This window comes from Oreochromis aureus, linkage group 4 (genome assembly GCF_013358895.1).
Source record: "Oreochromis aureus strain Israel breed Guangdong linkage group 4, ZZ_aureus, whole genome shotgun sequence".
In the NCBI taxonomy this organism is placed as follows: Eukaryota; Metazoa; Chordata; class Actinopteri; order Cichliformes; family Cichlidae; genus Oreochromis; species Oreochromis aureus.
In genome coordinates this window covers 27077688-27148792 of record NC_052945.1, presented here as the reverse complement: position 1 = coordinate 27148792, position 71105 = coordinate 27077688, and the positions used below count along the sequence as shown (strand labels likewise).

The following is a 71105-nucleotide window of genomic DNA, read 5'->3' as shown; positions in this document are numbered from 1 at the left end:
CTAGCAATGAAATATACACCCTTGTAGTGCAGTACAACTATTTATTTGTTAAGATGTTACCTTTCTCCATATATGCAGTTTGTGAAGGCTTGAATTCATCCTCTCCTCCTGGGATGTCCTCATTCTGTGAGTGTTCAGCAACACCAGGTTCATTCAAGGACTCAGTCTTTGAAAAAGGTCAGTTAAGATGAGGTTTAGTTCACACTGGAAAATTATTCAGGAATAACAACATTCAAAAGTAAAAAACAAAAAATACAGCACTCATGTTGTGTACATACACATACACAAAGACACACACACACAAACACGCACGCAGTAGCCATTTCAATAAGTGTACTTGTTCAACTGCTTGTTAATGTAAATATCTAATTAGCCAATCACATGGCAGCAGTTCAGTATATTTAGGATTTAAGCATGCACGGTGGTCAAGACGACTCACTGAAGTTCAAACCGAGCATCAGAATGGGGAAGAAAGGTGATTTAAGTGACTTTTAATGTGGCATGGTTGTTGGTGCTAGATTGGTTAGTCTGAGAATCTCAGAAAGTGGGAATCCCCACATAACCATCTCTCAAGTTTACAAAGAACGGTCTTAAAAAGAAAAAAATACCCCATGAGTAACAATTTATAGGAAGAAAATGCCTTGTTGATGCCAGAGGACAATGTCCAGATGCATTTAACCTGATAGGAAGGCAAAGGTGACTCAAGTAACAACTTCTTACAACCAAGCTTCTCTGAAGACATAACATGTTGAAACTTTAAGCAGATGGGGAAGAGCAGGAGAAGACACGGGAACAGGAAGAACAGGAAACAATTCACATAAACTCACTAAAACTGCACAAGATAAGATTAAGCAAAACGTCATCTAGTCTAACGAGTCTCGATTTCTACTTCAGCATTTGGATCAATTCTGCCTTGAAGCAATGGACTTATGTATTGTTGCTGACTATGTCCATCCCTTTATGACCACAATGCACCCCTCTAATGATGGGTGCCATGTGACAAAGATCAAATAATGTAAAAGTGGGTTTTAAAATATAGCCGTGAATTTGCTGTATTCAAATAGCCTCTACAGTGATGAGATCTCATGCCAATACAGTATCTTTAGGGTGTAGTGGAATGGGAGATTCATATATCGGATCTCCAGCTAACAAATCTGCAGCAACTGTGCGATGCTATCATGTCAATACTGATAAAAATCTCTGGGAAATGTTTCGACCATCTTATTGAATCTGTGCCACAAAGTATTAAGACACCTAAGAAGGCAAAAAAATGGGACCAACCGAGTACTAGCAAGGTGTAAGTAATGAAGTGGCTGGTGAGTGTACAAAGTCAGGCAAACCTTTGTGGGAATTGAAGAAATAATAGCCTTTTTCAATTTGGGGGCAACCAATGGCACACCTTCAGTGAAAAGCAGGAGGAATGCTTAGTATCATTCATGAATTTCAGTCCAGCGTAAACCTTCATCCCTCAGATACTGGGGGCTGAACTGCTGGCCGGGTGGTAGAATTTGTGGTAGATTTTTTTATATTGAAACAATTGTGATATATACATCAATTGTTTCCATATTGCAATAGTCCCTATTTGCCACTGTTGATATAAAATCCAATGGTAACTGCAGTTGAAAGCTTGTAAACACGAGACTGTAATGTAACACTGTAAACATTGTTCATAAGAGTTAGATTGGATCTGATTGTCTGAAACTTAGCATCATTAAACATGGTGATCACTGAGGGATAAAAACTGTTCCTTAGCCTCTTCGATTGTGGATATGAAACAACTGCTTGTCGCTGATGTGGGCAGGAGTACAGTTGTGTGTGTAGAGGGTGTAAGAGCAGGGGACTTAGCACACAGCTCTGTGTGCTGAGTCTGATGGATGCAAAGAGGTGGGGTGCCCATTCTAATCTTCAATGTCCAATTACTTAGTAAGTCCTTAATCTAGAAGCAAGTGGAGTGTGGAGGTTCTATGTCCGACAGTGTGGTTACCAGTCTTGGTGACCACACTGTCGACAGTGTTAAAAGCACAGCTGAAGTTTATGAAAAGAAGCCATGTTTAGCTCTCTTTCTCCTCCAAGTTGGACAGAACAGCATGAAGATCTGTGATGACCGCATGTTCTGTAGACTTATTAGCTCTGTTGACAAACTGGTATGGATCAAACATGGGAGAAGTGAACGACATGATGTGGCTCCTAATGAGCTTCTCGAAGCACTTTAACAATGTCTATGCAGTTCTTAATGTAGCATAGTATGCCTCCAGTGTCACGGCACTGGGTCTGCGACCCAGTATTTCAGACTTTGTGATTATATTATTTGGTTATTGTTGATTCATGGTTTTGGTTCTCAGTGATCTTAGTTGTGTTATCTCTGCCTATGTGTAAGTCTCCCTGTGCTACTGCTTTCACTGTCAGTTCCACGTTTCTAGGTTCTCTTTTTCCAGTGTTTTGTTTCTTGTTCTCATGTTCTGGGTCTAGTTTGGTTTTTTGTGAGTTTATGTTTATGAACAATTCTCCCCAGTTACTCTGTTAAGCTTGTGTGCCCTGAGTTTGAGTTTCGGTCTGTGTGTTTCCTGTTATATTTTGATAGTCCTTGTCCCACATCAATGCATCTAGTTTTGCTTTCCCTCATCTTATTATGTCCGATTAGTTGCAGCTGTGTTTCAACCTGTCCCCTGTCCTCTCGTAGTCCTGCCTGTGTATTTTAGTCCTCAGTCTTCCCCTGCTTGTTGTCGCGTCGTACCCTCACCATGCTGTTTTTTCCTCTGAGCGCCCTGTTATCTTCGTCCCTAGTCTCTAGTTTCCAGTTTTCTAGCTTCCCAGTGTTTAGTTCTTAGTTTCCAGGGTCCAGGTTCCAGTTTAGTTTTTATTTGTGTGAGTTTATTTTATGGAGTGTTTTTTTTACAGCCAAAATAAAGCTGCGTCTTTTAGTTCACCCTTGTGTCTGTTAGTTCTGTGTTTTGGTTCCAATCCTGCCTGTCACACAGAAAACCTTGACATCCAGGTTCAGGTGTTCAAAACTCGGCTCCAAGCTTATTTCTAGGCAATGTTTGTTGTTGCCAGTCACATTTGCTTGACACAATTTGCTACCCTCTGGAGTAGCAAACGGACGTGAAGTCAACGAAAGTGCTGGCACATCCAAATAACCATTTTAAAATGATATAGCAGTAAGTTGCACCTACACTGCATGTCTGTGTCAATTTGTGTTGAAAGTGTGGACTTCAAAATATATACTAGTTTTTAAATTGTGTTGATAGGCCACGGAAAACCAGAGTTATGACAAATAATTCATCAATAATAATAATTATTGATAATAATTTATCAATTTTTTAATTATTTAATCATTTATCATAAATTCTATTGTCACATTTAGAGCAAGAAGAGATGGTAAAAGCAAGACTTTGACACCCCTTATCTTAGAGAGAGGGGAAGGTTTTCCAAATGGAGGTGGCGAGAAAGAGAGAGGAGAGATAGCGATAGCAAGTTTTACGATGTAAGAGATTTGTTACATTTAGCATTTTGAGAATTTATAATTAGTGTGTAGTGTTGTGTTAGTGTTGTGTTAGTGTTGTGTAGTTAGTGTGCAGTGTAGTTGTTTGCTTTGTTTTGTATGTCAATACAATAAGTATGTCACAGGTGCTAGCCAAAAAGACATTAAGGGAAGATTGCAATGTAAACACTGTATCAAGGTGGAAAATAGAAGCGATAGACCTCCTGTTGCAGGTTTTAGGCCTGTCATGTAACAAATGATTTAACTGGCATCTTATTGTGACACCTGATTTTTGAGTAAATAGTTTTAAATAGTTGTACAAAAAACACCTGAGGCACTGGCAGCATTTTTAGGTAAATAATAATATATAATGTTGGTGTTTGCAAACTTTGTGCGTAAGTTTTTAAAATGTACAATTTATATTTGCATTTCAAGTTATGAAAATGTTTCATTAAACATGTAACTTTCCTCCTCGGATTTTATGTTTGTTGTGTGATTTTAAGTCAACTGTGTTAATACAGTAAATCAGAACAAAAAAATAAATGTAAATTCAAACATGGGGCATTGTGCTGAAAAAAAATTATAACAAAAAGACAAGGTAAACAGTTTTTAAAGATGAAATACAAAGGTAAAATCAGAAGTAGTAAAAAAAATGGCCAATTATTCCCCAGGTGCAGTTTGTCGCGCTCTACTACTTTTGTGTTATTTTTTTCTGCTCTGCTGTTCTCACTTAGTTTTAACGATGTATTGGCTGCCTACAGCCTCTCTCTTTACTCTTAAATTTAACAAATATGTTTTTATATTTATCAATCTAAAAAAAACAAACATTTAGTCAGATTTCATGTTACAATTAAAAAGTGTTTGTGTTTTTATCTGAAGAGTATGTAAATATCTGGTTTCAACTGTATATTTGATGATGTTGGTGTTTGGCTTGATTGTCAGCACAAAGAGGGAGAAAGAGGAACAGAGAGGGAGAGAGAGGAACAGAGAGGGAGATGGAGAGGAGAATGAGGACAGAACAGAGATGGAACAAGAGCAGGTGAGACAGACATGTTAGTCAAATGGTTGTTTGCCAAAACTCATCAGAACATGTATCTAGTACCTAGTGTATCTTTTTAGATACCATTTGTTACTTTTCAAATTCTATATTTATTAAGTTACGCAGGCTTGTTTGCACAACAAGGCTAAATAATTATATAAACTTTTCTGAATCTAAATAGTGTACTATGGTAGAATCAAAAAATAGGCCTAGTGCAGGTCTATGATGATTTTCAGTGTTTTGATTAGTAGTCCTGATTTTGAACTGTTGTAGTCCTGTTTTAATTCCGGATCAGTTCTGGGTCTGGTTGAATTGGGGTTTAGTCCTCGTGTCTTGATACAGCCCTGATTTTGATCTGCCTTGCTGCTTAATTAAAACAACTAGTTTAAGGTGTCCTGCATATGTGATATATAGTTTTTTTTTTATGTGACGTTATTCTTTTTTTGAACAAAACTCAGAACACAGCCTAATAAATCTTTCCGTCATTTCTAAGCCCCCCCCCAATCTCACATGCATACTACCCTTTAGGGCTAAGCCCCGTTGTGTAAAATGTCTGGCTCTGCCTCTGATTCCTGCATAGATCAAGTCCTCAAAACCTCATGGTCCAAAAGTTATTTGGATAGGATTTACGGTCTAGGATTTAGAAGCAATTTTTCAACAGGTACACTGTGTCACGATTCTGGGTCTTTTGACCCAGCATTTTGAGTTTATACTTGTATATTGATGTTTATGTTTATGTTTATTAGGTTCTTTAAGTTCATTTCTATTTTGCCTAGGTTGCTTTGTTATAGTTTATCTTTCAGATTTCCTTTGTGTCTTCAACCCCTGTGTTTAACGGTGTGTTCACACCGAACGCGATAGAGGCGTCCAGAGCATCAGGTTTACATGTAAAGTCAATGGAAAAGCGCGATGACACGCGATTGCGCGTCCGGCGAAAATTCGGAAGCAGATTTGCGTCGCGAAAACGCCAAAACGCGTGAAACGCGCGTCAGTGTAGCGCGTCTGGCGCGTTTGACGCGCGTCAAAAACCACGCGCGTCAAAAACCACGCGCGTCAGTTTTTGTGTTGCATTTTGTGCATACGCGCGTTTCGCGTTCATCGCTCGAGTTGGAAAAATTGAACTCCAGCGTCAAATCGCGCCGCGACAACCAATCAGGAGGCTGGTGACGTGGCTCTGACCTAGGTACTGACGCGTACTGTCCCGCTATTTTCCCACTGATGTACAAATACCTTTCCGCTAACAAGATAATGTGTTTATTCAGAGGACATCTGCAGGAGAAAGTGGAAGAGCCTCAGGGACACATATAATAAGGAGAAGAGGACAGAGAAGGAGAAGAGGAGTGGGTCTGCAGCAGGATCGGGAAGAGATGGAAGTTCTTCATGCGGTCATGGGGTTTCTGGACCCCTTCCTCACCCAGCTGGGAGACTAGTGGCAATATGGTGCGGACCGTGGAGAACTTCCCCGAGGACCAGGGACAGCCCGGAGAGGCAGGAGGGGAGTGTCAGTCAGAAGGACAAGGTTTACAGTGAATTAATGTAGGCAGTTAATTTATGCGTGTTGTCATATAGGAATATATTTTGGTTATTAATAAAACAGTATACAGTGGTCCCGCTGTTCACCCGTCACATTTCGCTGATTTTTGTTATTGCACCGTACAGCTTTCAACAATGCGCATTGCATTCTGCAGCCTGATTGACAAATCTCCTCCGTGTCGTGTCTCCTGCGCTTGCCAAACTTATCATATTTGGTTTTGATAACCATCACGTCCAATAGAAAACACAGCACAAAAACACTCATAACTATGACCCTCATTCGGAGATACACACCTGCACCGTGAGGGAAAAAGGCGCACGAAAGTGGCGCGCAGACGGAGAAAAAGCACAGCATAATAAAACTTCCTCCCACATTCCTCCCACATTTCCGGTTCACGCGCGATGGATTTTTCTTGGACACGCGTCGAGGTGCGAATGTGCACGCGTCAAATTAGGGGCGTTTGGGGCGTTTTCACGCGCGTCTATCGCGTTCGGTGTGAACACACCGTAAGTCTCCCTTGCCTTTCATGTGTTTCATGGTGGTGTGTCTTATGTTGTCAAGTTCATGTTGTCATGTCTCTGTCTCATTATGTTTCCTGTTTTATTTTGAAGAGGTCTTGTGTTTCTGTGTGTTTAGTTTTACTCTTCCCCTGTGACGTTGTTATGTTCATTGTCAGCTGTTTCCCAATGTGTTTCCACTTCCCCTGATCACCTCCTGTGTGTTTTAAGTAATTCCTTGTCAGACCGTCTGCTTTGTTTCCAGGTCATGAATTCATGTAAGTCCTTATGTTTCAGTTTTCTCGTGTCAGGTTTTAGGTCCATGTTCCAGTTTTAGGTTGTTTTTTTTGTTGTTGTTGTTGTTGTTGTTGTTGTTGTTGTTTTTTTAGCTCACTCACTTTAGTTTATTGTCAGTCTTGCCTTTGCCTTTTGTTTTTGTACCTTTGTCCAGCCTACAATAAACATCACGTTTTCAGTTCCCATTAAGTTTGTTTCCACACTTTGGTTTGTCTGCACCTGGGTCCACTATTCACACGCCACACAGATTGCCTCTGCACACTGTGACACCTGAGGCATACTTGACAGTGATTTGCCACAGAGTAACAGTATGTCAGTATTTACTGCAGTGTAACCTAAAGCTTTTGGCGGTTATTTTCAATTGATGAATTTAAACTTATGGGAATGATGGAGCATTCTGATTGGCACATTAACTTCAGGCTTATTTTTCCCTGGTGGTTTTGTCTTCAGCAGACACGTGGTTCAAATCTGGGCAGTTGGAGTCAGATGATGACTTTTAGAATCATCTTTTCTGTCTGGATAATTAGAAGTGAAACCATTTACCTGTCTGTAGTGGATTCTCCTACATTTCAACTCCTCTAACCTAATTTAATGTCTCTGATTTTAGTCTGTATAGTTTATCTCCCCACTAACACACAGTCTTAAAAGGAAAAAAAACCCAAAACACGCACAGACACTCAGCAGGTTAGTGTCACCTGATGACTTCCCAAAGATTTGAATGAGCTTTTAAGACGGAGAAGATTAAGATTCCTGATTTTAGACATTTAAAATGCTTAATTCCACTCTTCAAGTGGTTTAAACAATATTTAATATTTCAACATTAATTCAGATATTTTGCTAATTCAAAATTGTCTTTTGTCATTAGTAAGCTTTTCCTAATGTACATATAAGATGTTCAGCTACTTGCCAACTTTAAAACTTTACAGAACTGTTGAAAGCTGAAGTACCACTTTGGCTTTAAGGTGACTGATTTGGTATGTTTCAGCTCATTTGCCTTTTTTTTTTTTTTTTTTTTTTTTTTTTTCTCCTCACCAAAGATTCAGCAGTTATAAAAAATTTAACTCGTATCACTCAGCTATCAGCATTCACACTGCATTTGCATTTTCCTGAGGAAATGCACTCTAGTTTTCTCTTAAAAAACTGGAACTTGACATCCAAACAGAAGTTATACAGCTTTTGGAAAAAACCTTGTATTTCTGATGATTAGCTAGAACATAAGTCTTACCTTTTCATTGAAAATTGTATTGTCCATCTCTTTTGATGCAGGTTTAAGGGGGGAAAAAAAGCAGAAATCACAAGGTTATAGTTTCACAAAATTGCATTCTTTTAGTATTGTACATCATTGACTGAATGAAAGAAAGCATTTAGCATTGATAAAAACTAATCTATAGAGTCAAAAACAAATTAGTGTTTAAAAGATATTTTTGGGCCTCTTCAGATCTGGATGTAATAACCACAAAGAATGCAATAAATAGGCATTAGCTTTTTTTTTTTGTTTTGTTTTTTGTCTTTGTTTCTAGAGGCTTGATTACAAAAATGGTGTTTTTATTAGTCTGGTTAATATCTAATCTAATAGCTAGTATTTCCTAATTAACTGATTGAATTCTACCTTTGTGGGTGGGAGTGGATATATAGATATCTCTCTCTCTGTGTGTGTGTGTGTGTGTGTGTGTGTGTGTGTGTGTGTGTGTGTGTGTGTGTGTGTGTGTGTGTGTGTACACGTTTCGTCACTCATTTCCATCACCTATCCGAGTGACATGATGAACAGAATCAACTTTCTGGATTTTCTTACCTGGATGATTGACCATGCATCAAGACCATTTAAGTTTAATAAAAATAATGGTCAGTGAGACCATGTGTGGAGGTCATTTATAATATATTTTGAAAGAAAATCTTTTCGTCTCCTATTTAGAGCTTTTTAAATTGGTTGCCTACTCGAAAAATACAGGCTCTTACTGAGTTTTACAATAAAGATGGCTTGACCAAAACAAGCCTGTTAGAAGTCAACTAGGGGAGAACTATGGATGTCAAAAACTGGTGAGACTGAATGGCCCTCTTGCCGAAGGAATGAAGCACACTGATATAGACCAGGTGTAATGGTGTAAAGCAGGTTCAAAACATATTCTTGTTCAGGACATTAAATCTAATTTTTAACTTTTCATCCTAGATTCTGTCTACAAAATCATCCTGACCAGACTATCTTTGATCTAGAGTCTGTTTTAGGTCCAGTAGCAGACAAAAGGAGAGCCACATCCAAGATGCACAGGAAGATTCAGTTTTCATACATCAAGTGCAAAAAGTACATATGCAGCACTCACAAAAAAACTCTGTCCCTCATGTGTTTTATAGATTGGCATGCATAGATTATTCTTTCAGAGTTGTAGAACTAGTTCAAAGGAATAAATATCAACAGCACTGAGATGCCTTTGCATTTACTCAAAATAAACATGATTTTTCCACCCATATTTTGATTAGGATTACTTTTTAATTAAGTTTTATGCCAAAAATTCATAATTGGGGCTTAAAGAGGTAAATACCAAATATTAACCATATATATTTTTTGGAACTGAGATAAAGTAAATATTTGTAGTACTTTTTTAGAAAGTTTTCATGTCTGATATAATCATTCAAAAGGCAGCAGGCCCACCAGAGCTTCAAATGTATGAGTAATAACATAAACACAATGAACAATACAGAGTTAATGAGATTACCTTTCTCCATTGTTTTAGTTGGTACAGAATTGAGGTCATCAACTTCTCCTGTGCCATCATCATTTTTCGGTGAGTCTTCAGAAACAACAGGTTCATCCACTGGATCCCACTATAGCAAAGGTAATTTTAGCTCAAGCTGCAAGTAATTAAGTTGATTGATATCAGGTCTGTAACATGATTAGCTATAAAAAAGAGATAGGCAGAGACTCTAAAATCTGTGAAAGAGTGACTAAAAAGATTGTGGAATACAAAAACAATGTTCCTCAACATCAAATTGCAAAGGCTTTGCAACTCTCATCATCTACAGTGCATAACAACATCAAACATGTCAGAGAAACTGAAGATGGCTCTTTGTGTAAGGGAAAAGGTCGAAGACCTTTATTGGAGGCCACTGGTCTGCGGGCCCTGAGATGACACTGATGCTAATCGGCATGTGTAACTGACATTACTAAATGGGCTCAGGAATACTTCCAGAAACAACCGGCGGTTATTCCATCTGCATCTGCAGATGGCTTGGCGTGCCATCTGCAGATGCCAACTGAAAGTCGAGTTGCTGAATTCACTTGTAGAAATCATTCACATTTGCAAGAATGGAAATGGAATGGAAGAATGGATAAGAATGGAAAGCCTATGATTCAGTGAATGACATATATTTCCAGGAATGCCTAGAACTGCACAAGATCAAAAGGACATTAAGAGCCTTCATCAGGAATTCAAAGGGGATGCGGCGAAAACACTAGAGGCCAACTTCAAGCCAATAGCACAAGTCCCCATCAAGTGCAGGATTTACTGAGGACATGCCCTGTCCCCACTGCTGTTCTGCATAGGCCTGAATCCCCTCAGCAAGACTGGCTATGGATACCGACTACGGAATTACGCAATTGGCAGCCACCTCCTCTACACAGATGACATCAAACTGTATTGCCAAGAAGATATTGATTTACTAATCCACACCATTAGGATCTCCATCAACTACATCAGAATGTCATTCTGACTGAAGAAGTGTAGTCGGATGGTAACGAAGAGAGGGAAGGTAGTCAGAACAGAGAGGATTATATTACCAGAAGGCAGCATTGAAAACACTGAGGATAGCTACAAGTACCTGGGAATCCCACAGGCAAATGGGAACCATTAAGAGGCTGCTATGAAAGCCAAAGTCAATGAATACCTGCAGAGAATAAGCTAAGAGCTGAGAACTCAGGTTAATGGGAAGAACAAGATCCAGGCAATCAAGACCTGCACCCTGTTGGTGGTCATATAACCTGCTTGGACAATAAGATGGCCAGAGGAGGTAGAAGCCACTGATATCAAGACAAGCTTCTTACCATGCGTGATGGGTTTAACCTGAAGTCCAGCACCCTGAGACTGTACAGTAAACAGAAGAAAGGTGGCCAAGGACGAGTACAGAACCACTATCCCGAATGAAACAAAGTTCCACAAGTACATCAGGAAGATGGTCACAACCGACCATGTACTTTGTGACTATCTCAGGCAGCAGAAACAAAAGTGGAGTAGTAGAGTGGGGGATTCAACTTTTATTTTTCAACTTTTGAGTTGGAAGATTGTAAATCTTAGAGAGACATGTAGAGACATGTTTACAAAAACATATAGCTTTCAAATAGAAGTGAGACTTGTAGCTATGATAAAGAACATTAAAATAAAATTACCGCATTTTTGCCCAGCAGAATTCCCATCCCTTCTGCTGTGGGATCATGTAAAAACAAAACCACAAGAAAGAAACATTGCAGTAGGTCATAGTTATTACATGTGGATTGTGCCATTTCATTTTCAATCAAAACTATTATTAGCTGCTTTTTTTTTAACAGAGTTAAAATTCCATTTTCAAAGTTATAAAAGGTATATAAAAATACACAACTAAACTATAAAATCAGTATTCATAATTAAAATTTATATTTTAGATGCCTGTGTTCTGTGTATTCCAGCACAGTGCAGACCACCTACCTGAACACTATTTCCACAGAGGTTGATTATCTTGCTAATGGTTTTACATCTTCACTGCGTACAATCTAATTCCTGTAGCTTCTCTGAAAAAGAGAGCCTTAAACCAGAAGTACTTGACTCTGTGGTATAACTCTCAAAAAAGCACTTTATAAGCGAATACAATTTTAACTAGAAAAATTTGCATTTCCTGCGAAAATGCAGTGTGGATGCTGTAACGCTGAAGCTGTCTGCTAAAAATAGCTGAAAAAGCTGAAATGTTGCAAAAAAAATGTAATAAATTTGCAGAAGCAAAAGAACTTAGCAAAAATGTAATTGCTTAGCAGAACTGCAATAATGTATAGAAAACATAATACTTGGCAGAAATACAATAACATAGCAGAACTTAGCAGCAGAAATTAGAATAAATATTGTAACTTAGTAGAAACATGATAACGTCTCAGAAATACAGGAATTTAGCAAACATGGTACAAGATTACGGAGATACTTTTTTTAAAACAAAAATACCTAAACATTGCAGAAATGCTGTGATTCAGCAAATATAATATGCTATGGCACAAATAGAAAGAATATGCTCAAATACTATGATTTTGCTCAAATACTATGATTTAGCAATAATACTAAGATTTGGCAGAAATACTATGCTTTAGCAAAAATACTATAATTAATTACAAGTACAATAACATAGCAGAACTATCAAGATTTGGCAGAAATACTATGTTTTAGCAGTAATACTCTGATTTGGTAGAAATACTATAATTACGCAGAAATACTATATTTACCACAAATCCTATAAAATGGTAGAAATAGTATGATTTAGCAGAAATACTGTATTTAGCACAAATACCAAAAAGTAGCAGAAATACTATAATTTAGCATAATAGTAATAATTTACACAATTACAAATATGGACACATATGGAAACACACATGCATAGAGACACACACAGGATCCAATTCAGTCAACCAGTCTAAATATATTGAATTTAAATCATACAATAAGATACTCCCATAAAAAGGCTCTCTCTCTCTCCCTCTCTGTCACACACACACACACACACACACACACACACACACACACACACACACACACACACACACACACACACACACACACACACACACACAGGGAGAGAGAAGCAAGTGAACAGTAGTTAAATACATCCCAGCAAAGTGTTGCCTCATTAGGTTAAAAGAGCTCCTCAAGAGGTGTTTGCTACAAGTTGTACAGTGTTAAAGATTGTCCTTCAGTGAGTGGGTATGTGAATGAAATGTTTGTTAAGATGTTACCTTTTCTTTCCTTTGTGTGAAACGGCAGAAGCTTGAGTTCACCCTCTCCTCCTGGGCTCTCGTCATTTGCCTTTGAGTATTCAGCAGAATAAAGTTCACTCAATGGATTGTGCTATGAAAAACATAATATAGTTTATATTTAGTTCAGCTAGCTAGAATGTGAGGAATCAGAATATTTTCAGAAATGATAACTAATAATAATAATAATTAAAAACACAACACTTAAGACCAAACAAGGTAATTTCATATTTTCATTTCTGAAAACTCTAAATATTGATCTGTGAGTGTGTGAGTCTTAGCTAGCCAAACTAGAAAACACATGTATCTACTTTAAACCAGAAAACCAATGTTCTTTGATGATCAAGCAAAGGCTTTTACTTTTACACCCTCCACTGTATTCTCAGTCTCTTCTAATGCAGGATCATATAAAAAGAAGCAGAGTATTAAATAATGACTAAAGTCAACTTTTATTTTGGCAGTTTCTTTTTAAAATGAACACAGTATTAATTACACAATCCTTTCTTCTTCCTTATAGTTTTTTCATTGGGCTTTAGCTCTTTGACACCGCTTAGTTGAGTGAGTTATATAATTTATGTAATTTCAAATGTAGTGTGCATCTTGAGAGCACAATGGCAGGTTATTTTATCAAGTCCTCATAAAATGTTTATTTCTTTGAAATTATCTGACTCTTAAACAACATTACTCCCTTTAAGCTTCTCTTGTTACTTGGTCCTTTCTTTGTAGCACCCAAAAAACCCCAAATCAAACCAAACTAGAAAAATTTGCATTTCCTGCGAAAATGCTGTGTGGATGCCTTAACGCTGAAGCTGTCTGCTGAAAAGCTGAAAAAGATGAAAAGTTGCAAAAAGTTGTATGGTGGTGAAACAAAAATTTCACCCTAAGCAGGATTTGAACCTGGCCCTCCTGGTCTCAAGGCAGCTACTCATCTCACTGAGCCAAACTCATTCTCACAAAGAAGAGGTGGACAGACTGACCATTCTGCTGAAATGAGCAGAAGCTGCTGAGAATTGTGCTGATAAGAGGTGAGAAGGCTGAAAATTTTGCAGAAAAGAGGTGAATCAGCAGAATTTTTGCTGAAAAGAGGTAAAGAAGCAGAAAGTTGCGCTGAAAAGAGATGAATCAGCAGAATTTCTGCTCAAAAGAGGTTTTTTCTGAAAACAGCTGAGATTTGTGGTAATAACAGGTGAAAAGGCTGAAAATTTTGCAGAAGAGGTGAATAAGCAGAATTTGGGCTGAAAAGAAGTGAAAATTCTGCTGAAAAGAGTTCAATCAGCAGAATTTCTGCTGAAAAGAGTTCTGCAGAACTCTTTTCAATATCTCAAAAAGTATAGAAGTTATGAGCACCAAAAGTCATAGCAGGCATTAGCAGAAATAGCAGAATTTTTTAAAGTTTGAATGGCGAAAATCGGATAAAAACTGTGGGAGTAGTTAAGTGCCGAAAAACGTACGGAAGCAACCAGAACTAGAAAAATTTGCATTTCCTGCGAAAATGCTGTGTGGATGCCTTAACGCTGAAGCTGTCTGCTGAAAAGCTGAAAAAGATGAAAAGTTGCAAAAAGTTGTATGGTGGTGAAAAAAAAAAAAGTCACCCTGAGCAGGATTCGAACCTGGCCCTCCTGGTCTCAAGGCGGCTATTCACTTCACTGAGCCAAAGTCATTCTGACAAATAATAGGTGGAGAGACTGACAATTTTGCTGAAATGAGCAGAAGCTGCTGAGAATTGTGCTGAGAAGAAGTGAAAAGGCTGAAAATTTTGCAGAAAAGAGGTGAATCAGCAGAATTTCTGCTGAAAAGAGGTAAAGAAGCAGAACGTTGCGCTGAAAAGAGATGAATCAGCAGAATTTCTGCTCAAAAGAGTTTTTCCTGAAAACAGCTGAGATTTGTGCTAATAAGAGGTGAAAAGGCTGAAAATTTTGCAGAAGAGGTGAATAAGCAGAATTTGGGTTGAAAGGAGGTGAAAATTCTGCTGAAAAGAGCTCAATCAGCAGAATTTCTGCTGAAAAGTGTTCTGCAGAACTCTTTTTAGAATTCTGCTGAAAAGATGTTTTTGCTGAAAATAGCTGAAAAAGCTGGGATTTGTGCTGAAAAGTGGTGAAAAAACTGGAAATTTTGCTGAAAAGGGGTGAAAAAGCTGAAATTGAGTTAAAAAAGTTTAACTGTTAACTGAAAGAAATGTTGCCATAAGCGGAATTTGAACCCGGGCCTCCCAGTCTGAGAACGGATGCTCATCTCACTGAGCTAAAACACAGGTCAACACGGCAAGGAAAATCAGTGACGCCACTGATGATATGGCAGAAATGGGCAAAAAATATTGCAAAAAAAAATTCAATATCTCAAAAAGTATAGAAGTTATGAGCACCAAAAGTCATAGCCGGCATTAGCAGAAATAGCAGAATTTTTTAAAGTTTGAATGGCGAAAATCGGATAAAAACTGTGGGAGTAGTTAAGTGCCGAAAAACGTACGGAAGCAACTAGTAAATAGTGGAATAAAGAACTAGAAAAACTAGAAAAATTTGCATTTCCTGCGAAAATGCTGTGTGGATGCCTTAACGCTGAAGCTGTCTGCTGAAAAAGATGAAAAGTTGCAAAAAGTTGTATGGTGGTGAAAAAAAACATGTCACCCTGAGCAGGATTGGAACCTGGCCCTCCTGGTCTCAAGGCAGCTACTCATCTCACTGAGCTAAACTCATTCTCTCAAAAAACAGGAGGAGAGACTGACAATTCTGCTAAAATGAGCAGAAGCTGCTGAGAATTGTGCTGAGAAGAGGTGAAAAGGTTGAAAATTTTGCAGAAAACAGGTAAATCAGCAGAATTTCTGCAGAAAAGAGGTAAAGAAGCAATAAGTTGCGCTGAAAAGAGATGAATCAGCAGAATTTCTGCTCAAAGGTGGCTATTCATTTCCCTGAGCCAAAGTCACCCTTACAAAGAAGAGGTGGAGAGACGGACAATTCTGCTGAAATGAGCAGAAGCTGATAAGAGGTGAAAAGGCTGAAAATTTTGCAGAAAAGAGGTGAATCAGCAGAATTTCTGCAGAAAAGAGGCAAAGAAGCAGAAACTTGCGCGCTGAAAAGAGATGAATCAGCAGAGTTTCTGCTCAAAAGAGTTGTCTTTTTTTCTGAATACAGCCAAAAAGCTGGAATTTGTGCTGAAAAGGGAAAAAAATGAAAATTTTGCTGAAAAGGGTGAAGAAGCTGAAGAAGCTAAAGTATACTAAATCAAAGTATTTGTGCCAAAACATAGTGTTTCTGCCATATTGTGGTACTACTACATTACAACATGAATACGGATTAAAGATGAAAGAAACTGGCAACAAATTCCTCCACTACAAACCAGTCTGATACCACTTCTTTGCAGTGTTCACTAAGGCACTACCCAAAAGGCGCCACAAGAGGGCACTCCAACACAAGAGATGAGCAGAATTTCTGCTGAAAAGAGGCAGAAGGTTCTGTATGTAGAAAAAGAAACACTGTTGAACCATGTGTGAAATAAATAAAGAAATGAAATGAAAGAACAACCTGGTTCTGCTCAAATTCACCAATCAGAGGTACTGCCTCTGTCTGCTTCATCAGGCTGTGTACTTGTTTCTGCCATGGAGCGTTAACAAGAATCTGAGGTCCATATTAGAAAAGCTGCTAAAATCATAAAACTTTGCAGAATTGTAATAAATTAGCAATATAAATTACAGGTCTGTGATAGTGTATAAATTTGTAGTGAAAAAAAAAACGTGGACCAAGGTGGGATTGAACCCACGACCTTTGAGCTGCAGACCCGTGTCATTACTGATTGCGCCACCTGGACAGGGGGCGGCAGTCTGAAAGACAGATACTTGGGCAGTCAGAAAATAGATCGCGGTGAGAGGCGAAAAACGCCGCTTTTTGAGTTACAAAACGTCGTGTAACTCAAAAACTAGGTGGGATAGAAGCATAATTCTTGTACTGGGTGAATCAGCGGACTTTGGTGTACTTTCACTGCGATTTTCATAGCTCGTTCTACCTTCGTCGCGGAGATATGACGAGAGAAGAAACGGCTTCATTTCCAGAGTTTGAAGACTGAGAGAAGGACAGATTTCCACCCCTCAAACAAACGTAATTCATTGCTCAACGGTAAGATAATTGTAAAAACTGCTTCCACTGTGAGTGTCAGCAGTATCTGAAGATATATTGGCACAAGCCTCATGTCCTAACTTTGCTTTGTTCAAGAGATATGGCGATTTGAAAATGCCTCCCGTTACAGAATTTCAGCTCTGAATTTCAAAACCTCCCATAGACTTTGAATGGGGAGTATTGAGACCTTGTGTCACTCCGAGGCAAATTGCGAAAAAAACGGTAAATCTCACAATAAAGATAGTAACATTGTCTGAAAGCCAGCAAAAATACCTACGTTTTGATGTATAATTTGTGGGGGTTGAGTGGAAATTGAGCGAGTAGCAAGAAGTTGTTCAGACATGAAGAGAAAATTCAGAACAGACCAGCGCTCACTGTGAGTTAATTGCATAGCAACCATAGCAACGCATGTATTTTCTGAAAAATCACAATTTTGCAACTGAAAACTTAAAGAGAGATAAGATTAAAACGGTAGAAGATCTGAAAAAGCGGAATCACACAGGAATAGCCCAATACTTTGAGAACATTTTAAAGTTTGAATGGAGTTTCTAGGTGAAAGTATGAGGAAGTAGTTAAGTTTCAAAACCAAGCAAGTTTTAGCAGAATTGTGGAAGTTTTCCATTCATTTCAATGGGACAAATTAAAGGAAAAAAGTGTAATATTTTTTTAAAAAAGTATAATAGTAATAAACACCAAAAGTCATAGCAGGAATTAGCAGAAAGAGCAGAACAGTTTAGAGTTTGAACTGAGAAAATCGGCTGAAAACTGAGGGAGTAGTTAAGTGCCGAAAAACGGGGGAGCAACTTGAAGAATAAAGTTTAAAGAGAAACAGGAACTCAATAGTGTGGATGCCTCCAGCATCCACACAATAAAGAGAAACAGGAAAACAGTTGTGTGGAAGCCCTTTTAGGGCATCCACACAATAAAGAGAAACAGGAACTCAATAGTGTGGATGCCTCCAGCATCCACTCAATAAAGAGAAACAGGAACTCAATAGTGTGGATGCCCTTAAAGGCATCCACACAATAAAGGATAAAGAATAAAGAGAAACAGGATCTCAATAGTGTGGATGCCTTTGAGGGCATCCACACAATAATAAAGAATAAAGAGAAACAGGAAAACAATAGTGTGGATGCCTTGAGGCATCCACACAACTAAATAAACAAAAACAAACATAAAAGCAAACTACGTCCCCACACAGTTTTATCTATTTCATCTCTTTTTATGCGTCATACCCTGGTGGTTAATGCACAAAACGCCTTCCATGACGTTAAGCTCTCAAATGTTAAAATTATGAGCCTGTTTTGAAAATTGTAAAAAGTATAAAGTACAGATATTTGTTTAAAAATGTAGGAAGTAAAAGTAAAAAGTTGTCAGAAAAATTCTGCTTAAGTACAGTAAGTATTTGTAGTTTATTACTTCCCGCCTGCGATGGTCAGTTATAATAAATTGCATTACAGCAAAGATTAGAATGACACTGAGCGGGATTCATCTTTACCTCATTGTAGTGACAGACCAGAAAGACAAAGGTAAGCAAAAGTTTAAAAAACCTTTAATGAGAGTGTATGTCAATAAAATTTTTAATAGGTTGTCACCTTTTTCTTTAGTTTCAATTGCTACAGGCCTGAGTTCACCCTCTCCTGCTGCTTGGTCATCATTGTTCTCCAAGTCTTCAGGAACACCATCATCATTTGGTGGCTCACGCTATAAAAAAGATCATTGTAGGTGAGCTTTAGTTCATGTGGTTGGACCAGTGAAACTCTCCTTTCTGTCAATGTAAAGAAGTTACATATTTAACTAATGAATACATTGCATCACAGCAAGGTTAGAATGACAGTGAGCGGCATTCAACTTTGCCTCATTGTAATATAAGACTGTAAATTTAATCAATTTAAATGAAGGCCTTTTTTTATTCAGTGTTTTCATAAAAGTTTTATTTTTATGTGTGAGGTTTAAGGCTTGGACAAGTTTGAAACCTTTTGAGCTCTTTTGAGCAATGGAAAGTGGCTGAAATTTTTCAAAAATTACTTTAGCCAGCTCCTAATTTGAGTAATTCTTCACTCAGCTTTGTAGTCTCCAATGTCATTGAAATGCAGCCAGATGCTGCTCATTTTGCATTTTTGCTGATTTCTTCACTTTTTCCCAACACACTCACATTTATATCTGGCTCCCCACCTCTCTGTGTACCTGGCCTGTACCACTACACTTGCCCCTTCCCAGTTTTTATTTATAAAAACTGTAGCTTTGACGTGTGAATCCACAACAGATGCATAGCTGACCAAATATTTGCACTTTCAAAAATCATGAATATCATGCATAAAAAATTTACCACATGTGGGACTAATAAAGGTTTATCCTATCTTGTGTAATCTTATCTGATCTTATCTTATCTTCCAGCACACTTCTTTATTCGGTTGATGTTTCAACAATACTTGGCTGCAGCCTTCCAGCTGCCAGCAACACATACACCACAACAACAACAAAACTCAGGACCCAGTACAGACTTTAATGCAGGGGAGGCGTGATGAGCTTATGTCAGCCTCCTTGCAGCTGCGCCACAGACCATGCCCCGCCACACCTATCTAACTAAGTCTTGCTACAAAAAATATTAATAGCTTAAGAAAACCAACTGCTGTTTGTTATAATGATGATCATACATATTAAAAGGATCTTACTGTTATAATGGCCGCTGTATTCACCATGTTTTCTAATGCAGGATCATGTAAGAAGAAGCAGACTGTATTAGACAATGAGTTATCTAAGCACCCTACTATATACTATATTCATGATTTTTGCAAGTTCCTTCAGTGTCACAGTATTTTAAATTCTTCTTTTGCTGATTTCAAACTCTTTCTCAAAATATTTTGTTTGTTTGTTTTTTCGTTGTTTTTCATGTTTAGCATCCTTCCTATTGGTAAATGAACAAATAATGTGAATAAAATGGATTAAATGTGAATAAATGTGTGTCTGTTGGCCATCATAACGTGAGTGTGTCCTGCATCAAATGCGGCTCATGAGCTTTAAGCCTTAGCATATGTACCCCGCCCTGTTTCCTCATCCTGCTCTCTTCCACTGGCACCAGAGTGTTATACGACAGAAAATAGCTTCATCGCCCCAAGTTACATAGCCTTCGGCGTCCCCAGAATGCAAAGTTTGTTATGATTTAAGACTGAACTTAAAACAATATAAAATTGTATATATACACACCTTTTGTTTTGTGTCTCCTCAGCTCTGCCTGGTCTGTGTAGCTGTGGCTGTCCTATCAGAAATCATCCCAGTTATAGTGAAATCAGAGAGCATCATCTGACAAACCACTTCCGTAAAAGTGAAAGTAAGAGAGCTCTGGTGCTCGAACATCGTATCATTTATAGGGAAAGTGTTAGCAATTCTCTGCGTATTATCCAGAAATTTTCAAACATTTATCACTGACCACTTACTTATCTGCAATATAAGCTGTTATTTAAAGGTATTCTTATCTACCAGTAGATTTATTAATATTCATTGGTCATAATTACCAGAATGGATGGACTCAAAAGCAGACCACATAAAAACATTGAGTTCAAATCAAATGGGCAGCTTTAATTTGCAGGTAAGTCCTTTACGACAGATAAGAATGCTCAGTGGTGACATTTCAACACTATGTCACACTAATGAGGGCACAGATGTTTGGAAAGACTGCTCCAAAGTACGGTTCAAAACACAAATGTCACATGACCATGGCTGATTGAGTTCTTGATGCATTTCACTTCAGTTTTGACATGTGGTTTTCCTGCTGCATACAAGTTGCACAAGTGTAAATGGGATTTTAAAGTAAAAAGAAATGCTATTTTTATAGAGAGCACAGTAAGAAAAGAGTCAAAGTTGAGAATTTAAGAGATTTATGTTTAGATGACCCTGTTACATATGCATTTATGGGAGTTTCTCTCTCACACTGCTAAATATAGGCAGTGGAATATTTAAATCAAATGTGCAAATTTACTGCTAATTGCACTGATGTTGACACAAACAAAAAAAAGGCCTCATTTTTGTGCTTGATATCGTGGTCGTCATTGCGACATGGAGGAGACATCACAGAGATTTAAGAGCACATGCAGAATCGTGACAGATTTCTCTACCTATGTCAATTTTTTTGGAATACCTGTCACAGTGGGTGAGGAAAGAACACTGAGTGGACCCAGAAAGCAGATGCAACAAGGATGTAGAATGACGAGAATAATTTTATTTACAGACACGAAATATATAGACAACGAGGTAAACTAGTGAAACGATATACATACTATATACAGAAATGTAGCAAAATACTAGTGCTGAGCTATACACAAATGTGTGGACAAAATATTGAGACTATGTGCACAGGCAAAGATATATACAAGGATGACAGGAAGGAAACCCTATGAAGTGGTTATGTACGTGGGAAAATACTATGGCTATGAACATGAACTAGGCTGTCTACCAGAATGGAGGAGAAAACTCGATGAATGGCGATTAGCACAACGACCAGGTAAACTGACAATACGGGTTTCCAAAGCTAGTGCATGAATGAACGGTGTCTGTGAGCCGGAGTCAGGGACACTGCAGTGAGAGGAGAGAAGGTTCAGTGGCAGGCAGCTGAGGTGATGAGTGGAGTCTGCCAAGAAGCTGTGAAAGAGTGAATGTAGGTAAGACCAGCGACCAGGTGCATGAGACTAACTGCACAGATGTAGATTTGGTTTCCTTGGGTGAGCTGTAGACACAGGAGAACAACGTGAGTATTAAGCATAAGATTTGCAAGCAATGTGAGTGAGCAAAGAACTAATGCTGGTTAGCTGACATTCTGGCGTCCATGACAATACCAGACAAAGATGTGATAAAAAACCTATAAATTACAAAGTTACCTAATTATTAATTTGCTCAATGACCTCAGAGATGATCTGGAATCTGCAACCAAAGGGATACACGCCATACCAGTGGCAACAAAACTTCTTCCAAATCTTCCATTTTAAACATACTGTGGCTTCTCTGGCAGGAATTTCAGTCTTTCAGGACCTAATTTCAGGACCATGAACAGCGCACACAGTTTTCAGAGTGATCTCATGAGCTGTGTTCTGATGCAACTGTTTTTAATAGCAGACCTACAGAAATTCAGTAGTATGTACTTATGTGTATGAGGTATATTAGTTATATAGAAAGGATGAGCACCAAATATGTGTGAGAACGGGCTGTTTATACTTTATTCCGCACACGTTTAGGTATTATAAGTTAGATGTAGACTGGCACACCCAGGCACCATTAGACACTGGAGAAGAAGAGGCCCCACTCAGACCTTTGGGAGTGAGGGGGTCTCCGAGGGGAGGGCTTTAAAGCTATATCTTGTGGGCCTGATTCTGCTAAGAGAAAAAAGGGGTTGAAAATCTCTGGGTTGGTTGGGGGTTTCAAGGATGAGCTGAAGGAGTAGTCTCACACATGATATGTGGCAATGTGTACGTGCTGGGGAATATAAAAATATATATAAAGTTCTGTATATAAGAAGTGACTGCCGCTCCTCAGAGACTGCAGCTTGGCGTCTGACCCGACAGTTTTTCTCTCCATGCTGCAGCATGAAATTAAACTCATTTCAAAGATGCTCACTAGGCGTTTGCAGTGTATTTAACAAAATTCCACGACAATACTATCCTAAATGCAAACTGCACCTGTTTGTTAGTGAATTACTTCGAAGGCTATGCTCTCAAAACTTCAGTTTGTACAGCAAAAAATGACATTTTTAGATTATGTAATCCCTGTAAACCCTGAGAGATAAAACAATTTGTTTTTCATTCCTGCAGTTAGCCCACTTTTCCTAAGTAACCTTGTGCACGGTTAGCTCATTATTTAGATATTGTTTCTTTCAACTGGCAATATACAGAAATACTGAGAGTTTTTATTCCTAAATCCAGGGGTGTCAAATTCATTTCATGTTGTGGGCCACATGTAGCCCACCTTGTTTTTAAATTGACAGAAATAGGCCGGACCAGTGAAATTCTCCTTTCTGTCATTGTAAAGATATTTCCTACTGTAAAGTTGCACTGACACCTCAGTCAGTATAAGACCATTTCCTATCTTCAGAGAGAATTCTGGTGTCTGTCCTTGGCTTGGGATGCTCAGGAATACATCACTGCCTGCCAGTCAGTACCCAGAACAAGACCTCAACCACTCCTCATGCCGGTCTCCCCCATCCTCTACCCATACCAGGGCAAGAATGGTCTTGCATTACTTTTTAATTTCATCACTGGTCTGCTGGCATCTGAACGTAAGACACTATTCTTACCACTGTTGCTCAGTTTTCTAAAGCAGTCCACTTTATAACTTTCTGCATTAGAGACTCTCCAACCAAGGACAGTAGTTCATCTCTCTCCACGGTTTACTGACTTAATATTATATGGTATACTTAATTAAATATGGTATTATAAAATACCATATAATTTGTGTTAATTACTTCTTAAACAGTAATTTAAATTGTGATGTTAAACTCAGCATAGTTTGCTAACCCTTTAATCTCGATCTTCATAACACCACTTTAAAGGGTCAACACCAGATCGGGCAAATTATTAATAATACTTATTTATTATTACACTGCTATAACAACAAAAACTGTAACGCTTTCACTTTGTCAAAAATAAAAAGGGAGTACAGTATGTCACCTCAGGTAAATCTTTGACTGATCAATGTCTGTGTAAACCCATGTTTCTGCCTGTAGAACTGACCCTTGTATGTGAAATAAGTGGAATGAAGACACAGTTCCAAAAGCAAACACACTTATGTAGTCGATGCTGAGAGTGGTCCTGTTGCTGAGGTTGGGGTCATCCTGTAATCTCTTACAAACTATTCAATTTCAATTCAATTCAATTCAATTTTATTTATATAGCGCCAAATCACAACAACAGTCGCCTCAAGGTGCTTTATATTGTACAGTATATCCTATAATAATAGATACAAAGAAAAACCCAACAATCACATGACCCCCTATGAGCAAGCACTCTGGCGACAGTGGGAAGGAAAAACTCCCTTTTAACAGGAAGAAACCTCCGGCAGAACCAGGCTCAGGGAGGGGCGATCTGCTGCAACCGGTTAGGTTAGAGAAGGAAAACAGGATAAAGACATGCTGTGGAAGAGAGACAGAGATTAATAGCAGGTACGATTCAATGCAGAGAGGTCTATTAACACATAGTGAGTGAGAAAGGTGACTGGAAAGGAAAAACTCAATGCATCATGGGAATCCCCGGCAGCCTACCTCTATTGCAGCATAACTAAGGGAGGATTCAGGGTCACCTGATCCAGCCCTAACTATATGCTTTAGCAAAAAGGAAAGTTTTAAGCCTAATCTTGAAAGTAGAGATAGTGTCTGTCTCCCGAATCCAAACTGGAAGCTGGTTCCACAGAAGAGGGCCTGAAAACTGAAGGCTCTCCTCCCATTCTACTTTTAAATACTCTAGGAACAACAAGTAGGCCTGCAGAGCGAGAGCGAAGTGCTCTAATAGGGTGATATGGTACCACAAGGTCATTAAGATAAGATGGGGCCTGATTATTTAAGACCTTGCATGTGAGGAGCAGGATTTTGAATTCAATTAAAGGGAAGCCAATACAAGAGAAATATGCTCTCTCTTTCTAATCCCTGTCAGTACTCTTGCTGCGGCTTTTTGGATGAACTGAATGCTTTTCAGGAAGTTTTTAGGACATCCTGATAATAATGAATTACAGTAGTCCAGCCTGGAAGTAATAAATGCATGAACTAGTTTTTCTTTTCTTTCTTTTTTTTTTATTCCACCTGTCCCGTTTGGATCTTTTGCCATCAGAATTATTGTCTAGAGGCCAAGAAAGATGCCCAACGGATTTGCTTTACCAAATGGGCCATCCTGGCCTTGCCGTATTGGTCCATTTGATTGACCTTTGTTTTTATTGTTTATTTTATTTTACTTTCAGTTGTTACATACTGGACAGACATGACTGGGGGAAAGGGAAAGGGAGAAAGAAAGAGAGGGAGGGAAAGAAAAACAGCGGTGAAGGGGAACGGTGATAAAGGGCACAAAACAAAAAAGAGGTGGGGGGGGGACAAAAAATACATACATATCTATATCAATCACCCTGATAACCTCCAAGGTATGGAGGGCCTGAGATGTCCCTGCCACTAGAGAGGTGGCGTCTAATACCCGACCTGACATATAGACACAGACAAACGGGCACACACAGACAGCTGGGTCTAGAGATGCTTTTTAAGTAAAGGTTTAACTACAGCCACCTTGAAGGCCTGTGGTACATAGCCGATTATTAGAGATAGGTTGATCATATTTAAGATTGAAGCATTAATTAATGGCAGGACTTCTTTGAGCAGTTTTGTAGGAATGGGGTCTAAAAGACACGTTAATGGTTTGGAGGAATTAATTATTGAAGTTAACTCAGAAAGATCAATTGGAGAAAAAGAGTCTAACTTAACATCGATGGTACTAAAAGTAGCTGTAGATAATGTTACATCTGTGGGATGATTATTGGTAAGTTTTTTCTCTAATGATAAAAATTTTATTTGTGAAGAAGTTCATGAAGTCATTACTAGTTAACGTCAAAGGAATAGTTGGCTCAACAGTGCTCTGACTTTTTGTCAGCCTGGCTACAGTGCTGAAGAGAAACCTGGGGTTGTTCTTATTTTCTTCAATCAGTGACGAATAGTAAGATGTTCTGGCTTTGCGGAGGGCTTTCTTATAAAGCAACAAACTATTTCTCCAGGCTAAATGATGATCTTGTAAATTTGTGACACGCCATTTCCTCTCCAGCTTTTGAGTTATCTGCTTTACGCTACCTGTTTGAGAATTATACCACGGAGTCAAGTACTTCTGATTTGAGGCCTTAGTTTTCACAGGAGCTACAGTATCCAGAGTCGTACGTAACGAGGAGGTAAAATTATTAACAAGATAATCGACCTCTGTTGGAGTAGCGTTCAGATAGCTGCTCTGTTCTGTGTTTGTACAGGGCATTGAACCTACCTCCAACGCTTCCGTGACTGGGATGCAAGTGAAGAGAGATGTAACATCGTACATTCATCTGCCTCCATAAGGACATCTCTCACCTTCTCAACAAAATCCAAGGTGTTCTGGATGTGGTGTTCAGAGCTGCCTACCAACGGGGTGAGGATTGAAGCCAGAAATTTTGAGATGTTATAGGTGACTGAGTTGATCATGCAGACAATCGGTCTTAAAGGTGCACCCTGTTTATGTATCTTCGGTAAAGCATACAGACTTGGTGTTGATTCCCCTGGGTATATCCCAGCCTGAAGAAATCACTTGGATGAGTGATGAAACGTTTCTCCCACTGAAAACGCTACATCCGGATGAACAGAATCAACTTTTGGGGAAACCAGAATATATCATTAGAACCAGATAATGAGCCAAAAGTTAACCTGAGTTTAGAACATCAATTCCCATCATTTTGTTAAGGATTATGTGAAAATGGTCAGTTGCGTTAGTCAAAAATACTGGCAGCAGCTGCTGGTACCCCTCAGCCTCGCAGTACATGTGGTAACAATTTCGAAATCCTGGATGACTTCCTTCTTGAGTTATCACATGTACAAGATTTTCAACTCACTTGATCTCTAATCTTAACCTCAAGGTCAGAGGTCACTGAGATTCAAACTTGTCCTAAAATTTTTAGTAGATACACCTGTGATATAAATTTGAAACTCCTACATCATTTTGTTCTCAAGTTATCGCATTTACAAACTTGTTCACATCACCCGCCTGCCCCCCTGTGGCAAGTTGATGACAAAAGCATTAAAAAAGAAATGCAAATATTTCCAACAAAGTCTGCTGGTGTTATCAGTCCTCATTTGGCTGAAACTCCATTTATACTCCTTTATTTTTTACAATTATTATAGATGTTTTAAGACTGTAAAGCCCCTCACTACACACTTAATACACTTTTCTCAGACAGTCACGAACATTTTCACACTTTTCTCTCTTGTTTAAACACTCTCAAAGTTCAAACCTTTGTAGAAAAATAAGTCCAGTATTATAGAATAAAACCAAAGATCAAACCCTGTTTTCAGGTCCAGAACATGGGAATAGAGCAGCTGCGAGAGAATTCAACATCAATGAATCATTAAAGAATCAATGAATCAGAAGTCCAACTTTTTGTGCGATGGTTATCTTCAGAGTCACACTGCTAACAATCGATGTAGTGATTCTGTACTGTACAGGAGAGACGGCACGGAGGAGATCGACAGTGGTCTGCAGCCGATCAGGACACAATGTGCTGTAGAAAAAAAAAAAAGCATGCAAAATTGCACTAAAAAAAATCTGCAAAACAGCGCAGCTGCGAAAGGTGAACTGCATTATAGCGAGGGACCACTGTAATTTTGAAGGTAAGTCATAACATATCATTCATAAATACTAATGTATAGAAACCCTTACCAGCAATGATTCATTTATTTTTTGTGGCTTTTTCTCACGGCTTGTTGACATGCTGTGTAGGTGTGTTCTTGACTAGCTGATATCGACATAACGGGGGAAATATTTGACTATTGTTCACCTGTAGTTTGAATGCTGAACATTTGCCTGTTTAAATCATAAGAACTGTCACTATACAGAGATGTGCTTCTGAATGTAGACGATGTGTCTTCTGATTTTGTAATGCAGTTCTGCTTGTGTTGAGTGATGTAAACAACTGATCGATATAAACTCCTCAAACATCAAAATTGATCATTTGATTTTTTTTTATGACACAGCAGTGGTGAGTGTTCCCACCTTCTGCTCTTTGTAACTTAACGGGATCTTTTCGATTTCGTGTTTTGGACATGATTTTGGAGTCCTCTTCGCAGCAGCGATTGACCTCAATCGCGCATGTGTGTGTGTGTACCATGTTTAGACGTCTTTGAGAGGGCAGAAAATTTGCATGCTGCTATACTTGTGAGGACCAACAGTCACTTGGGGACAAAATGCCTGTCCTGATGAGGTTGAAGGCATTTTTGAGGCTCAAAATGTGGTTTTAGTGTCAGGGTTACAGCTAGGTTATGCTTAGGGGGTTAGGCACTCATATTTGATGGTTAAGGTTAGGGTAAGTGGGTAGGAAAAGCCTTATGTCAACTAGATGACCTCACAAAACTGTGGAAGCAGGTGTGTGTGCTGTGTGTCCTCATGGGTCCTTCCCATATAAGGTATTGTTTAAACATGAGAGTAGAATAGGTCTTTATTGTCACTGTTACAAGAACAATGAAACACAGTAAGTGGGCATAAACTAGTGGGGGTGAATGTGCATGCAACCGGTGTGTGTATGTGCTATTTTTAGCTGGTTTATCATTGTATGGCACAATGAACTCACTGGAAATCAGCTATTGTATAACTCTTCTTTGTTTTGTAAGATGTTTCACAATATGGCAAAAATATTATATGTAGATCCAATATCAGATTTTAAAAAACTAAAAAAATGTGGACATTAATAGTAATCACTAAATCAAGTACTTGTTGAGCTATTCTGACCTTCAGTACTCATTAACTAAAGGTACAAGAACACTGCTGCAGATACCACACTAACACCTGACAGCAGTGTTTAAAAGGTTTGGGGTAATGTGGCCACTAAGCCTAATTGCTTTCCTGGAAATCACAGGACTTCTGGGAAACACTTTCTTACTTTCACTTTCACTATGTTGTGGGAGGGGTTTGTGGGGGTCTCACTATATATAACTGGGGAGCACTGCGAACATTTCTGATAAGACTGCAACATCTATGCAGAGCAGGCTGAGCTGAGGAAGCACACAGTAAAAGGTAGGTTTACATATCATGATATGTTGTTTTGAATTCAGTCTTAAATATTGGCAAATTTTGTTCTCTGGTGACTCTGAAGGCTACCGAACCCAAAAAGGGTGACACTGTGCTTTTATAAAAGGGATCAGTAGAAGAGAGGAGGTAAATGACACAAATGTTCAGAAGCTTGGCCTGGCATCCAACTCATGTTCGATATAAAAGTTTACAATGGAAACAATAACCTTTCTAAACAATCTCAGTGCTTCATGTTGTGACATTTCCTCTGTAGGTTGAACACACACACACACACACACACACACACACACACACACACACACACACGCACACACACACACACACGCACACACAGTATGCTCTCACATTTAGAATGAGTTGTTTAATATAATGTATTTATTTATGTGTGTTTATTTATTTGTGTAATTTACAAATTCTCTTACAATTGTCCATTTTCTTTAATGCTATTGGGTTTTACAGAGATAATGCTTGTAGTTATTTATATGTCAGTAATAGGTGGTAATAAAAAGGATAAGGGACTATCAACAAAGTGCAACACTGAAAGAAAAACTCATCAATCATATGATAAAAGAGGGCAACAAACTGCAAACTGGTTTTCATTAAAAGTAATTGTTCTTCTCTAACCTGGAGCATTAATGTCTCGGGTCTCTAAATGTAGCTGGCTGTGAGACAAGTGTGTAAGCACTGTTTGCAAAGTGCAACAGTAAGAGTATGTCTGTGAAGGTTCTCAGTCATCCAGGTCATCATAGTATAAGGAATTTGGAAAGAAAAACGTCTGGACTTCTTTAAGTTGCTTGAAGACGTTTCACCTCTCATCCGAGAAGCTTCTTCAGTTCTGAACTGAAGAAGCTTCTCGAACTTAAAGAAGTCCAGACGCTTTTCTTTCCAAGCTCCTTAGACTGCAGTACTAAGAGTAACATTGTCATTGTACAAGTTGGACAAAGGAGCAAAGTGACTTTGAGAACTAAATTGTGTGCACATCAATGTTTCTACATAATTTAGGCACCCTCGGGTGTTGAAGAACGGACTCACATGTTAATCTATTCTGTTAATCTATTCCTGAGGACAATGAAAGTAGGAAATAACTCCTAAACTGAAATTTTTCATACAGAATTATACTACATGTATACTTAAAAGTAGTACTTATTATTTCAAATACTAATGTTACATTTTGCTGTATTTTCCTTTGACTGTAAAGATGAACAGACAATAAGATGGAAGATAACAATGATAACACAGCAGCTGGAGGGGGAGGAGAAAGTGAAACCAATTCTGTGACAAAGAACAAAGGTAATCAGAATTTTTTTAAAGAACATTTGTTAAAAATGTTGATGATACTACTGATTTGATAGTTTAAACTTCAGTTGTTTTTGTATTGTTTTGTTTGTTTGTTTGTTTGTTTGTTTAAGAAAAGCTTTATACAGCTTCAACAATGCTGTTTTTATAATCTGTAGTGTAATCTACTGATGTTCTTGTGTTTGTTTCAGAGCTGCCTAAGATCACACTTTTGTTAATTGGTGACTCAAACTCCATTGAGATTGGACCAAAAAACATCTTACTTGACCATGAAGAGAGAAGAAACATGGAACAGTTTTCATCCAAACTGTATGATTTGTTTGGTCGACACATCTCTGTCATTAACATGCTTGGTCTAGAAACCATTGAAGAAATCCCAGTAAACCAGGAAATTCATGCCTTTCTATTACTGTTACCATATGGTCTGCATAACAGCCATTACAGCTCGAGAGTTCAGCAGCTAGAAAGAGCTTTTGGGAAAAGATCTCTTCTTAATGTAATGACAGTTGTGACTCATAAGCCAGGTGAAAAATGTGAAAGTGCGCTGGCAGACCTGAAAGCTCACAGCGGTTTTAATGAAAAAAGATTCCACACATGTACAAGATGCATGACAGATGCCAACGACATAATAGATCTGTTGAAAAAAATAGATGTCATGGTCTCTGAGAACAATTGCTGCAGTGAACATGATGAGCAGAGAGAACACCCGGACTGCAAGTGTGACAAGGAAAAAGGGATCAGACATGGTGAGATTTTAATGTTTATAACTGGAATAATTATTATATTAAAGCGATGATTTGAACATTTTTGAAAAAAGTTTAGTAATTATATTTGTAGCATTTGGGTTTTTGAGGGAATGCTGTATTTATTTTTAATTTTATGAACACTTGATCCTGAATTTGTCCTCTTGTGGTGGTATGGAGCTTATCACATTTTACAACTTTAATCTCAGCTTCACTCAGCTGGTTTCACAAGGTGGCAAAACATCTCTTAGAACCCAGAAACATTATTCCTCCCACTTTCCTTCTTGCTGGGTGTGAGTGGAGTCCCCTGGTGGTCTGCCACATTCTCACAATGCTTACTAAATGAAAGGTGTTTTTTTTAAAAAAAATTATTATAGTTTTTGTGTTTTTGTTTTTTGTTTAATTTTATTCCTTCAAACGGGAATAAAATTAAAAAGCAGCTTCACTGCTGATCACAAACCACATACAAAATAATGAAGGACAAGACAGAAACTAATCACAGAATAAGGAGTCAGGGTAATTAGAAATAAGCCTAAAGCACATAAGACAAGAGACTGTCAATATAAGACATGAAATAACTATCACTGAGACCAGGCCTAAGACAGGAGCTAAACCATCACATCAACTAAGAAATAACACAAAGCTAAATAATAATACAAACACTACACAAATATGATTAAGAATCCAAAGCTAGAGAAAACTCAAAATATCCCCAAACCTAAAAGTCTGGGTCCAATATTTTTTAAATATTTTGTAAAGACTTGATTTGTCTTTTCACAAAGTGCTCTATATCTGCAATAATATCACATAACTTACACAATTAATGAATATTGCAAAAGGAAATAAATTAAAGGGTCGGTTGGACGAGAAAATTTCAACATATAATGAATATATAGTAGGTGACTCTTGTGTTATAAAACTATGCTATGACCTGGTCCAATCTTTTTCTTCTTACATGATCCTTCATCAGAAGAGAGGGAGAATCCGACTGACAATCTAAAGGTAAGATTATTTTTTTCATGTACTTGACGATCAGTATAGCAATAAAAAAATTTTTTAAAGCCCTTTGAGTTCAGATTTTTTCTAACTGAAAAGTTCCAGCTTTGAAAGATAAAATTTGGAACTTTGCATATTTTTACTATACTGTTGTTGCTGTCTGTCCTGTTGATCTTAATTTTTTTTATGTACATGGAGGGTCTTCCCATACACTAAAAAAAGAGCATGTTGGATTTACTTAATTCTATAGTGGACATTGGTTGCACACCATTGTTTTGCTTTGGCAGAAACTTAAACAACTTAGTTAAATCAACACAAATTATTCATATTAAATAAACCTGTGCATTTTTTGTTGATGAAACGGGATTGAAACATGTTTAGATGAAGTAAGTTGAGCTCTTGGAATATTTTAATCCTTCACAATTTTGTAATTTTATTCCAACACTATTCAATAACTTTTACCCCAATACTACTTGTTAGAGCCAATCTATAGAGAAATATTTTGATACTGTTTCAGTTATTATGTTACATGTTTGATTTTGTATAATATGTTGTTAGAGAATATATGCTGCGTGTTTAATTTGTGTCAGGTAAGAAAACATTACAGTGCATATGTGGTAGCAGGTTAGAATGAGCCAGGACAGCAATGGAAATGTGCGCTGCAGCAGCAAATAGTTTTTTGACCGTGACATCATTTGTTTGTATGTACGAGTCAGAAATAAATCTGGACAGCTCACATTAAGAAGTGGAAGAATTATTTTTTCAAAGCTTGGGACAGAAATTTGCCACTACACTACTTGGTCACTTAAATCCTACATGTTGTCTTTATATTACATAATGTTGAACAAAGTCTAGAGTGTGGTTAACATAAAAAGTGAATGGATTTACAATGACTACCATCCTATCTTTATCCAGGTTGCAGAGGGGCTGGGGCATATCCCAGAAGTGAAAGGTTAAGAGGCAGGATACACCCTGGACAGTTTACCAGTCTATCACATACAAACAAACAACCATTTGCATTCACAGGCAATTTGGAATCACCAATTAACCTAACCCAACTTTTAACTGTGGGAGGAAACCAGAATACCCAGAGAGAACCCAGTGCAAACTAGCGAGAGTGTGGATTTGAACCTAGGATCTTCTTGCTGTGAGGCAACAGCACTATCCACCATGCCACCAATCCAGGCTTAATGAAGTAGGAAAGCTATGATTTCTGTATATTTTTGTCCATGACAGGTTAAACCACAATAAATAGCGATAGCATACATACGGTGTGTGTAGTTCTCTGCCACTTACAACTCCAGTGATTTTACTGCAGTTTGAAATCTCATGTGATCTTGTGAATTTCATGAGTCCAGGCAACTAACCACTCTGACTAGATTGTATCATGTCATCTAAACAAGAACAAATTAAGTTTTTGAATTTCTTATAGATCCTACATGATTTAATTATGTTCACCATAGAAACATGAAATTATTTTGTTCAAATTATAAGTTAAGACTTTTGTAAATGTAACAAAGGACATTTTACTTTTTTCGGTATACCGAAAAAAGTAAAGGCGGCTGCTCGACTTGACTGAGATGGATGCCTTCCTCAAACCACGATCCAAAGCGCACGAGATGAAATCCCGTGCAGTTTTGCAAGATTTAACATTGCTATATTATTGACTTACTTCACTCGAACATGATATGAACAATTTAATCTAGCCTCTCTGCATATCATGTAGTTTCTACACTATATAGTTACACTTAACTTTAAAGCATGAGGCATTTGTGTTGAATACACGCAAGATGCTTACATAAATCCAAGAGATGGCCATTCTCTTTTTTTCAGTGTAGCTCATCTGCTGCTGCTAATAAACATCCAACAAGTTCACTGTGAATCATTCCAGTTTGCTGATAAATGCATGATTTTATGTATGTATATTGGGACAGTGAACCCCCCCCCCAAGTGGCTCCAGCGGATCCCAGGAACAACATCTGAAGTCTCTGTCCAGAAAAGCTTGTGTCAAGCTTGAGCCCTCTGGCAGTTTAAGGGTCCTGCACAGTATCTTAGCTGTTCCTAGAACTGTGCTCTTCTGCACAGAGATCTTACATGTAATTCCTGGGATCTGCTGGAGTGACTCACACAGGGAGTCACTGCCCTGAGTGCTCAGATTACCACAGAGACCACTCTTACCTTCACCGTCCACATCTGCTCCAGCTCCTTTCTTAGCCCTTGGTTTTTGTTGACCTTCTCACATCCTTTCTTCTGATGTTGCTATTACTTGGCATTGCTACATCAATCACAATAACCTTCTTACTCTGGTTTTCCACCACTACATATGCTGGATCTATTTTTTTTCTGTCCACTCTGGTGCTGTAATAATGTGAATTGTCCAACTGTTGGACTAATGAAGAATGAATAAGTTGTTTAAAATAATCCTTTTCATAGTGGGAGTCATTGAATGGACCTGGTGTTGCTGAACACTCCCAGCAGAATGATGGCAGCGCAGGGGGAGAAGGTGGACACAAGACTGTATCAGCTGAAACTGAGGAGAAAGGTAACATCTTATTGAAGAATTACATTACATGCTTACTAATTCAAAGGTTTGTTTTGTTTTTTTCTTTAACTTGTTTGGTTTTTTTCCAAATGGTAGAACTTACAGCTCTTGCTGTATCAGAATGAGGCAACAGTGTAGAGTTGGATGTTATTCTAGTCGTTGCCCTCTTCTGACCCCAGAGTTTGTATCATAGCCACTATAAAAGATTCATGTAGTTTTGAGGTCAGAAAAATGAAGCCATTTTGAAAGTGCCTTAAACCATTTTCTAGCTGAAGACCTCTAATGGCAGTTGCTGTTGTTGCAAATAGACTTCCTGTTTCATTGATCTGTAGGAAATGGCTTTCTGTCTTGACGGTTTGGCAACTTGTCAATCTCAACTCATTACTAGAAAAGCATGTGGTTTCATAGTCATCCCCACCCATTCATATCACATCCAGGTTTTTGCGAATGAAATGCAACAAGTTTGCAAACAATCATCTTGCGCCTTCAAAATGGGACTTCTGAAACCAGTGGTCGAGATCCCAGTAGCTGTATCTACTGGGATCCCATCTTTTTTACTGAATATAGTTTGCGTGCAGTTGATATTATGAGGTTTGTACCCCTTAAAAACATACCAGAGGATTTCTGGATTTTCTGAATTGCAACTGCAAGCTATTTTTAAAATCAGTGATTTTCATGAAAGGGTGGGACCTTGGCAGCATGGTGAATTTCGATGTTTCACCATGAATTACAAAACTTTTCTGTGCTCTGTCGAATCTGCACTAAAATTCATAAACATGATAAGGGTCTCGCCCCAAATAGATTGATATGCTTGTTATCAGCAATAGTTAGAGTGCCACCTAGTGGGAACGGAAAATGTAATTATTAGTGTGGATGCTGATTAAGCATCCACAGTATTGTTGTTCTATTCTTTATTATTGTCATTATATTTAATACTTTGATCCACTGCTCCTTCCAGGTTAAACACATCTGACTCAAAAGTGGTCAGAACATCAGACCTTGATGATGCTTCAAGATTTAAATTTTGAGATTTCATTGAATGGTATACCCTGGCGGTTTGGCTATAAAGCATCAAATATTAGAAAGACAATGCAAAGCAGATGGGTTTGATAAGCATATGCATAGACACCCCACGACTGCACAATCTGGTCATAAATTCTGAGTATTGTGCAGTCATCTTCTTTTAACAAACTAGAGCTGCTTACACTTGTCAGCTCTTTTTTCCATGTGTTTCTTGGGCCAATTAGTTTGTTTCTTAGTTCCATCATGGAGCCTGATTCATGCAGTCTGCTCAGAAGAGGTCAAATATAACTGATGGTCACAACACGTTAAGAAGAAAAAACAAAAACAGAAAAAAGAGTAGATGTCTTCAAACTTTGTACTGTTAGTACTTCCATGGTGAATTAATCTCTTGCTCTCCATGTCATAATTAAATCTGTTGTGCAGGTGCCTTCAAGGATGTGAGTGGAAACAAGGATAAGGTCAGAAACTTATACTATTTTGTATGATGTTAGCAATAAAATGTTATAATTTCTGCCAGTTAGAAATTTCTTCTTTTTTTTTTTACTACAGACTTTGAATATTTCCGATGAGAGGAACAGTCAACGATTACAAGCAGAAAATGAAACACTGCTCAGAAGACTTAACCTTCAACACAAACAACAGAAAATGTCACCAGCAGAATTTCTTAAATTAGGCCCTCCTGTGAAACAGAGCCATGACACATCTGAAGACGATCTAGCTCATACATTTATTCAGAGGCTGATGATGTTAGACTACAGAGCCAGACATATTCAGGTAAAACAAGACAATCCTGATGTGAGTTGTTCACAGTCTGTCCCAGTGTCTGACAGTGAAGACTTTGATGATCTATTTAGTGACAGTGTAGACTCTGATAACTCAATACAATCTCATGTGCATCCAATGGATGTTCAGATGGCAGTATTTCACTGTTCAGATAACTTTCTGAAGCAGAACCTGGTTACAAAGCTATCCCAGTGTCAGTACGCCTTACCTTTGCTTGTCCCTGACCCAATCACAAAGGATATTGAATGTCCTCTGTGGACATTCAGGCAAATAACAAAAACATGGAAGAAAACTAAAATCAAAGATAATTCAAATGTTGTCAACATGAAGAGTATGCCAGTCTGCAAAGCTGAGACACCCATGGTGTCATTCTTCCGCCTGGGTTCACTGCCAGTGTCAAAATCTCAGCTCATGAACACTTTGATCAATGACCGTCACAGCACCTTCTTCCATAGAAATTGTCCAGGTAGCACCAAATCTCGCCTGCTGATGGATGGTGTGGCAGAGATTGCCTGGTACTGTCCAGCTGGAAAACCCAATGACTCCTTCACTGACTGCATTGCCTTTTGTAATCTTCATGGTGATGCTCTGTCATTTGAAGAACAGTGTAAGATACTGACAGAAAAATCATCAGTCACTGTTGTTCTTGTGCCAACTCTGGAAAAAGGCCAGAAAAGTACTACAGTCATCCAAGACCTTTACAAGTTACCAAACCCTCTCATTATTCTCATTGCTGATAATGACCGTGGTGCAGTTCAAGTGAAAGATGGAAAATACAAAATGGGTCTGAAAGACAGAAGCCAGTCAGACGTTTCTGAAGGACTGAAAGGAATTATCAGAAAGATTTTATCTGGACCTCATAGATCCTTCCAGCTTGAGTCCTTGGCTAAAGTCTCTGGAGTCACAGTGGATGAAGATGATGAAGTCTGTCAAAAAGGGAAATCAGCTGCATTGAAAACAGTTAAAATGCTTCAAGGGATGGAAATTTCAAAGATCAAAGTTACGTTTCTACCTTGTCAAGGTGATCTGTGGCATGAGTGGTGCAGAATAAATAAAGAGCTGTATCACCTTAAAGGAAACACTGAGAAGGAAAAAAGTGAGAAACAACAGCAGCTGATGCAAATAAGACAAAATCAGTGCAAAGCTTCATGTAGTGAACTAATGAAGTCATTCACAGAAAGCCTCTTGTCTTTGCCATCAAAACAGAAGGAGTACTTCCTGAAATGGACTCAGATCTTAATAGATGCCCTATCCACAGACGATCTCTCTTCAATTCTCCAAAGCTATGATGAAAAGTGGACTGAAGTCTTGACTCTGAAGAAGAAACACGACAAATCTGCCTTGTTAACAAGCAAACAAACTGAGCTTGAACAAATCTCCAAAAAACTGCAGTCTGCAACCTTTGGCCTGGAGCACATCTTCAGAGAAATGGGACAGATCTATGAATCCCATAGAGCAGTACAAGCAGAGAGTAGACACACTGACTGGTCTAAATACCCTGAACTGGCTGCAGATCTGATGATTTCAGGACACCCAGTGGAGCTGATGGATGGTGATGCAGGTCATGTGCCTCTAACATGGATCTCCAGGCTTATAAAGGAACTGATTAAAAAACTAGGTGACCAGAGAGTTTTTGTGTTGTCAGTTTTGGGCCTACAAAGCAGTGGAAAATCAACAATGCTGAATGCCATGTTTGGACTGAAGTTTGCAGTGAGTGCAGGCAGATGCACCAAAGGTGCCTTCATGCAGCTGGTCAAAGTGTCAGAGGAAATCAAGAAAGACTTCAAGTTTGAATATGTTCTAGTGGTGGACACTGAAGGACTTCGTGCTCTTGAGTTGGCAGGAAATAGTACTCGTCATCATGACAATGAATTAGCAACATTTGTTGTTGGCCTGGGAAACATGACACTGATCAACATCTTTGGTGAGAATCCAGCTGAGATGCAGGATGTCCTGCAGATTGTTGTTCAGGCTTTCATGAGGATGAAGAAAGTTAAACTTTCTCCAAGTTGTGTGTTTGTTCACCAGAATGTGACAGATATCACAGCTGCTGAGAAAAACATGGATGGGAAAAGACGCCTGCAAGAAAAACTGGACCAGATGGCTCAGCTAGCTGCTAAAGAGGAATCATGTGATGCTGAGTGTTTTGGTGATGTCATTTCCTTTGATGTGCAAACAGATGTGAAATACTTTGCCCAGTTATGGGAGGGAAGTCCACCGATGGCTCCTCCAAATCCAGGCTACAGTGAGAGTGTCCAAGAGCTGAAAAACATCATCCTGTCTAAGGCTAAACAGTCCAAAGGGATTACTATCTCACATTTCAAAAGCAAAATTCATGACTTGTGGAAAGCCCTGATGAATGAGCACTTTGTTTTCAGCTTCAAAAACACATTGGAAATCGCAGTTTACAGAAAACTTGAGGTTGAATATGGGAACTGGACCTGGGCCCTGAGGAGCAACATGCTGACTATTGAAAACCAGCTTCACAACAAAATTGAAAATGGAGACATTGACAAAATTGAGCGTAGTTATATTTTTAAAGAAATGAGCGAAACATCTGAAAAAATCAAGAAAGATATGTCAAAGTACTTTGAGGATGACAAAGACAAAGAAATGTTGGTTCAGTGGAGAGGCCAATTTGAAAATAAAATAAAGGAGTTCCAAGAGGAACTGGTGAGAGGAGTGGAACGAAAACTGGATGAAGTTATTCAGCAGAAGAAAGCGTGTAAAAAGCTGGATGATAAGAAGACAGACTTTGAGGACAAGCTGCTACAAAAGAGCAAAGAGCTCGCTCATCAGTTAAAAGACAAAGCAAAAGATGAAGAGGAACTTCAAAAACAGTTCGATGGTGTTTGGAGTGACTTGGTGAGAGAATTAACTACAAATATGCAACCCATTAAGGACATCAATCTTGAAGATGACCAAGCAAATATCCTTCATATCCTTGGTTTCGAATGGGGTCTTATAATTGACTCTCAAAACAGTAGCAAATACAAAACAATATCCCAGGTGGGTGATTACACTGAATACGTAGTCCTTCGCAAGCACCAAAACACAAGAGATCAGGGGTTTGCCAGTCAAATGTATGCATTTATTGGAGATAAAACTGAAAAACTAAAATGTCACTTTAAAGGACTTCTTGAGCATGGGGACCAGGGACTGATCATATCACTAATAACCAATGTTGAAAACCAGTCTCTTCATGAAATTATGAAGAAACCTGTAGCAACAAGAGGCTACAGTCCAACTTACTTACAAGAAGTGGCCCAAAATGTTCAGCGGACAGTGACAGAGTTTGAAAAAAACAAGAAGTATGCTTTCAAGAAGGAGTTCACAGTTGATCTCTTACTGTATGTATTTGACCATGCAAGTAGTTGGCTTTCAGAGTCTCACAAAAAATTCACAGTGAAAAATGATGCACGCACTTACTTGGAAAGCAAGAAAACACAATACTACAACATTTTTAGAAGCTTCTGCAAAGGAAACTCATCTGCTGTTGTGTTTGGAGAAATGATCCGTGAAAAACTGAAGGTTTCCATTGTCGAGGCTGTTTGTAACAAGACTGCCATTGATCTCGCTGGAGAGATGAAGTGCAGCTACCCAGCATTCAGTGAGAACAGACTGAACTTAGAGAAACATTTGTTGAAGTCACTTGCAGAGAAAGAGGACTTTGAAGCTTTCATCACCTACATCCGAAATCCGAGGAAGCAAGTCGAGGCTTTTATCAAAGAGAGAGTAAACACATACATGTCCAGAGAATCAAAAGATGCAGCATTGGATATACTCAGGAAAAATGTGGATGACATCAACAAACTTGTCAGTCAAGCTTTATTTGATGCAACAAATAAAGTCAAAACACAGAACGGAGACATTTACATGTGGGTTAAGGAGTTTTCCAGTTTCCTTAAAGTTAAACTGACCCTTGGTGCCATCTCTTGTCAAAACTTCAGGGACATAAACAATTTTGACTTTCTTAAAGAAGAGATTGAGAAAGGTCTTATATCCATCACAGAGGAGATGAATCAGCTTTCCTTGGATAAGATGAAGGAATTCAGAGTGAGACCTGATCAAATTCTCATTGATCAGCTGTGTGACTGCTGCTGGGAAACCTGCCCGTTCTGTTCAGCTGTTTGTACCAACACTATGAAAGATCATGTGATTGAGAACAAAATTGATCACAGTTGCCCCTTTCATCGATCTCAAGCAGTCAATGGTGTGCACTACAGAAACACTAAGGAAATGTGTGTTAAGTTCTGCACAACAGAAGTTGCAAGTGATGGAAAATTTTACCCAGATGGAGTTTCAAAGGAGCTTTTTCTTTATAAAGAGTACAGAAAAGCTGGGCCAAGGTTTGCTAACTGGAGCATTACTCCTGATGAGTATACATCGAAGTACTGGATATGGTTTGTGTGCAAATTTAAGAAGAGGCTAGAAGAGCACTATGGTTTAAGTTTCACAGGACTTGGTGAGATTCCCCCTAAATGGACAGAATTCACAAAAAAAGAGGCTATTCAAAGTCTGGATGAAATGTACAGTACACGCTGAGTGAGCCAGCACATTTTCAACTCTGCTGAAAATCACAACAGCTGGTCTCAGTTGATTATTCGCAAAATAGATAACGATTACATATATTACTGATTTAAACATTTAATGTGAAGAATCAATAAGTGATTAAACTGGTAAACAGAAAACACTTCACAGACATAAACACACAGGCGAGAATATACGAACAATAATCATTTTAAGAATGCAGTGAGAAATATGTCAATGTTAATATTAAATCACTGTGTCATCAACAAAGTTTGTGATTAGGAAATCTGTCTCATATAGGAAAAGCAGAAGAATGTTTTTATTTATTTTGAAGAAAAACACAAAGTCCACTGATGAAATTATTGTATGTAAGGATGGTTTAAAATTGTATTTAATCATATCTGAAAATTTAAAGTTTAGCTCATGCAGAGTGCATGAATAGTGTTCTTCATACCCTATTTTTTTGATACGGTATGGAAGTTATATTAGTTTGCTAACCGGCTTATCTAATTTGAAATCACACCAATATTATCTTGAGTGTTTCAGTACTGAAAATCCTATATTATCTATATCCTTCAATGTTTTATTATTTGAATTTTAAATGGGCGTGATTTAAAAATTTGATAACATGAACAGAGAGATATTATATGCTTCTGATACATTAAAGCTATTTTTCTGCTGCTCCTGTCTAACAAGGGTTCACCGCACAAAATAGCTCCTCATGCTTGATTTTGGTTGAGGTTTAAGCCAGATGCCTTTCCTTGTGAAAGGGCCTGTAGCTGGAAATGAACCAACAACACTTTTGCTTGTCAAACAAATGTGTAGATCACTACACAATGGAAATATTTTCTCTCAAGTTAACATAGCCGAACATTACACTGAAATTGAGATTATTTACCTGGTGGTTCATCCGTAATAAATGTGCACTGAGAAAAACTGAAGTGCCTCAGCATCTGCCAGACTGACCCCACAGCCAGTGATCTATGTGTGCAGCATCTATCCATTTTCTTAACTGCTGGTCTGATTCAAGGTCATGTGTAGCACCATACATACAGAATATTACAATATTTGTTGGAAAGCATACCTTTAATGACATGTTTTGGCAAAAGGTTTGGAAATTTTTCTTTGGCTATAACTGCAATGTAATTATCAGACTGACAATAAACAGAGATGATGTTCTATTCTTCAAGTCACTGATCGTCTGTGTCTTTTATCCAGTATGTACAAAGCTATCACAGTTTACCTATAACTATTAATACATGATCTTAGTCACAGATGATAATTGTGGTGGAAGATTTCTTTTCTGATGTATTGATCACATATTTTAACCCTAACTGTAGAATCACATTGTCACCAGTTGTTTGCATGTGGACCACAAATGGGCCTTATGCTCTATCAATTATACACAGTGGGGCCATTGTAAGTTCATTGGAGACATTAAGCAGATAGTGGGGCTCCTTCTGCTTATCAGGGATGTAAATCTCTAGGTGACGGCTAAGCAGAAAACAAGGTCGTAATTCTCTCTCTTTGAAGAGAAGGGTTTCAAGGATGAGCTGAGCTGAAGGTATAGACTCACCTGATGTGTTGAGGAATTTTCTTTGTCTCTGAGTTTGGTTAAGGCATATAAGACATGAGCAACCGCGCCCATTTTCAGAGACTGCTTAGGTGTTTGACCAGAGTCTCTCCATATTGCAATATGTTATTATACTCACTTCAAATCATGCTCATGCTGCAAATCATGCAGGTTTTATTTAAAACTTCCACAACATAATTCAACATGATTCCAATGATAGATGGCTTTATTGATTTGACTGATATATGATATATTTGATTGGACTCGTTCTCTCGCACAGCTTTACTGATACAGATTAGGCTGCAACCCTTCAAAGATAATAAATGGTTATCACTATAACCCATTACTCACATACTGCACCGCCCTAATGAATGAATTTATGCTGTAAAGTAAAAGTTATAAAAACACATTACTAGTTATAGGTGCCCTGTTTCTTCACAATTTTCATGACAAATTTGTTTTTGTTTTTGTTTTTTTCCTTTTTTTATTCCCACTGATGCTTCTTGATTCAATTCAGTTTTATTTATGCAGTGCCAAATCACAACAACAGTCGCCTCAAGGTGCTTTATATTGTAAAGTAGACCCTGCAATAATACATACAGAAAAAAAAAAAAACAGACCCCCTATGAGCAAGCACTTTGGGGAGGAAAAACTCTCTTTTAACAGGAAGAAACTTCCAGCAGAACCAGGCTCAGGGAGGGTTTTTTCATGGTTCAGGGGATGCTCAGCAGAGGATGATTGATGCTAAAGTGTACAATTTGTCAGAATTAGCCCATTAAATTATAAAAAATGTTCCCTTTTTTTAAAGAAGGAAAAGAAATTTAGTCTTTTCATTTAAATATATATTTTTAAACTGCTTAAAAATATAACCTGACGCTATGCTAGCTTCTAGCTTTGCTTGATAGTGTTAAGAATAAACCAGATAACACAAACTAGAAAACTTAAAAGTCGGCCAAACACATCCAGAGGTTGAGGGATATGAGCAAGGAATGAACAATAACTATGTTTACAATGGATCTCTCTGCATCCTTCAAAATATCCCCTTTTATTTTCTACTCATCTCAAGCTCTCAGATCCACATTCTTCAGCTCAAGTTGCTGAGAGATACATTTTTAGAAGAAGACTTGAGAATGAATGAACAATGGGTTTTTAGTTTAACAAAAGTATTTTACCGTTTATTAGTGTTGTTCTGTTCCACCTGGAGGTCACCTGGGTCAAATATGCCCATAATTCCCTGACCTCCTCCTCCACCAGGTTGTCTTCATTCAAAGCCTTTCTAGGGTAAACTGCTGATCTTTTTGAGCCTAAATTGGCTGTTCGATCAATCCTGTTTTGTGGCAGGGCACATTATTGTGATGAAAGAGGCCAAAGCCATCAGGGAGTACTGTTTCCATGAAAGGATGTTCATGATCCATAACAGTGCTTAGGTAGGCGGTACATGTCAAAGTAAAGTCTGCATGGATGGCAGGATCTAAAGCTTCCCAGCAGAAAATTTCCCAAAGCATCACACTGCCTCCGCCAGCTTGCCTTCTTCCAATAGTGCATCCTGGTACCGGGTGTTCCCCAGTTAAGCAATTTCAAACTCACCGGTCCTCCAGGTGATGTAAACGAGAACCTGATTGATGAGACCAGGCCACCCTCTTCCATTCCTGTTCTTTGATAGATACTGACAAATGCAGACCAGGGACGCGCCAAAAGAGCCGTAGTTTTAGAGATGCTGTGACTCAGTCGTCTACCCATCACAATTTGTTCCTTGTCAAACTTACTCAAATCCTTACTATTACACATTTTTCCTGCTTCTAACACATCAATTTGAGGATGACAAATTCACTTTCTACCTAATATATAGGGGTGAATTTAAAAAAAACAATCGATTTTCCGATCCAAATCTTAGTTTAAATAATGTGAAATCAATTAATTAAATCCTCAATGGATTTTTAAATATATATAAGTGTATTTTGCCAGAAATGCCAAAATCTCAGGTGAAAGCTCAGCTAAAATGGCAAATGAGAGCAGGTAAACGGATTCTAATAAAAAAGACGCTGTGCTTCACTTCAGCAGCATCAGGTAATGGTCATTTGTTGAGTCATGGTTTTCTTCAGTTTTTGTTCTACTGCAGAATATTTTTAAGGTTATCTGCTATAAAAAGCCAGGCCAGGAAAATCTCCTTCATATTCTTCAGTTTTATTCTCAGTTACTTTGACACAAAGGCATCTGCTGTGATGTTTACATCTCTGAAGTCTCACAAGTAGGAGATGTGTTTTTATACATATATATAACTATATGGACATGTACTGTTAAATGATCAGAATTATAAAGTGACTCAAAAACTGCAAGGTGCCCAGGTCCTGTGGCAAGTCTAAATCATCACAACCTTCACCACCATACTTGACAGTTGGTGTGAGGTGTTTGAGCTGATGTGCTTGTTTGGTTTTCACCAAATGCGATCCTGTGTTGTGCATTACGGCACAAAATCTTTGGTCTTTTCTGTCTAATTCAAATTGTTCTAAAAGTCTTGTGGTTTATTTACATCAAACTTTACAAACTTAAGCTGTGTTGCCATGTAGAAGAGGTTTTCACTGACCACCATTCCAAGCACGCTACATGTTTAATCTTTTTTTTTTCTTTTTTTTAATTGAACTGTCATGAACATCAACACTTAATATGCCAACTGAGATCTGTAGAGTCTGAGATCTAACTCTGGGCCCGTATCCCTAAAGATTCTGAGAATCCTCTCAGAGAGCTCCTAACTTAACCTAAAAATTCCTTGCCAGGACTTTTAGCTTAGAAGTGATTCCAGAACATTTTCAGTGAACTCTGAGCAAGGAATGGATGGAAAATCCCATCTTAGTGAGGAGGTGTGGTTGACCCCGTTGCTAGGTATGAGTCATCATTTCAAAAGCCGTGATTGGTTGATCCTACAAGTTTGATGGAAATGAGCTTTTGGTGATAATGAGCAAAGGATGTACCCTCAAATCAATAAACATAATTATACACTCTAATCTTATGCTGACTGTAATTGTAAATAATATTTCACATTCAAGAAAATATCTGGAAAATGAATAGTAAGCTGTAGGGGTTATAGCCTAACATTAGAATCTAAAATATGTGAAAACTTAAACTCATTACACCCTGTTCAAATAATGATTCGTGTCTTATTTGCTCATATCAATATCCTAGCTGGCATATTTTGTACTTTCACTCCCATATGGACCCCATTGAAAACAAGATGGCCTATCTCAAGGGGCTGTCCCTAATGAAGTAGAAATCACAACGTTACAAGTCCAGTGTGGTCTTAACGAGGGTAACACGGCTCAGCTTTTATCAATGTCTGTGATTGCTGGCTGGTCTATTTGTAAAGGCTTGTTAACAAATATCCTACAAACACAGAAAATGGAGAAAAAAAAGACTCGTAAGCCAAACTGGACTGAGGAGCAAGGTTTGTTGCTGGCCCAGTTGGTGAAATCGAACATAAAGGTATCTCTCCTGCCTCTTCTGTTGGCCATTTTGTGCAGCTGCTTAGGGAACTCTTAAGCCACTAAAGTCCTCTTCCTGCTCTTAGCAGATCTCGCCTTAGGAGCCCTTTTAAGCGCTAGGAATCTTGAGGAATAGCTTTTATATTAACTGGGATTGTCGTGTCACTTTTAGGGGAAATTCTAAGAAAACGTCATGACTCTGAGAATTTTCTTAGAATTTGGCTGCTAGGAGCCACTTTTTGCACAAAGATTCTTTAGGGATACGGGCCCTGGTGTATTTTGAAGTTTCTCTGAGCGTTGCACAGATTAGCACCGAGCAGCTAGTTACTCTCCTAATTTCTATTGAAACAATAAGTGAGTCTAAAGCACTCTGAGCTGTTTGAGAGACCAGACTAGAGCTATGAAAGTCATGTGAAAAAGAAAGTTTCCACTGGACTCTATGCAGTCCTGTACACCAAATCACCAGTTAACCTAACATGCATTTCAAAAGAAATTGGAAACCTGTGCAGGCACAAATAACATACAAACTCCACATAGAAAAGTGTTAACCAGGAACCCTCGTGCCCCACATGCATTTTGTATCATTTGGAGCCATTTTTCTCTGCATGTTTTCTCTGCATGTTTACATAACTATAATCAGTCACTGGATTTAGCAAAGAACTAATATATTTGCATTTTCTTCTATTGTTCCATGTCATCATACTTTTACTCTTTCATGCCTCGACTTATACTGTGTTTGTGAGAGGCTGCAAAACCTTAAAGATGACAAAACATGATTATTTGACTGTAAACATTTTATATCATTTTGCACAACAGGACATTTTAAATCACTTACATGTATTAATTTCTCTTTATCTCTTAATGATTCTTCAGTCAATAACTGACTGTTATTGTAAGAATAACATTCAGACAGTCAAACATTATCTGTAACTAAAGTGTTAAACACAGCATCTGTTTACTACAGTTGTATCTCTTAGCAGATCTTGAAGGATTTCAGTTTGAAGTCCCCCGTGACTCTGATGTAGCTGATGGTACCCATACCAACACGATTTGGAAACTGGACTTCCTGTCCATCAGGAAGTTCCACCTCAAACGTGTCTTCAGCCAGCTTCAACACAATCTGAAACAGAAGAAAAATTCATAAGTTAACATTTTTTCCAAGACACAATCAATTACAACCCAACTTGATTCCCCAGCTTAATATCTGCAAGAGTATTAGTGTGTTTTTTGTGTTTTATGTGGGTAAACCAAACATCCATTTGATCTAATCAAAAACCTTTGTGACATTTTTTTTTTTTTTTAAACAGTATGTTTATTGAGTTTTATATTACAGAACAAGCGAAGAATAATAGTACAGTTAACATTAGAGTTATATTAAAGAACATAGTCCCCAAAACAAACAAATACAAATTAAAAGAAACAATAATAATAACAATAATAATAAAATAATAATAATAAAGTTAAATAAAACCCATGCACAGCATGGGTAAAACAAACAAAGCAAGATGCAAACGAAAAATAAAAACAAAGAAACAGACAAAGAAAACAGAACAAACAAACAAACAAAAAACAACAAAACAACCCCCCCCACACACACACAATCCCCCAAAAAAAAAAAAAAAAAAAAAAACAACCCAAAAAACAAAGCAAACAAACAAAACAAAAAAAAAAAACTCAGCACCAAGTATCATTTTCTAAATTAATTCCCTTCATAATGTCTCAGAAACTCAGTTAAAGGTAACCATATTTCTTCAAAATCTACTCCCTTTCCTCTGACAATATAAGTAAGTCGTTCCAATACAATACATGATGCCATCTCCTTCACCCACATATGACTTGAGGGTACATCCATTTTCTTCCAGTACAAAGATATTAACCGCCTAGCTTGCAGGAGTCCAAAGTCAATTAACTCTAGCTGTCTGGTGCTAAAGTCACAATTTTTTGGGTATATACCCAACACACACATTTTTGCTTCAACAGGTATATTTACTCCAACAATCTTAGATAAAGTTTATGTGATTGATTTCCAGTACTGCTGTAATTTTGGACAGCTCCATACACAGTGATACAGAGTGCCCTTCTCGTCTAAACATTTACTGCAACTATCTGGGATGACAGGCGACCAGCGATTCAGTTTGACTGGGGTTATGTAAGTTCTCATCAACCACTTATATTGGAGGAGTTTCATCCTTGTATTAATTGATTGTCTTTGGGCTTTTAGACATGCAGTTTCCCAGTCCACCTCCTGTATCTCCTCTTGGATGTCAGCCCTCCATGCATCCAACTTGTCAGTGGCAGATTCCTTATCATATGTTAATAGAGCTGTATAAACTAAAGAGATATGACCTCTACTCACTGGCCTTTGAAGTATGACATTCTCCAAGTGTGATAACGGTGGCTCAGATACAATCATTTTATATTTTGACATAATGAAATGTTTAACTTGTAGGTATTTAAAAAATGTTTTTGGGGATGCTGTATATTTGGCATAGCTGATCAAATGTAAGAAGGTTGCCATCCTTATAAAGATCTGCCACCTTCTGTACACCTTTATCTGCCCAGATTTTGAAACCCCCATCTGCTCTTCCTGCTTTAAAACATGTGTTGCCCCAAATAGGTGAAAAACGAGAGATAGAAGACTTATCTCCCATAAACTGATGAGCCCTATACCAAACATCTATTGTGTTTTTTAAAAGAGGGTTATTTGTCATTTTTTTTAATTTTTTCAGGCTTGCAGAATATAAATACAGATTTAGCTGAAGATTTGTTACTGATGTTTGTTCAATTTGTACCCAGGCTGGGGGCGTCTCAGTGGAAAAGTAGAACATGGCTGAGTGCAATTGTGCAGACCAGTAATACAGTCTAAGATTAGGGAGTTGTAACCCCCCTCTTTCATATGGCAGGTACAACAAGCGAAGTCGTAGTCTAGGTTTTTTGTTATTCCAAATAAATCTATTAAAGATACCGTTTAGTTTATCAAAGAATTCTTTTGGAAGAGGTAGAGGAAGTGACTGGAAGAGATATAAAAATTTGGGTAATATATTCATTTTAATCATGTTTATACGGCCAATCACTGATATGGGCATTGTCATCCATTTATTTAGAGATTCCTCCACTTCACTAATCAGAGGATCATAGTTTGTTGCTACAATAGTATCAATGTCTGGGGTGATTTTAACTCCAAGATACACAAATCCTTCTTTTGCATTAATAAACGGGGTTTGTATGATAGGATTTAGCCTTTCATCCTTGTTCAGAAATAGGATTGAGGATTTTGAATCATTTATATTATAGCCAGAGAATCGTCCGAATAACTCCATTTGTTGCATTAATTTTGGTATACTAATGGACAGCCTAGTCAGAAACACTATCAGGTCATCAGCATACAGAGCCAATCTATGCTCCTGATCTCCTAACTGGACACCAAATATGTCAGTTCTCATTCTAATTGTCATCGCCAGGGGTTCTATAGCTAAGATAAATAGCATTGGAGATAATGGGCATCCCTGGCGAGTGGAACGCTCCAATGTGATAGGGTTAGAAACTATGTTATTTGTTAAAACACTAGCTTTGGGATCCGTATACAAAAGTTTAACCCATTTGAGAAAATTATTTCCAAATCCATATCTTGGGAGAACAGTAAATAAATATGACCACTCTATTCTATCAAAAGCTTGACGAGCGTCAAGTGATAATAAAGCTGTATCTTTAGCATCGAATTTCTCATGAATTATATTTAGAACCCTTCTTATATTGTGAAACCCTTGACGTTTTGGCACAAAGCCATTTTGATCATTATGAACTAAATGTGATATATAGGGGTCTAATCTTCTTGCTAAAACTTTACAAAGTATTTTAGTGTCAACACCCATCAGACTTATTGGTCTAAATGATGAACACTCTGCAGGGGGTTTGCCAGGTTTCAGTATCAAAGTAATCATTGCCTGTCTCAGAGTGGGTGGGAGAGCCTCATTTTGATACGCTTCTTCATACATGTTAAAAAGTGGAATTAATAATTTGTCTTGAAAAGTTTTATAAAATTCAATCGGAAAGCCATCTGGCCCAGGTGCTTTACCACTGTTAATGCTTTTGATAGCCTGTGATATCTCTTCAATAGTTAGACGTCTGTCTAATTCCTGCTTTGTGTTTTCTGTTAGTGTCTGAAACTGAAGTTGATCTAAGAATATGTCCTGTTCTTCTGAGGCTTGAGCACATTCTGATTTATACAATTTTTCATAAAATTCCCTAAAGCTGTCATTAATTTCCAATGGATCTACTGTTACATTCCCTGAAGAGGTCTTTATACTATTAATTGCTCTTTCACTCTGCATTTTCTTAATTCTCCATGCCAAAAGTCTTCCTGCTTTCTCTCCTTGGTCATAATAAGATTGCCTCAGCCACATTAGACTTTTTGCTGCTGCATCAGATGACAATTTATTATATTCAGTTCTCAGACGTAGCAACTCACTTTGTTTTGTTGAGTCGTCGCTAACGTTTAAGTCTAATTCCAAAGATTTAATCTGTCTATCCAGGGTTTCCATTCGCTTTCTTTGCTGTTTATTCTTTGTACTCGTAAAGCTAAGAATTTCACCTCTAATATATGCTTTGAATCCTTCCCATCTCACTGAGGCACAAGTTTGATCTGTGTTTAATTCAAAGTAAATTTCTATTTTCTCCTCTATAAATTTAACAAATTCTGGATTCTGCAGCCATTTCGTTTGAAGCCGCCAGTTCGGTGGGTTATGGATAAACTTTCCCAGATGGATACTCAGTGAGATAGCTGCATGATCACTAATCACTATGCTATCATACTGACACTGTTTGACCCTTGATAAAAGTTCTCTTGAGACAAGAATATAATCTATACGTGAGCGGGATTTATGTATACTTGAATGACAGGAAAATTCTATTTTATCAGGATTTTGTTCTCTCCACACTTCTACCAAATTAATATCTAATATAAATTGATTTATTAGTCGTCTAGTTTGTGCTTTATATGTATCTGAGCCCGCTGAGCGATCTATACTCGGATTGAGAGTACAGTTAAAGTCTCCTCCAATTATATACAGTCCTTGCAAAGCAGATACAGTAAGAAACAGATCTTCAAAAAATTTGGGTTTATTTTCATTTGGGCCATAGAGACTCACCAAGTTTAAAGTAATAGAAAGGATGGTACCCTGAGTGATTACGTACCTACCAGCAGGGTCTTTTATTATTTTCGTCATTTGGAATGGTATGCTTCTATGAATCAAAATAATTACACCTCTCGCATAGTTATTGTATGATGCGTGGATCACCTGGCCAGGCCATCTGTTCCTCACAGACTTTAGTTCACAGTCTGTCAGATGTGTTTCTTGAAGAAAAACTATCTTTGATTTCAGTTGCTTGACCCTGCTTATAACCTGTTTCAGTTTGATTAGTTTCCTGAGACCCCGGACATTCCAACTAGTGACTTTTATGTCAGAGATATTGCAGGTGTTTAGTTGGTCCATACTTGGAGTTTTTATTCTGTAACATTAAGATAACAACATGTGATGCTGATGCTGAGTAAACAAAGTGACAAGTAAGCTTTGAATAAAACAAAATAGAGACATAAAAAAAAGAAGAAAAACCCTGGCATTGACCCATAACACTTAAAAGTCCCCCCCCCTTCCCTTACTCAGAGTAGTTAAATAGGGGCTGTGCTATTCCACTATAAAGGGGAATAGCTGAACTATAAGAACCCAACCCAATAAAAGCAACAGTGGAGTCCGTCAACCATGCATACACCATATTCAAAAACATAAACATAACAAACCCATACGTGTTAACATATCAGACTAGCTACTAAATTAGAATATTTTTTGTGACTTACAGAATCCCTCTTGAAAGGATAAAAGTTCAACCAAAGTAGGTAACATTGTTGTGTTCAAGAGGGAGAGAGAGAGAGAAAAAGGAAAAACAACAAAAACAAACAAACAAAAAAACAACAACAACAAAAAATTACGTTTGTAGTAGCGTTATTAAAACGTAATGGAAAATTTTCAAGCTGTAGAAAAGAGAAAAAAAAAAAACCCAAATCTTCCTGTGTCCAATAACATGGCAAGTCAATGAGTAGCAAAAAGCCAAATATTATAACTGAGCGAGAAAACAGATTTTTACAGCTCGTCTATTAGTTATGAGCAGCTGATTCTGCAGTTCAGGGAGTGAAACGCTCACCGCTACGGTTAGTCCTGTCCAGTGTGTCTACGGTGGAAATCCTTGGCCTCCTTTGGAGATGAAAACAGGCGTATCTTCCCATCGTGGAGGATCCTCATCTTGCATGGATTATATTGAAAACCGCGGAAAACTCCTTCCTCGGAAAACACTTTTCTGATCGCGTTGAACTCGGTTCGCTGCCGGATGGTCTCAGCTGAGAGATCCTGGGCAAAAAAGAGTTTGTTTCCGTCGTGCTCGATGTTACTGTGTTTTGTGGAGCGGAAAACAAACTCCCGATCTTGGAAGTTCAGGAATCGGATAAGGACAGCTCTGTGTTGGTTTGGCTTTGGAGGTGCTAGGGTGCGGTGAGCCCTCTCAATAATGAACGGTCTGTCGGTCTCAAGCCAGCGCGGTAACATCTCCCTTATAAACTCCAGCAGTGGCCGCTGACCCTCGGCGCCCTCCCGGAGGCCAAACAGCCGCAGGTTCTTCCTTCGGCCCCGGTTCTCCAGGTCGTCGGTTTTTGCCTCCAGGTAGGATATACGCTTCATGGCATTGCTGAGATCGGCCACGCTCTTTTCCAGGCGCTCCTCTGCCGACATTATTCTGTTTTCAGCTTCCGCCACTCGTGTAGCATTTGCAGCAACATTTTGCTTTACCTCCGTCATGTTTTTCTCCAAAGCAGCAACTGACTTCGTCATTTCGCCCATACGGTTGTCTATGCTGTCCAGTTTAGTTCCGAATCCACTAAACTCGGAGCGCAATGACCGAAGTTCAGCTAACACCGTGCTAAGGTCAACCATGCTACTAGCGCTAGCAGCTCCCTCGCTGTTTTCAGGCGTTACCAAAATATCGGTTCTAACTGCTTTTTGGGAACCGCGTTTTCGGGTGAAAATATCACAGTCCTTGAGATTAGTCGTTTTTGACATTTTCCAATAGCAATTAAGTTTCTAGTTTTGGGTTGTTCTGGGATTTTAATGCAGGTTACACGGAGCAACCATTTTAAGCTGCCATCTTGGTCCGCGGCTCCATAGCGCCCCCTTGTGACATTTTTAATACTCAGACACTCAGTACATCATCAATTCCTTCCATCACATTCCCTCACCTTGACATCAGCACCCCTCTGTAGGGGGTTGTGAATTTCCCGTTTTTCATCGCCCCAGCAACCAGCAATCTTTGAGTTGCACACCAGCACAGCACCATCAGTGTCATCATGGAACCGAGGATTGAAGTGCAGTGCCAGGTCATCTGCATCACAGCCGAGATCAATCTGGAATCTGTTGATCAGAGGTTGTACAAACTAGGTTTTAATATCAATGGCTTGCAGAGCTTTGAACACATAGATCACACAGTGGAGTAAAAGATATAATATAATTTGTAAAAGTCCACTTTGTGCTAGATTAGATTTTCCTACTGCAGGATTAACAGCATATGTAGGTATCATTCAATTTATATGGTTACTGTATGGAAAAAATAAATGAGTTTTGTTAGCTTACCTCTCTGCATCATGCAGAATTACCCCTTTTATTTTCAGCTCATCTCCGGCTCTCAAATCCACATTCTTCAGTTCGAGTTCCTGAACACATGGTTAGAATATAATCTGAAGAAGTCTTGAGAATGAAATAACTTTGCATTTTCAGTTTTGCAAATAATTTATTAAAGGGTAAAATGTAGTTAATTTGCTGACAAGTAGTGGCATACACAAACCTAAGCTTACCATACTCATACTGGTTGCTGGTGAACAGTCCTGGATGATGGAGTTTCAACAGAGGTACAGTCTACTGCGCTGGGAGAAAAAAAGGTAAATGGGGTAACTGTGAATTCTAGTTTATTTATGATGCAAGACATGAGTTTCAGTAAGATTCTCTTTTGACACTGACTCATTCAACATCATCATCATCTTTGCCAAATACTATATTCAGTACAAGCACTACTCTGTTTAATCACCTGTAACAGCAAATTAGTAAATGAACAAATTAATGTGCTTTTTCTATTTTTCATTGGAATTCATTTTGCACATTAATAAGGGCCTTCAATATACTGCAGATGACTCTAGAACAAAATAATCTATACTAGTGTACCATACCCATGCAATAAGTCTATTTTGCAACAATTGTATTTGTATGCTTCACAAATAAAATTTCTACAAACAAGATTATTAGTCAAATCTACATCCCTTTTCCCATCAAAAACAGTCTGTAATAATATTATATTTGACAAATTTCATGCAGGTGCAGGTTGACACTCTAACCACAGGATGGCAGCAAAACGCGTAGTCTAAGTTAGAAACAAGTGAATCCTGGGAGGACTTTGATTAAATCTGGAAAATACAATTACAGTGTTTTCATATGAGCTGATGAGAAGTTTAAAAGAAATAATCTGTATCATTTACACTGAGGAATATGGAATTATAGACTCTAAGACAAAACTAGAAAATGATCATCCAGTCCTTCCTTTGGTAATACGTCTTAACAACTTCCGTCATCCTGCCGGAAGTGACAAAATAAAGTAAATAGAAGCTGTCTTTAGATCGAGAAGTTGAGATAATTGCGAATAAAAAGGGCGATTCAACAAAAGATATTTTGATTTTATGCACACTAAAGAATATCTTTATGACGACTCTGTGCGACGTCTAAGAAAGGTAAATTGTTAATGGCGTGCTGACGTTTCAGGAGGGACAACATTAGCTAAATGCACCTGCTATTAGCCTACAGGCTAGCAGCTAATAATCCAACTTACTGACCTCGGTCACTGTAATGAAATCTAACAGTGACTGGTTTGTGTGTGCATGCAGATATATTAAGTGCAACAGTTACATTAATTAAAACGTATTTAAATGGTTGCTGTTAGGATGTTAGCATGCACTGCGGGTTACCAGCTGTTTGCTCTGCTCCAGCGTGTCCTCACTGACTCCACAGCGATTAAATTTGCCGCATCAGGAAAGCAAAGCTGCCAATTTTGGTGATTGTCGATAGTCCATCTGATTATAGACTACTTTTAAATTCGCCGGTAGCTCAAACTCTTAAACGTGTTCTGATTGTCACTCTTTTAATGAGCGTTTCTTTGGTTTTCTGATCACTAGATCCAGTTAAAACCTTTGATTTCTGTTTTATTGTACTCTGTCGCAGGTTTCACAGGGACAGGAGTGACGCTGTCCTGCAATGTTCACAGATATGGACTATGAATTGGAGGAGGACAAACTGTGAGTCATTGATGAGCTTTCTCTACCCATCCCGGCGAATCACATGCTTTTCATACATTATAAACATAAAACATTATTAAACATCTAAAACAGTAACTGATAGGGTGAATGTCTTGATATAAACTGTGATACAGTTCCCTCATTACAGAATGTCCCAGAATAAGCTGAACAAAATGCTTCAAAACTCAATTTAGTGTTTTTTTTTCTCTCTTAACAGGGGGATACCAACAGTGCCTGGGACTGTGACTCTGAAGAAAGATGCTAATAATCTTATAGGCATCAGCATTGGTGGTGGGGCTCAGTACTGCCCTTGCCTCTACATTGTTCAGGTGGACACAGAATAATTTATTATGACTTTATTTATTAAAATGTCATCTATAACCAGATGTTTCTATCATGCTTTAAATGTTATAAGACTGTATCTGTCTCAGTTTGCTGTTGTTTAGCATACGGGTCATTAAATGCAGCTTTATCGCCTTTTTTTCAGGAAAAATAACTGTACTTTGTCACGGTTTTTTAAATGTGGTTGCTGTTGCTTCGTAGGTCTTTGATAACACACCAGCAGCTTTGGAAGGGACGCTGGCAGCAGGTGATGAAATCACAGGTGTGAACGGGAAAGCAGTCAAGGGCAAAACTAAGGTGGAGGTGGCCAAGATGATTCAAGCTGTGCAGGTACACAGACTCTGAAAGTGGGAGGTTATTAAAAACTCAGCATTACACTATTGACCATAACTGCTATTTAACATTGAATATTACCAGTGTGAAAATAATGCACACAGTTTAGAATAATAATACAGTCATTTGTGCATCTGTAGCTACAAAAACTCTCACCACTTCCATGCACACTGAAGAAAAAGATGCATTCGACTGATAGCTTTATTAGCTTTTTCAGATTTTTGGTAGTTGTTGTGATGTGATGATTATTTCCATGGATTATTTTGAATGAAATAATAGTATCATTGCAGTGAAAATCTTATAACAGCCCTGTTGAAATAATGATGTTAACATGAGCCCTATTATTAAACTCCTGTTTTTAATCTTTTAAACCTAAAGACAGCAACTCATCATACTCACCCTCACCTCTGATGACCAATGCCCCATAATGAATTAAAAAAAAGAACCAAACCACAGCTTTACTTGCATGTTGAAACACTGTGTGTCATTTAAAAGAAATTTTTTTAAAAGAATTAAAAGATGACTCACTTTTTTATGTCCAGCACAGTCCAACAGTTAGTGAGATATGAGCGTAAGCCCACCTTCCCACTGCAGACAGGACACTGTAGGAGTGACTTCACTGGTTTGCTAAGCTGTGCTGAAGAGGTCGGGACAATAGCCCGTAGCATGTGGCGTACCATCACCGGTGAATAGTGGCGCCGTTGTTTTTGGCATCCTTTGTTCACAACCCAAAAAATTCCATGACTTCCTGCGTGGTGGGATAAAGATGGGGTTCAGTGTGGGATTAAAAGGATTAGGTGGTGTTGCTGCTGCCCCTCACTGAAAATACATTTCACACTTAGCACCATAAATGTTGCACATTATTAATTTTAACTTATGTACTAAGGTGAAATGTTACTTTCTTTGAAGCATGCATAGCAGTGCTTTGTACTGCATTCTTGCATAATCTCAACAAAAGCTAAAACAGTTCTATTTCTTATATTTAGTACTGCTACAATAGATGGTCTTCCTTTCACCATCCCATGTTTATATTTATTTATTTGGGTTATTTAACTGTTGATCCTATTTTCACAGGGAGAGGCAGTAATCCACTACAATAAGCTGCAGGCTGATCCAAAACAGGGGAAGTCTCTGGACATAGGTATTTATATTTATGTTACTTCCTTTAAAGCGTGCACTGCAGTGCTGTGTACTGCATTCTTGCAGATTCTCAACAAATCTTTTTCACTGCTGCGTTAGTTTGTGTTAAACATTGATATTTTATATGTTTCAGTGCTGAAAAAAGTCAAACATCGACTTGTAGAGAATTTGAGCTCAGGAACAGCGGATGCTCTTGGACTCAGTAGAGCTATTCTATGCAATGGTAAGACTGCTAGGATGGTAACTGCAGGTTTGTTCATATCTACTTAGATTTAACTAATTGTACTTGGCAGATGGACTTGTCAAAAGACTGGAAGAGCTGGAGAAAACGGCAGAGCTGTACAAAGGTAAAGAATGATAAGATTCTTTACCTAAACAAGTTAATCGTGTAGTGTGAAAACTCCATAATCACAGATATGAGAGAGCTTTTAATCCACAGAGATGCTGTTGTTCTCTGTTTGCGTTGCAGGGCTGATGGAGCACACGAAAAGACTACTGAGGGCGTTTTTTGAGCTTTCTCAAACCCACAGAGGTCAGTCACTATATCCAAAATCACAAATGATAAAAACAGTATTACACCAGTGGAATAATCCACTCTCACCCCAAGTGGAAGTTTGCTGTTGTTTTTTTGTTTTGTTTTTTTCCCCAATAAAGGCTAAAACTTGGTGGAGCTTTTAGTTGAAACATGACCATAAAATGAATAAAAATGTCATGTTTTCATACAATGTCTGCTTGCTGGTGGAGTTGTATTTAATACTTTTTGTTTTCTAACTTTAGCAGATCTTTGCTATATTTGAGAGGTTTCTGGTTTTGTCCCTTTGCAGCATTTGGAGATGTGTTTTCTGTCATCGGGGTACGAGAGCCCCAGGCTGCTGCCAGCGAGGCTTTTGTGAAGTTTGCTGATGCTCACCGCAACATTGAGAAATACGGCATTCAGCTACTAAAGACCATCAAACCTGTAAGTACAGATTTAATTTGTGCTTTGAGTCATTCATTGTACTAAAAGTGCACACGTCAGTTAAAACATTCATTTTAAACAAAGCTGTGGAAAAAAGTCAGGCTTTTATACTGTCAGTTTATACTTTGTACTGTGTTCCTTAAATCTGTCAGAGTGAAATTTATTATGTAAGATGTCAGTTTTCCAGTGGATGTTGGATTTTAAAGTCTTTCTCGTTGTGCAGATGCTCCATGATCTGAACACGTACCTTAATAAGGCCATACCAGACACCAAGCTCACCATCCGCAAGTACCTGGATGTGAAGTTTGAATATCTGGTGAGACCTGCAGTGCTGTCACTCTGTTTACTGAAGTTCACTGTCAGCCTGTAGGCTGAATAACAGGATGGGTTTTTTGTGTCTTTCAGTCGTACTGCTTGAAGGTGAAGGAAATGGATGATGAAGAATACAGCAGCATTGTGAGTCACAATTTTTACCAATTTAATTAAATCAGTATGATCTTGACAGTTGATGTAAAATTGACATTTTGATTGCAACATTTTCTTCCTGTTCAGTGCGTCAGATTCTTCTTCTATGAGGAAAAATTTGACCCCAGGAAAAATATAACCAAAACCTGCTACTTTTTGAACGTTCTAAAGCAGAAAGATGTTGAAAACGTTAGAAAAACTGACTGTAAGAAGACGAAACATCACATTTGTATCTGCAGACTCTAACTATAGATGCCCAACTTTAATTATCATGAGATCATTATGTTTCTCTCTCTGTAGTATTAGGGATGGTACCTTGAAGTATGAAGCTACTTGAGATGACTGCGTTTAATCATGTTCTGTTTTGTACACAGTTGTTAGATTAGAGTCAGACTCAGTGATAACAGGTGTTCTTTTTAAAAGGTGTAAATATTTACCATCTCAGCTTGACCGCCTCTCTATCCTTCCTGCTCACAGTCAAACTTTAGTTCACCACACTGATGCAGACTTAGCAAGTGCAAGTTTTTTTTCTCCCATTTTCCGAATAAGCACTCTGGGAAAGAACTGGCTATAAGGCGCAGCTTTCCTCGGATTTCCGCAGCTGAAAACATGTCTGTTATGAATCAGTAAATCCTATTTTTCTTCTGACAGGCCATGGGGGAGCCTTTGTACCGCGTGAGCACTGGTAACTATGAGTACCGTTTGGTGCTTCGGTGTCGGCAGGAAGCCCGCGCTCGCTTTGCCAAAATGAGGAAAGACGTCCTGGAGAAGATAGAGCTGCTGGATCAGAAACACGGTCTGCTCTTGCTTTTTTTCACCTTTAGCTATTCCCTCCTCTTTCCTCCGTGGCCTGTAAACAGATGCTGATGATTTAGTAGCATCAACATGTTGCTTTTGTTTTCTTTCTTCCTCGTCTCCAGTTCAGGACATCGTGTTCCAGCTCCAGCGCTTCGTCTCGGGCATGTCGCATTACTACAATGACTGCTACGCCGTCCTGAAGGAGGCGGATGTGTTCCCCATCGAGGTGGACCTCTCCCGCACAATGATCAACTACAGCAGCCAGCCGTTCTCCTACACAGACGAAGACGAGGAGGAAGAGGGAGGCGGAGAGGGAGGAGGAAGCAGTGCTGGCAGACAAGCGGAAAACGGAGCGGAGAAGCTGATCGATGACGAATGAGAAAGCCCGCATGTGTTTGTGTTTACCATCAGTTACATTTAATGTCTACACACTCAGCAGGCAGTGATCCTTGCAGCAGAAAGCAGCTGCAGGAACGGTTACCACTGTTCACACAGAGAGGAATACTGATTAGAAATGCTGCTATGATACTGTATGTGGGTGTTTTTACAGTTGTTTCTGTGGATTGTTAAAAATTCTATAGCTTTACGGTTACTTTATATTATTTACATTTGCAAATTTTCACTTTTAAAAAATCATTTATGGTGTCTCATAAGGTCATCACTGAAGGACTGTGAGGGACACAGTCAATTGAATGAAGCTTTATTTTGTTGTGAGTGATGTGTTTGGGTTTTATTGTTTCAGACTGGGATCTATAAGCATATGAGGTGTGCCTTCTTTGCTCTCTGTACAGTGAAGTGTACTGGGTCTGAGCTGTTTCAGTGTGGAGAATATTTGTTTTCTTTGCTGCAGAACCTGCTGCATCTTCGACGTTTATTTATTTACCTGCTTGAAATGATATCGTACTCTAAATGTTTGTCACTGCAGAGAGAAATTCTCAGTGCAACAAACCACTGGATCATTTTACAACATGTCAGGGTGTTTGTTACATGCAGCTGTTAAAGGCCTTTTTCCTCCATCTTTGCACATTTTAAGTTGTCCGACCAAGGTTCTTTTTTTTCTTTGTTTAAGGTGTCTGTTTTATCTTCTCGTGCAGCATGCTTCAGGTGGAGTGTTCACATTCCCCTCACTACATTTGCATTCCAGCTGTGCCCTCACAGTATGATGAAGAAAGTAAATGGATGCACAGCTTCACCGTGTTGTAAAAAGGAATTTTAAAAAAAAACACTAGAAGTGTGTAGAAAAATTATTTACTGTTTTATTTATTGTGTTTATCAAATTATATCTGAAAATTTAATAAGGAAAAGTTAATCTGATAGTTTATAAACTGTTCCAAAAGCTACCACTAGGGCGCAGTGTCGCATCAGCTCCGAAATGTTTCTTCTTGTTTCTCTGAATGCAAAGAAAGGGATCCACTGTTTGTGTTTCTTGATTTTGTTGGTTGGTTGCTTCGTACTACGTCATAATGACTTTTCGGAACTTGACTGAATATATGATCATTTTAATGAATATGCTGTCAGTTTATTTTCTATTTTAACTTTCTTTTACCTCGATAGGGTCTGTTGCCACATGAATTGCGCAGATGCACTGTCCGTGACATTGTAATATATCAAATAAAGTAAATGCAAATATAAAGGAGGGTTGTGTGTTAATTATAAGAATGTAATCTCGAAGCCTTCAATGGACATAAATATGGGGCTTTTGTTTTCAGTTGTAAAGCGGAACGGAAACATGCCAGCTGCGCAGACGGTGAATTGTCTTCGCTGTAGACGCGTCATGTTAGTCTGAACTAAACTTTCTAAAAGCCCATACATGACTCCGGACTCAGGCTCCGGTACCTACGATATGTAATCGTCCAAGGGTGACTGTTATGATCTCTAAATACTTTCCTGTGAATTTCACTTACTCATACAGCCCCAGTGGCCTAATGGATAAGGCACTGGCCTCCTAAGCCAGGGATTGTGGGTTCGAGTCCCATCTGGGGTGAAAAGTTATTTTCTTTCTTTCCTTGTCTCAAAACTAAAAACCATGTGCTCTTATTTACCAACTATCTTAGTTGTTCCGGCAGCTTGTCTCGAAATGTTTTCACGTGTCCGTACTGTTACCTTTTTCCGCTCCTGGCCGCAGCCAATCAGGAAACTCTTGGCTCGCGTCATCTTTGGACTTTCCCTGCATGGAAAAGACAGTTTTCCTCTTTACCTGTGTCACTTCTGTTCGAACCATTTCTATGTCCCGCAGCAGTTTTAGTTTTCAGCTCCATTCTCGCAGACATGTCTTCACTAAACTGGTTACATGTCTGTCTTTTATTCAGCGTGGCTGCGACCTTCAGCTCTGCTGACAGTAAGTAGGACGAGTCCATGAGAAGTCACTCGTGATTGTTTAAGGATCTGAAGAATCAGAATGTCTGTATTGTCATTGTCGCAGGTACATCGAAATTAAAAGTGGTCTCCGATCAGTGCATCATCCATAGAAATATAGAAATATAAAAATATAAATTAAAACAATAACATTTAATTAAATCACTAAATAAAATACTTAAAGTGCTAATAAGAATAGTATGAGCAAACATTCACATACATTCCCACACACATGCTTCAGTCAGTGCATAAATCATTTCAAGAGTGGCGTGATGGACATTTTTTTTAGTAGCAGCATTCAGACGTGTTATTGCGGTTGGGTAAAAGCTGTGTTTGAGTCTATTTGTCCTTATACTAATTGCTCTGTACCGTGTGCCCGAGGGCAACAGTTCAAACAGGGAGTGTCCAGGGTGTGAGGTGATCCAGTGATCCTTTGGTCGGTATTAATGACCCCTTGGAGTGCTTTCCTCTGAGCCACTGTGCAGCTAGTGTACCAGATGTATATGCAATAGGTTAGTACACTAAAACAGGGTTTTATATATGCCCGGATCTGGTTGTATGTAAACAGCTGTTTATGACAACGATGAACTCCCTTGGAAGGTAGATGGGCCTGCATTTGTCAAACCATCTGTTGGTTTCATTCGTTCAGGAATGAAGTGGTGGTTGATTTCCAGCGTCCGTGCTGCTTGCATGAATGCGCTGTACAGATACTTTCTGTCAGATGTTGGGTTTTAAGTTGTTTTGGAGACTGAGTGAAGTATTTCATGCAGGGTGATCCCTAACCTGACTATGGATCCTGGCATTTAACTTTCATTTTTGTTTGCACCCATTAATTCATCACAGCCAATATAGAGGGAAAAAATTCCATAAGTAAAGGAGCTGAGATTTGTGGCGCCCTTTTTGTTTATATTTTCATTGTGTTGATGTGTTCTCAGAGTTGACAGCAGCCACTGTGTACTGGGACCCTGATCACAAGCTTGTCAAGCTAAAGGAGGGGGTGATGGAGGTCGAGGGGGATGCTTATGGCTTCCTGAATGACACCCTATCCAGTACAGGCTGGAGTGTCCTGGAGATCCGAGCAGGGTATGGAGAGACTCCTGAAACAGATGAGATCACTTTCTTCCTGGCTGGCTACCTCGAAGGTTTCCTGACCGCCCAGTAAGTGCTGTCAGTTCTTATTATAACCTTATTTATTTCACTCAAATTCTGAGTCTGGGCATTTTGTATTCATTCTTATACTTGTACTCATTCTTCTTCTTCCTGAGGCAGATGATGGACCACTACACCAACATGTACCCGCAGCTAATCACAGACCCAAAGATGCTCGACCCAGTTCAGAAATTTATGGAGTGAGTCTGTTTCCTTTTCCTTTTAGAGTTACAACCCAAGCAGCAGAAATGTCACATCAACTTCACAATCTGTCATCTTTCATATCCTCTTCTGAATAAAAGTTCAACCAAACATTTAAGCACTCTCAGCGTTGGCATTCCCCACACCCTCTAGATCGTTAAATGAAGAAACCTTTTGAATACAAGCATGCTCATCCACACAGGTGTGCGCATGGGTGTTCACAAACACAAACTACACCTTTCTTGGCAAAAGCACATTGTGCGCTGTCAGTCTTGCGTGCTGCACAATAACATTCAGTATTGAGTAATTACTGTTATTTACACTTAGCCAGATTATTGCGATGGTGTCGTGTTTATTATGTTGCTCTCTTTTTTGCTTGTTTTCTTTTTTTCTCTTTTTTTCTTCTCTCAACAGGTGATCCAGATGATTTTTTTAAGTGCCCTTTCTCACTCTCCCTCTTCCCCTGTTTTTCTTTCCCTCCCTCCCTCTCTTTCTTTCTTCCTTTCCTATCCCCCAGTCATGTCAGTCCCGTCTGTAAAACTGAAAATAAAATAAAATAATGAATAATAATAACGAAGGTCATTAAAATGGACCAATACGGCAAGGTCGTGATAACCCACTTGGCAAAGTAAATCTGTTGGGCATCTTTCTTGGCCTTCAGACAGTAATTCTGACGGATAAAGAACCAAACGGGATGGGCAAAAAAAAAAAGAAAACAAAAGAAAAAAAGACCACAACAGAGCTTAGAGAAGTTCACCCCTGACACTCATAATGTTGCAGAGTTAAGAACAGTTTTGATCATGTTTTTCTACTGATGCAGTGTTACGGTGGGGTTTTTGTAAAGTAGTATTGATCTGTTTAGTTAAATGTCAGTTTAATATGATTCTTGCACGTTCAGGGAGCAGGACTCATGGGTCAGACAGCAGGTGAACAAGAGCTCCGATCCTCTGTGGAAACACGCCGGCTTCATTGTAGCTCAGCTGGACGGATTGCAGGCAGGAATGGCAGCGTGGGCCGAGAAGCAAGGGAAGAAGGTAGGATAGCCATGTGGCAGGATTTTTGTCCCACAAAAACACAACAAACAGCAAGAATGATTTGTTAGTATTTTTTTTTACCAATCTGCACTCTGAAATGCAGAAGCATCAACCAACAATTTCATATCAGGTTTCACAGGCTTAAGTCATGTTAAATATAAAAAGTAGAAGTAATAGTACTTAAGAAGGATAAATATGCTATAGAGCCAATAGTGTATATTAATGGCAGTAGAAGTAATACTACATACCAGCAGTTATGAATTCAAATAATTATTTTATTTGCTTAAAGGGTCGACTTTCATTTGCTGTAAGATGTGAAAGGACTTTTTATGTTTTCTTTTCTCATAATTAATTATTTTGTAGCTTTTATTCTGTATGTTTTTGGTTTTTTTTGATAAATGGCCGTCTCACTTCAGGGGCAGCAGCAGTGTTTGTTTGCATTTGCTGACCAGCTGTTTATCTGTTGTCCTTCCCAAAGCCGCTGACGCTGTTTGACGTCCAGTTCCTGAACGCGGTGGGAGATCTGCTGGATCTGATCCCAGCCCTGGTCCCGAGCTCCTACCCTTCACCCAGAGACTTCAAACTTCCAGGGATGGGCCACTGCTCTGCACTCATCAAGGTCAGAGGTCAAAACATAACTTAATCACAGACTGTATATAAAAGATGGATATAGAGACCAAAAGTGAAGCTAGTGATGCCTTAAATCAACTCATTCTTTGTTCTGGTTGCAAAAGGAAGTCTGACTTTGAATAAGCATCTGATCTATGAACAGTGTTGGGGAGTAACGGAATACATGTACCGACGTTACTTATTTAAAGTGCAAAATATGAGTAACTGTATTCCATTACAGTTACAGTTTAAAAAGGTGGTATTCAGAATACAGTTACTTTGCTGAAATAAAGGGATTACACGGCCTTTCATATGTTAGGCTATGCCCTCTCTGTTTTTGGTAATTCCACGCAGGTGGAAACCCAAACAAAACACGCATTAAGAGGCTCTAATGCCTGTCACCTCTACTTTCGGCCCGCATAATGAAGTGATGAAATATTTTTTAAAATTATTGTTCAAAAAGTTATTTAATATGAAGGCAATAGGCAGAGTGTTACAGGCATAGCCCTAAATAATGTAGCCTCATGGGCAGTGTAGCCCAGTTGTAAGTAAGCTATTAAGACTCGACTGTACACCGTGTTCGTGTTTTTCTCCCAAACAATAAGTTCCGTTGGAGCAGCCTTTCAACGCCTCTCTCTGTCTCTCACTGGCAAAGTTGACCCAGACAACAAAGTAAAGCTAGTTGTCGGCTACGAGCCCGACACGGAACCCAACGTATTAGCCAGAGGTCCCTTTACTACGGTTCGGACCCGCGGACCTGTTTTATATTCGCGCAGAATAGTTTTCTATACGAGATCGCTGCAAAAAGTGCAGCCTTACCTAATGTCAACCTACTGTTAATCATTTTATATTAAGATTTAAAAATCTAGTTGGTGTTGGTATGGCGAGTAGCCTTCAGCAATAGTAATAAATCACACAGCAATCGAACATTCATGTAGTTGTAAAAAGCTTGATAATATATTAAGTAATCCAAAGTATTCAGAATACGATACTCTCATTGAGTAACGTAACGGAATACGTTACAAAATACATTTTGGGGCATGTATTCTGTAATCTGTAGTGGAATACATTTTAAAAGTAACCTTCCCAACACTGTCTATGAGCTCAGTAAACATCTTACTGTTCAGTTCCTCCTCTCAGTCGCTGGTTTCAAGTTTTGGTGGATACACCAAAGTGTTCCATTTGTGCAACATAAAAGAAGCAGTTGATAAGATTACTTTATAAAAATATGGTGTCTCCTCTCATTCGTCAAGATTCAGGGGGAAAAAATATGGCATATATTTAAAGAAACTAAGTTTCATTTTCAGTGTCATAATTAAATCAGGGGACAGTTTTGTGCACGGAGGTGCATATTCTAAAATCTGTAACTTCAAAGTGTTTTTTGCACGGCAGCTTTAACAAATTTATGTTTGTGCTAAATTACAGGCCAAATTTAAAAGTCCTATAACGTCACCTATTCTGACTTTTGTTCTGTCTATTTTGTTGCTTTTGTTGAAGGGACATTCTTGAATTCAAGTTAATTATCTAACTAAACCAATGCTGTTATGTTGGTTAAGCTACATAACTGTTGGACATGACATGGGATTGTCCCATTACTGATGTCTGTCATCATCTTTAGATGCTGCCGGGGTACGAGAACCTCCTGTTCGCTCATTCCAGCTGGTACACGTACGCTGCTTCGATGCGGATTTACAAACACTGGGACTTTCACATCACTGAGCCCAATACAGCCACTGGAAAACTATCCTTTAGCAGCTACCCTGGTATGTAAGAAAGCAAGAGCATCAGTGAAAATGTACCTCATTTATTGTGTGGATGCCCTAAAAGGGCTTCCACACTATTGAGTTCCTGTTTCTCTTTATTCTTTATTCCACTATTTACTAGTTGCTTCCGTACGTTTTTTGGCACTTAACTACTCCCACAGTTTTTATCCGATTTTCGCCATTCAAACTTTAAAAAATTCTGCCATTTCTGCTAATGCCTGCTATGACTTTTTGTGCTCATAACTTCTATACTTTTTGAGATATTGAATTTTTTTTGCAATATTTTTTGCCCATTTCTGCCATATCATCAGTGGCGTCACTGATTTTCCTTGCCGTGTTGACCTGTGTTTTAGCTCAGTGAGATGAGCATCCGTTCTCAGACTGGGAGGCCAGGGTTCAAATCCCGCTTATGGCAACATTTCTTTCAGTTAACAGTTAAACTTTTTCAACTCAGTTTCAGCTTTTTCACCCCTTTTCAGCAAAATTTTCAGTTTTTTCACCACTTTTCAGCACAAATCCCAGCTTTTTCAGCTATTTTCAGCAAAAACATCTTTTCAGCAGAATTCTGAAAAGAGTTCTGCAGAACTCTTTTCAGCAGAAATTCTGCTGATTGAACTCTTTTCAGCAGAATTTTCACCTCTTTTCAGCCCAAATTCTGCTTTTTCACCTCTTCTGCAACATTTTCAGCCTTTTCACCTCTTATTAGCACAAATCTCAGCTGTTTTCAGGAAAAACTCTTTTCAGCAGAAATTCTGCTGATTCACCTCTTTTCTGCAAAATTTTCAGCCTTTTCACCTCTTATCAGCACAATTCTCAGCAGCTTCTGCTAATTTCAGCAGAATTGTCAGTCTGTCCACCTCTTCTTTGTGAGAATGAGTTTGGCTCAGTGAGAAGAGTTGCTGCCTTGAGCCCAGGAGGGCCAGGTTCAAATCCTGCTCAGGATGACATTCTTTTTTTCACCACCATGCAACTTTTCATCTTTTTCAGCTTTTCAGCAGACAGCCTCAGCGTTAAGGCATCCACACAGCATTTTCGCAGGAAATGCAAATTTTTCTAGTTTTGATTTAACCTTCATTTAACCAGGATAACATAACTTTAAAGTTACAAAAATCTTTTAAAACGATGTCCTATCCAAGACAGGCAGTCTGCATAGACTAGTACAACACAGATGAAAATACACAGCAAAAACACACTGAAATAATAAGAATGTAAAACTGATGAAGTAAAATACAAACACAACCAAAATTTATGAACTGCTGAAACAATAAATATAAATAAAAGTAAAAGTCACTGAGTTTATTGAATAGTACTGTGCTGTTAATATTCATGCAGTACATTTGTAGTAGCTGCCTCCAGGTCATTTAAAGACGCCTTAAATGAATTTGGTGAGATCAGCTTCTTAAGTTTTAGATTTTTGCAGATGATTCCACTGTAATTCAGTCAGTGTCAGCCATCTCCAGAAGGCCAACCATTCATTCTGCTGTCTCTGTATAACAATGTTGGTTATCTCATCCTCTTCACACACGGCACACATGCAAAAGGAACATGTTTATCTTCTTATATCATCCATAAAGCTCATGTTTGTAATGTGGCTTATTTGTGGCTTCAGGCTTCCTGGAGTCACTGGATGACTTCTACCTCTTGGGAAGTGGTCTGATGATGACGCAGACTACCAACGTTGTCTTCAACGCCTCCCTTTTTCAGACAATCACCCCAAATAGCCTACTGGCCTGGCAGAGGGTCAGACTGGCTCACAGTTTGGCAAAAACTGGAGAAGAATGGGCCAAAACCTTTTCCATGTATAACTCTGGTGAGCATGTCTGACTTATGTACATGGATCTTTATACACGAAGCACAAAAACTGTGCTGTATTTTGATAGAAAAGGCTAACTCATGCTAAGGCATCTTATCAGACTTTTTTTCTCTACCATAAATTCACCTGCAACCTTTGCAGGAACCTACAACAATCAGTACATGGTGTTGGACAGAAGCAAAGTGAAGCTGGGCCACAGTCTCGACGACGGTGCGCTGACTGTGGTGGAGCAGATCCCCAGCTTGGTGGAGTACTCAGACCAGACACAGACTCTGCGCACAGGTAGCTAATCATTTTCTACTTTCAATTGTATTTTATTTCATTTTTAGACTTTTCTGTGATTTCCTTTCATCACCACATCCATTTCTGACAGGTTATTGGCCGTCCTACAACGTTCCTTTCCATCGGAAGATCTACACAATGAGTGGTTACGTAGAAATGTGGGAGCAGTACGGAGAGGACTTCTCCTATGACCTCTGTCCCAGAGCCAAGATCTTTCGCCGTGACCAGGGTGATGTTAAGGACCTGGAATCCTTGAAGCACATCATGAGATTCAATGGTGTGTGGCTCCATCTCAGCTTCTTAGTTTTAGCTCATTCTGCTGACTCTTTGTATGTTGCTGTTTCATAAGCTAGATATTTGGCTACAGTACACTTCATTAGTTACATCTTGTTAGAGGCACACATTCAACAAAGCGCTGGAGGCAAATCACATCTAGTGGATTAAGTGACACTGGAGGCCACTTTAGTACTTTTTTTTTGTTTGTGTAAATTGTCACTTTAAAAAGGCAGTTTGAGATGATCTGAGCTGGTATTTTGTTGTCTGATTAGATATTTGCATTAACAAGTAGTTGAACAAGTATACCTAATTACGTGGCCTTTTCCTATTTAGCTATTCTGAAGCTCAAGTCTCAAGCTGTAGCTCGAGCAAGCATGATATTTTTGGTTTGCTTGTTTTCAGACTACAAGAAGGATCCGTACTCCCAGGGTGACCCCTGCAAGTCCATCTGTTGCCGTAAAGACCTGCGAGGAGAGGGTCCTTCACCAAAGGGCTGCTATGACACTAAGGTATTCCCAGAGCACCACAATAGCCTTTTTCATCAGTAGCAGTCATGCAGGTTTCATGAATTCAGATGCTTTTAAGCTCTACCCAGCTTTCTATTTCGTGGCGTTTTGTTGACTGTGCAGGTGACAGATTTCCACTTGGCTGGGGATTTCCGTGTGGAGGCAGTGAACGGGCCAACAACGCAGGACGGACTCCCGCCGTTCTCTTGGGACAAATTCAGCAGCATCAGCCACCAGGGCCTGCCACAGTATTACAACTTCACCTTTGTCAAGATGCAGCCCGTTCTTTTCAAACCATGAGCATCAGTGTGTGACTGTGCGCGCGCGACAGCGATTTTTTCAGGGTAATGAAGGTCCACGCCCATCGGTTTTATCTGCCCTTTTCATGTCCATCCTGCAGATGATTTTTTTTCTACATGTTTGCTATTGCATCCCATGAGTAGATCTGCTTTCTTCTCAGCTGTCACTTTTTTATAGGATTTCATTCAACACTGGTAAACACAGATTTCCGATCTATTTCTAAACACTTGTTTTTTCCTCAGGGTGTCCTGTGTGCAGCCATTGGTGCCTTTGACGCTGACAGTAGCTTTATGATATGATAAAATGCCAAATCACAAAATCAGCAGATGTGCCACCTTAAAGTAAAATCTTTATTTTTGATGCTTGAATGTCTTCATATATACAAAACACTATTGCTGCAGGAGTAGAGGAAACAATCAGTGCAATGCCGTACTCAGGTGCTGATCATCTCTTGTGATCTGATTTTTGTTTGCTGATTTTTGTTTGCTGCCTTTTTATTGTGCTGTGCAAATTAAAAACCTCTTCTTGTATTTTTGTGTTTCTTTGCATGTCTACGTTATACCTTTATTTCATTTTTGTTTTACACTTAAACTCTCACAGCCTGGATTTTCAGCTACTCCGGTCATTTGACGTGTGAGATTTCAAAACGTATCTTTGAGTGATTAAGTTTAAACTTTACTCAGATTTCAGTTAGTTTTCCTCACAATCTAAACTCAGTTCTATTAAATCTACATCAAATTAAGTGAGCTCAAGTTTATGCTTTAAATCAGATCCCCACAAAAAGAAATCAAACCAGGACATTAGGGTTGGAATCTCATCGAGCTCTGCGGTGAACTTTTCTAAATGAATGTGGCTCTAAGCCTCCACCAGTCACTTATCACCAGATTTAGCTTTAGGGTTCTTAAGCCTTTGATCTTTTGTCACCAAAGTCAAATCTAGTGATCAAGTGGATTGTTCATGTGAGTTTGAAGCTTTCATAAATATTTAATGGAAAAGTAACAAAGCAAGACAATTTGAAAACATGTCTTCTTCTGTAGTTGTCGTCCAAAAAAAGTGATTTTTGGTATTTGCCTGTAAACATGTCAATTTAATTAAGGCTATTAGGGCCCCTGGCTGTAATAGCCAAACAAGTGAAAATAACGCCATACCGCTTCATAAGACTTCTCCCATGTTTCACTTCAAATGGACCAAAATTGTCCACTCCAACAAAGCTAAACGGGGATGTCTCATGAGTCACTCTGCTTTCATGCAAGTCAGCCATCTGCTGCTGGCCTGCAGCTCCATGAAACCTTCTACAGGTCACACACCTCGACATAATGTTTCTAATCAAAGTACCAGCACCAGGAATCCAGTATTTATGATGCAGTTCCGAGAGTATGTGGTTCCTTTCACCATGAACCACTTCTTTATGAATATGCTTCAGAATGAGATTAGAAACACGAACATCTTTGAACTTAAAATCTTATAAATAAACATTTTTTAAAAAGAAATGTGAAGATCTTTAGCGGTTATGACAGGATGCTTGGAATCTTCTGACATGACAGCTCTACTCAGACGTCCGACAGCCCGCAGCACATCATCCTCCAGAACAGGATTCAACTTATGTATGTGGCTGCTTCGTTTCACAGTGTCTCCCCTTTGGAGGCAGGAATATCCTTTCGGGATATCTTTTCCTCTGACAGAACTTGATTATTTGCATCTCAGCATCCTCAACCTCTCCCAATGAAAGAAA

At 38.6% G+C, this 71105-nt stretch overlaps 5 protein-coding genes and 1 non-coding gene across 7 annotated transcripts in view; 4 read left to right on the top strand and 2 right to left on the bottom strand.

Annotated features, from left to right (window-relative positions):
• The window catches only part of LOC116311748 (interferon-induced very large GTPase 1-like), a 16209-nt gene extending 6591 nt beyond the window's left edge, over positions 1-9618 (bottom strand). Inside the window, exons 1-3 of the mRNA XM_039611585.1 lie at positions 9560-9618; positions 8074-8102; positions 61-166 (exon numbers count right to left, since the gene is read on the bottom strand). Coding sequence (XP_039467519.1) covers positions 61-166; positions 8074-8102; positions 9560-9569 — 145 coding nt within the window. The 5' untranslated portion in view covers positions 9570-9618. The remainder of the gene's footprint in view (positions 1-60; positions 167-8073; positions 8103-9559) is intronic.
• A 19036-nt stretch (positions 9619-28654) lies between these two features.
• LOC116311749 (interferon-induced very large GTPase 1-like) lies at positions 28655-41814 on the top strand. Its single transcript, XM_039611651.1, has 7 exons — positions 28655-28693; positions 29907-29998; positions 30196-30750; positions 31718-31749; positions 34177-34285; positions 35732-35766; positions 35858-41814. The coding sequence occupies exons 2-7, from the start codon at positions 29923-29925 to the stop codon at positions 40634-40636; spliced, it is 5586 nt and encodes a 1861-aa protein (XP_039467585.1). The 5' UTR covers positions 28655-28693; positions 29907-29922; the 3' UTR covers positions 40637-41814.
• Positions 41815-46449: 4635 nt separating this feature from the next.
• Positions 46450-54784, bottom strand: LOC116324070 (galectin-2-like). The gene is made up of 5 exons (XM_039611512.1): positions 54723-54784; positions 53565-53633; positions 53344-53423; positions 52953-53124; positions 46450-46790 (listed from the first exon to the last, which is right to left on the bottom strand). The coding sequence occupies exons 2-5, from the start codon at positions 53571-53573 to the stop codon at positions 46644-46646; spliced, it is 408 nt and encodes a 135-aa protein (XP_039467446.1). The 5' UTR covers positions 53574-53633; positions 54723-54784; the 3' UTR covers positions 46450-46643.
• On the top strand, positions 54324-60718 carry pick1 (protein interacting with prkca 1). The gene is made up of 13 exons (XM_031744607.2): positions 54324-54488; positions 54976-55049; positions 55267-55378; positions 55593-55721; positions 56799-56865; positions 56998-57087; positions 57158-57211; positions 57334-57396; positions 57689-57822; positions 58046-58138; positions 58228-58278; positions 58939-59083; positions 59208-60718. The coding sequence occupies exons 2-13, from the start codon at positions 55009-55011 to the stop codon at positions 59462-59464; spliced, it is 1236 nt and encodes a 411-aa protein (XP_031600467.2). The 5' UTR covers positions 54324-54488; positions 54976-55008; the 3' UTR covers positions 59465-60718.
• Positions 60719-60996: 278 nt separating this feature from the next.
• On the top strand, positions 60997-61069 carry trnar-ccu. Its single transcript has one exon. It is a non-coding gene; the product is annotated as a tRNA-Arg (tRNA).
• A 203-nt stretch (positions 61070-61272) lies between these two features.
• LOC120439923 (phospholipase B-like 1) lies at positions 61273-69903 on the top strand. Of its 2 annotated transcripts, XM_039611260.1 has the most exons (12): positions 61273-61423; positions 62376-62598; positions 62706-62789; positions 63689-63824; positions 64303-64443; positions 66052-66196; positions 67806-68006; positions 68151-68291; positions 68383-68568; positions 68970-69076; positions 69197-69417; positions 69616-69903. In XM_039611260.1, the coding sequence occupies exons 1-11, from the start codon at positions 61354-61356 to the stop codon at positions 69371-69373; spliced, it is 1611 nt and encodes a 536-aa protein (XP_039467194.1). In that variant the 5' UTR covers positions 61273-61353; the 3' UTR covers positions 69374-69417; positions 69616-69903. The 2 variants fall into 2 exon arrangements, with proteins under 2 accessions (XP_039467194.1, XP_039467193.1); XM_039611259.1 differs by having other exon boundaries at positions 69197-69903.
• The last annotated feature ends 1202 nt before the right edge of the window (positions 69904-71105 follow it).

Coding starts and splice junctions, on each gene's coding strand:
- LOC116311749 (XM_039611651.1), top strand. CDS start 29,923: ATGGAAGATAACAATGATAACACAGCAGCTGGAGGGGGAGGAGAAAGT. Junction 29,999..30,195: donor TTCTGTGACAAAGAACAAAG/GTAATCAGAATT, acceptor TGTTTGTTTCAG/AGCTGCCTAAGATCACACTT. Junction 31,750..34,176: donor ATCCGACTGACAATCTAAAG/GTAAGATTATTT, acceptor TCCTTTTCATAG/TGGGAGTCATTGAATGGACC.
- LOC120439923 (XM_039611260.1), top strand. CDS start 61,354: ATGTCTTCACTAAACTGGTTACATGTCTGTCTTTTATTCAGCGTGGCT. Junction 63,825..64,302: donor CCGAGAAGCAAGGGAAGAAG/GTAGGATAGCCA, acceptor TCCTTCCCAAAG/CCGCTGACGCTGTTTGACGT. Junction 64,444..66,051: donor ACTGCTCTGCACTCATCAAG/GTCAGAGGTCAA, acceptor CATCATCTTTAG/ATGCTGCCGGGGTACGAGAA.
- LOC116324070 (XM_039611512.1), bottom strand. Junction 53,125..53,343: donor ATTCTGCATGATGCAGAGAG/GTAAGCTAACAA, acceptor TCTGATCAACAG/ATTCCAGATTGATCTCGGCT. Junction 46,791..52,952: donor AGAGGGGTGCTGATGTCAAG/GTGAGGGAATGT, acceptor CTTCTGTTTCAG/ATTGTGTTGAAGCTGGCTGA.
- pick1 (XM_031744607.2), top strand. CDS start 55,009: ATGTTCACAGATATGGACTATGAATTGGAGGAGGACAAACT. Junction 55,722..56,798: donor AGATGATTCAAGCTGTGCAG/GTACACAGACTC, acceptor CTATTTTCACAG/GGAGAGGCAGTAATCCACTA. Junction 57,823..58,045: donor TACTAAAGACCATCAAACCT/GTAAGTACAGAT, acceptor CTCGTTGTGCAG/ATGCTCCATGATCTGAACAC.